This window comes from Castanea sativa, chromosome 3 (genome assembly GCF_040712315.1).
Source record: "Castanea sativa cultivar Marrone di Chiusa Pesio chromosome 3, ASM4071231v1".
NCBI lineage: Eukaryota > Viridiplantae > Streptophyta > Magnoliopsida > Fagales > Fagaceae > Castanea > Castanea sativa.
Window position 1 is genome coordinate 30579575 of NC_134015.1, and position 64616 is coordinate 30644190.

General features: G+C 35.8%; 3 protein-coding genes across 3 annotated transcripts in view; 1 reads left to right on the forward strand and 2 right to left on the reverse strand.

Moving 5' to 3' along the window:
• Nucleotides 1-14905: 14905 nt before the first annotated feature.
• On the reverse strand, nucleotides 14906-15418 carry LOC142628811 (uncharacterized). Its single transcript, XM_075802847.1, has one exon. The coding sequence runs from the start codon at nucleotides 15416-15418 to the stop codon at nucleotides 14906-14908; it is 513 nt and encodes a 170-aa protein (XP_075658962.1).
• Nucleotides 15419-38655: 23237 nt separating this feature from the next.
• On the forward strand, nucleotides 38656-43693 carry LOC142629885 (endoglucanase 5). The gene is made up of 11 exons (XM_075803936.1): nucleotides 38656-38865; nucleotides 39168-39380; nucleotides 39775-39975; nucleotides 40055-40141; nucleotides 40264-40428; nucleotides 40726-40849; nucleotides 41001-41164; nucleotides 41771-42104; nucleotides 42305-42349; nucleotides 42553-42603; nucleotides 43091-43693. The coding sequence occupies exons 1-11, from the start codon at nucleotides 38656-38658 to the stop codon at nucleotides 43378-43380; spliced, it is 1884 nt and encodes a 627-aa protein (XP_075660051.1). The 3' UTR covers nucleotides 43381-43693.
• Nucleotides 43694-56818: 13125 nt separating this feature from the next.
• LOC142628283 (uncharacterized) overlaps nucleotides 56819-64616 on the reverse strand; it is a 13654-nt gene continuing 5856 nt past the window's right edge. Inside the window, exons 3-6 of the mRNA XM_075802372.1 lie at nucleotides 61843-62071; nucleotides 60345-60436; nucleotides 57530-57637; nucleotides 56819-57116 (exon numbers count right to left, since the gene is read on the reverse strand). Coding sequence (XP_075658487.1) covers nucleotides 56955-57116; nucleotides 57530-57637; nucleotides 60345-60436; nucleotides 61843-62071 — 591 coding nt within the window. The 3' untranslated portion in view covers nucleotides 56819-56954. The remainder of the gene's footprint in view (nucleotides 57117-57529; nucleotides 57638-60344; nucleotides 60437-61842; nucleotides 62072-64616) is intronic.

The following is a 64616-nucleotide window of genomic DNA, read 5'->3' on the forward strand; positions in this document are numbered from 1 at the left end:
AAGGACCAAGCAGAAGGCACTGGTGTGGTACCGGCCAAGAATCCTCCGAAGGTCAAGTCAGCAAATGAGAAATCTATAAGAACTCTTGTTAGGATTAATGCCCTTAAATCTTATTGTATGATACTATGTATGTTATTATGTATGACATTATGTATGACTTAATGTTGTGATTAATAAAGTTGTTTTATTTTATCTAAAATAATGGTAACATGAATATTGGGATATTATCATATAGTACATGAGATGCATTGTACGTAATTTATGTGATTTAGTTACAGAAGATGTAAATCACAAGTTCCTTGTAAACTCAAAATGTAGTTCTTAGTCGGTGATGAAATTGGGCATTTCATCTGCGAAGACTATAACATATCAATTAAGATGATTTATCTTGATCATGGAAATGGAGATTTCTAGTTGGTATGTTGATATGTTTTAAGAGTTGAAACATATTGAACTGGACTAGTGTGAGATTTATTATTCTCCTAACGACTGTCAAATGAATAATAAACTCACGACTTATATTTGCATGAACTCTTAATCCTGAGAGAATAATGGACTTGATCATGAGGTGTAGGTTGCTTTAATATATCAGGAGTGAGATCTATAGTTATGGTCAAAATCTCAGTATGTTGGGCAACCACATTTAGCATTGATGAAATATATATTCTCAAGATGGAATTCATAGTCTCTTAATGGAGATACAAAATATTCCCTTGAAATAAGTTTAATGGGTTTGTTATTCAAAGAGTTAGGCTTAACCACTTTAGTAAGGAGTTACTAAAGTATATATTTATGGAATTGGATTTCATAAATATATAATGAATAACTTTAAAGGATTAAACCGGGTACTCAAGGAATTAAGATGTAGTAATCTGCAAAGTGGCAGTCTTCTTTCATGACTTTGTATTACTATGGATATTTTATGAAGGGGTTGCATGTACAATAAAGTCTTGGGTACCTATGGAGTAAGACCAGAAGGACCAAACAGCAGGCACCAGTGTGGTATTGGCCAAGAACCCTCCGAAGGTCAAGTCGATAAATGAGAAATCTCTAAGAACTCTATAGTGAGAGAGCTAGGGATTTTCTGCATACCTAGGAAAAGAAGGGGTCTGGTGCTTATATAGTAGCGAGTGGTGAACCAAGATCCCTTGCGAGAGGGGATTTTTCCTTATGGAGAAGATTTGGTACTACGGTTTTCGAGATTGTAAGGTGTCTTTCCATTCAAGGGAGATATGAATCAGTAATGAATTCATCTTGCGTGATATGCAAGATGTTTTCTTATACGGATATTCGTGGGGACCAAGCAAGACCATGTTGGCCCCGTCGGTTTTTTTATTCACCCCGTTGGCCTTTTACTCACCCCCGTCTTCCTTTCATTGCGTCGGGTTTTAACGTGGCCTCGTCGCTTTTCATGCTGTCACTCTGGATCATCCGTCTACTTCTGTGGGACTGACGGACCCGTAGGCGCTGTCACTTTCCTTGCATGGTGTTACTGGGATTTGTTGAACCTTAGTCAAAATTACCCCTATCAAAAATATTTATCTGTAACACTATGGTGGGACTATGGTAGTGTGATGAATTGGTAATACTCTTTAATCATTACATACATTTTTTAAATCATTATTAAGGTTATAATTTTTTTTTCATGGGATACAATTTTTGAAACCATATGTTTATGTTTTTTTTTAAAAAAATTATAGGTATAAAACTAAATCAAACCCATCTTTTTTCATGTTACCTCATTAACCATATTAGACCTAGTTTAATTCCCGTTTAAGGTTTAATTATAGTGTTGTTGGGATTTCGGATAAGTTTAAAATCCAGTTTTTTGTTCACCATTTAAGGGCAATTAAAAGAAAGAATATATGGTCAATAGCCTTCTAGCTCAACTGATTGATAACTTTTGATATCTTTAACAAATATATTCAAGATTCAAATCTCCCCTTTTGCAACTATTGAATTATTAAAAATAATAATAATAGAAATAAAAAACCAAGAAAGTTTGTACATCTATATATCATATTTTAAATATAGGGGGTAAAATATCAAGTCTTATAAATATAACTCAATTGAGTTATCTTGGTATTATTTTTTGCGGAGATGTCCAAGTTTAAACCTCCCATCTACCTTGTTATTACTTAAATAAATTTTTTATTTTTATTTTTAAAAAGAAGGTAACCTTTGACGCTCTTAGAAGACACTTATTGTATCACACTCTACAGATAGGATAAAGCCAAATTGATCTATTCTTAAACAGAAGCACTCCATATTGCATATAGTTTTTTTTTGTTTTTTGGAAGATTCATCTATATACCTGTAGTTTATTAATTAACAGGATCTTATATGTGATAGGTGACTTCCCTCTATAGCAAATAATTTTTGGATAAATTACAACTTATCTATCTATGGTTAGACCAAAATTTAAGTTGCCTATTTATGGTTTGAAATTTGCTACTTTACTCACCTAAGATTTGACCAAAATTTAAGTTGCTTACCTGTAGTTGGAAATACTATAATGCAAGTGTTTTGTTGGATTTTTTTTAATCTTATATTTTTATGCCTTTTGTGTTTTTGGAGGGGAGAGATATAAAAAGGGAGCAAAATTATATATTTAACCATGTTTTTAATAGTAGTGGGTTATAGAACTCTAACTGAGCTAATCTTAAATGGGTAAAGACTAAAGTGTCGAATTTCAAACCACAGATAGACAACTCAAATTTTAGCCAAACAACATGTGAGTAAGTTATAATTTGCCCTAATTTTTTCCACACTCAACCAAAAAACAATTATTTCACAACTTAATCTTTTTGATGAACAATTTCACAACTTAATCTAAACAAATGAAAAGCTATACTATATATGTTTGCCAATAGAAATTCCAAGTTTACGCCTAAGTTTAGGCCCAAGTAACCATTAGTCAACATTCCAAGTTCTGGATTATGTAGCATATCATTTTGAAAGTAAACAAAAAATAATATATATATATATATATATATATATATATACCCCAAATTTTTCAACAAACCCCAAAAGTTAGGTCACAAAAGATGAAATGCATGAAGAAATGAATGAGAAGGAGTCTTACTAGAGAAAAGAATTGATCTTGAGACCGAAGAACACTTGGGGAAGAGGTTTGGAGTGAGAGAGAGGTGTTTGGGAAGGTGAGAGGTTAGAAAGGATCGAGAAAAGTGAAGAGGAATTCGCGCTGACCCTTTATATAGAAGTTCATAATTCTCGATGGATTGAGAGTTGTCAAAAGCTGTCGAGAATTAAAAGGCAAGAAATAGCTAACGAGCTAGCTATTTAGGAGTTGTCCAGAGGTTTCCACAGCAAAAAAGCCTGAATAAATCAAAAAGCTATCGAGCATCTATCAAGGAGATAGAAACTTTCTCGATGGATCGAGGAGCTATCAAGACTTTGACAAAAAAGAAGCTGAAGAGCTCGATAGATAGCTTAGCTGTCGAGAGGTATCAAGAAGTTGTCGAGATTGCTTAAAAACAGTTTTTTTAAGAAAAAAAAAACACAGATATGAATGCAATCAAGCATGCTACTCAACCAAAAATCCAAACAACAATTTTTTCTCTAAAAAACATCTCTCAATCAAGAAAAATGTCAAGCATTTAGATCTAAAACACACACACACTAAACAAGTCTAACTAATTTTATATTTCAAAAACAAGTCAAGACAGTTTAGTGGGTATACATTAACACATGTATCACATTGTACCTGCACATGTATCAAAAGTAGCAAAGAATATTGCGTGTTGTGTGTGAAAATATCGCAAGATTGCATAAGTGTCTACATGTCATGACGATTTGAGATATGTGCAAATCAATTTAACTCACACACGATCATAACTGCTTGATGGGGACTATCACCTTCGAGGTACATCCTATAACTCCCACATCTCCTAGAATACACGCTTGCAATCATATTTTAAAGCATTTTGATTCTTTTTGCTTTAATTCTTCTTTGCATATTTTCTTTTAAGCATATCATGCATGGGCATATAAGAGAGAGAGAAAAGAAATACCCAATTATGTTAAGCTTTTGACATTGCACTTTTGCTATGCTGAAGCATACCGATGTCCTTTCATGATTGGCGGGCAACAGTGGTGAGATGGTTATTTCTGCATTTCTCTTAGGATTTTCTAGTCCTTCCTATTAAAAAAAGTGATATGAGTGTTAAGTACAAGAGATAACTTAATCTTACTCATCACAAACACGAGCCACAAAGTTGACTTGCTTAGTTGTGCATAGAGATGCTCATCTAAGCTACAAGAGATACAAAGTTTAGAAATTTTTGTTTCATTGGCCCTTCAAGGTACACAAGTACCAATGTACACAAACGCACACTATTTTTGTATTTTTATGATTTTTCAATTTTTTTATTTTTATAAAAAAATTTAAAAAAAAACTGAAAACAAACAAACAAAAACAAGTTAAACAAAGCAATACATAAATACTAGACTAACTCAAAACAATAAAGCTGCAAACACAAAAAAAAAAAATAGAGAGAGAGAGAGATAAGTGAATAAATCACTTAAAGCCTTTTTCCTTCCACACCTTGGAAGAACCTTTCCTTTTAGAGAACCCTTGAACCGGCGGAGAGGGGGAAGAATTACAACTGTTCAAGTTCAAAAGGAACATGAGGGCTTTAAGGAGATCTTTAAGAGAAGCAAGAGAGGATGGAAACTGACTCAGGTTCTCCGATGAGACTATGCAGTTGCTCCGTTGAGTAGCTAGCCACTTATAGCAATTAGGTCGAGTATGTCTAGTTGCACCACAATGATGATAAAGATGTTGCTTCTTCTGTTTAGACTTTTGAGCATTACTCTTCTTAGCCCTAGGGTTTTTAGTTTCTTTCTTAGCAAGCTTAGGGAGTTCTCCTAAGATAGATTTACCCTTGTTTATGTTCTCACTAGTTATCATAGTTTTAACATCATTGTTCTCAAATTCAACATTGTTAGCAAGAAAAACAAAAACAGTAGTACTAGAAGAAGCAATATTAGGAGAAGAGAAATCGTACCCTAAACCGGTTCGATCGGAAGCAGATTTATGCATACTGAGCATCTCATCAAGCTTTGCACTTGAAGTCCTCTCCAACTGAGCTCTGACTTGAAACAGCTCTGCTTTAAGCTTCTTGGTCTTCTCAGCCAAGAAATTGTTCTAAACCCTCAATGCTCCAATATTCTAATTGGCTTCATCAAACTTTATGGAGATTTCTTCTCGTTCGAGCTCCACATCACTAAGCTTCTTGGTGGCCAACCTATACAACTTCACATGCTTTTCCAAGACGTTGTATAATTTTGCATAGGCTATATGGATGTCATATTGTTCATCCATCTTTTCAAACTTTGATTCGACCAAGTCCTCTTCTTCATCCACATCTTCTACAATCCCCTCAACAGGATTGACAGTGGCAATGAAGGCATTTAGGATTTTGTCATCCTCATTTTTGGAATCATCTTCAGGTTCGCTGTTGCTCAAAGTAGCAACAAGAGCCTTGCTCTTCTCGATGGACTTGAGATAAGTACGGCATTCTTGTTTCATGTGACAAAGCCTTGATACCTGAAGCACTTGGGTCCTGAATGAACAGTGTACTGACTACCATCCCTAGCATCCTTCTTCCCTTTGACTAAGCTCTTAGACTGAGAAGAACTAGATTGCCTACGGTCCTTGTCGAAACCCTTCGCATTGGCATTCTTCATGAACTTCTTGAATTGCTTAGTAATGTAGGACTTCATTTTTTAATCTTCATCGTCTGAAGACTCATCTGTGTCACTGCTCTTGGCCTTCAATGCCATGCTTTTACCCTTACTTGATTTTCCAATCCTTTTCAAACCCAACTCATAGGTCTGTAGATTGCCAACCAGCTCTTTCAAAGAAATCTTTTCGATGTCCTTTGATTCCTCAATAGCGGTGATCTTGGCATGAAATCTCTCAGGCAGAGATCTGAGCACCTTTCTCACAATCTTGGGTTTAGGAATGGTTTCCCTAAGATTAAAAGCTGAGTTTAATAAGTCCTTGAGCTTGGCATAGAACTCATCAAATGACTCATCCTCGTCCATCTTAATCTCTTCGAAGCTAATAGTGAGCCTCTGAAGCTTCGAGTCCTTGAAAGCCTTTGTTCCCTCATAGGTTGTCTAGAGAATGGTTCATGCTTCCTTCGTAGTTTCAATGGAGGATATCTTCTTGAATTCCTCATTTGTGACTGCATTGAATAAGGCATTCAACGCCCTACTGTTGAAGTTTGCCGCCTTGATCTTAGCATCATCCCAATCAACCGGTGCTTCCTTTGACTTGGTTTAGCCTATCTCCAAAGCTTTCCATACTTTCTCATCTAAAGACTACAAGAAAGCTTTCATGCATACTTTCCAGTATGCATAGTTAGTACCATCAAATAAAGGAGGAATAATGAGTGACTGTCCTCTATCCATGACAAACAGGGGTCAATGGATCACACAGGAAAGATTAAAAACATAATCAGAGTGTGCCTGCTCTGATACCACTTGATAGGCTAAGAATGTTTTGACCCTTTGTGATGAATTAATTGATTAATTAGCCAAGCTTATTAATTAATCAAATTAACATGCAATGTACATGGCAGCACAAACAAACCACAGACTAAAATAAAATGCAGTGAAAAATAAAGTTGACAAGGTGATTTGTTTTCGAATGGGGAAAACCTCCAAGGCAAAAACCCCACCGAGTGATTTTAAGGTCATCACTCCCAAAAATTCACTATTATCACAACAAGCAGTTACATGTAAAGGAATTTCAGTGCCTTATACCAACCTACAGTTGAACCCTTACCCCAATACCCAATTGGACTTGTTTTGTAGTGACAATCTCTCCTTTTAATGCACGGCTCCTAGTACTTGACTAATTAATAGATGCGCGGATCCCAGTACGTGACTTTACCACTAACTTGAGAAGATGTTGGTTGCAAAGTTCTTCAGTTCATCACACGATGAAGATCACAAAGTTGCTTGGTCACAAAATCCTACGATGTACAAACTTGCAAGGCTTTAGCATTTGAACTTGAAACCTTATTCCTTAAAGCATTAAACACATCCTAGATCTGCCCAATTATAAGTAAAGTGCATTTTTCAAAGAATTAGCCAATACATGATGACATATTTGTAAGGATGTGTGCCCTTAAATCCTATTATATGATGTTATGTATGACATTATGTATGACTTAATGTTGTGTTTAATAAAGTTGTTTTATTATTATCTAAAAATAATGATAACATGAATATTGGGACATTAACATATAGTCCATGAGATGCATAGTATATGATTTAGTCACAGAAGATATAAATCACAAGTTTTTTGTAAACTCCAAATTTTAGTTCGTAGTCGGTGATGAAATTGGGCATTTCATCTGCGAAGACTATAACATATCAACTAAGATGATTTGCCTTGATCATAGAAATGGAGATTTCTAGTTGGTATGTTGATATCTTTTAAGAGTTAAGACATATTGAACTAGACCGCTGTGAGATTTATTATTCTACTAATGACTGTCAAATGAATAATAAACTCACGACTTATATTTACATGAACTCTTAATCCTGAGAGGATAATGGACCTGATCATGAAGTGTAGGTTGCTTTGATATATCAGGAGTCAAATCTATAGTTACGGTCAAAACCTCAGTATTTTGGGCAACCACATTTAGTGTCGATGGAACATATATTCTCAAGATAGAATTCATAGTCTCTTAACGGAGATACAAAATATTCTCTTGAGATAAGTTTAATGGGTTTGGTTAGTCAGAGAGTTAGGCCTAACCACTTTAGTAAGGAGTTACTAAAGTAGATATTTATGGAATTGGATTTCATAAATATATGATGAATAACTTTAAAAGATTAAACCGGGTACTCAAGGAATTAAGATGTAATAATCTACAAAGTGGCAGTCTACATTCATGACTTTGTATTACTACGAATATTTTATGAAGGGGTTGCATGTACAATAAAATCTTAGGATATAATTTATAAATAAAGCCTAGAGTGCAATTATATTTATAAAGTGGTATTAAATATAATTAATGGTAATTGTGGACTTGTAAAGAGTTAACAGAAAAGCCGAAGGCCTATTGGAGCTAGTGTCTTATTGGTCCCTTTTGGTTCCACTCCAAGCCACACACTTACGCCCAATTGGAAAGACCCTAAAGGCCAGCCCAATCAGATAATCAGTTAGATACAAAAGGGAGAAACATACAGAATTTATATAAGAGAAAAAAATATATAACACGATTGTGAAGTGGTGTGTATGAAGTGTTAGACACTTTGACATTTCACCCTTTGAAAACTGATTGAGAGACCACACATCTTGGGCGTTAGTGGAAATGGAGTGAAGATTGAAAGTGTTCCCAAGTGCTTCTGATCTTCGGTTTTGAAATTCACCGCTCCAAGGTACACTATCTTGTTCTTAAATTCTGAAACTTAGATAGTACATGTTAACACTTATGAATGAAGTAGATCCGTTATTTTTCCGCTGTGTATGTTTTGTATGCGATACAAACATGTATTAATCCATCAATATGTTCCTAACATGAATCACATATGTCCTAACATTGGTTAATCCTTTGACAAAATGCACTTTACTTGTAATTGGGTAGATCTAGGATGGGTTTAGGACTTCAAGTGAAGAAAAGCTATTCATTATATCTCAACAGCAATCTCGATAGAAAGACTTCTATCGAGGTTTATAGTCGAAGCTTGATAGAAGCTCGACAAAAGCTGTTTCTATTGAGACTTACAGAAGCAAAATTTCCAGATCTGATTTTCAGCCCAAGTTGAAGTGTATGTGTTGGGTTTCTTTTCTCACAACCCTAGACATATATAAGGCTTATTTTAAAGGCCGTTACACATGCATTGAGTGACCCAGTGCCTTATTCTTTCTAAAAGAAGCTATTGCGTCTTTACGCCAAAGGGTTTTGTAACCAAGGAGCTTCCTGATCTTCATTGTGCATGAAGTGAAGAACTTTGCAGCCAACAACCTCTTCAAGTTACTGGAGTTAGTCACCTACTAGGATTCGTGCACAATGGTTAGTCACGTACTAGGATTCGTGTATCAAGGGAAAGATTGCCACTACATTACAAGTCCAATTGGGTATTGGGGTAAGGGTTCAGCTGTAGGTTGGTATTTTGAGATAGGCCAAACGGTTTGGTAAGATTCCTTATACTTGTAACTGTCTGTGTTTGATAATAGTGGATTCTTGGGAGTGGTGACCTTAAAATCAACCGGTGGGGTTTTGCCTCGGTGGTTTTCCCCATTCATAAACAAATCACCTGTGTCAAATTTATTTTTCACTACATTTAGATAATTTGGTGATTTCTTTGTGCTGCCACGTTATTGCATTAAATTTTATCTAATTAATTAACTTGGGTAATTAATTAATTAATTGCAAGGGGTCAATTCATTTTAACCCAACATAATAGAGCACGAGGAGCTTGTCTGGCTTGCCGTGAACCTTAAGCTGAAGGTGACCGAGTATTCTAGGTAAATTTATGGGCTTGGAGGGTATGCCTACCTAGGTGAGGATGATGATGATGGTGATGATGGTGACGACCCTAAGATAACTTCGAGCTGCCTATGGGTGCAGTGCGTGGTTTGGGGAGTACGCCTCATCCGAATGGTAAGGGCAGAGAAAAAGGAGTTACCACCTAGTTTTGTGGTATAGGAACCATGACTATAGCGCCCTTAGATGGAAGGACTGATCTTACTACTAGAGTACGCGTTCGGAGTTTAGATATGATTTTGGGAAGGTTTTAGGCACCGAAAACCACCCAACCCATGGGTTGGCTTCTACTCATCGCGTCTTACATCTTAATCTCATTAAAGGAATGTTCAACATTATATTCTATACTCATACACACACTAACATGCATCTAACAATCAACATGGCATCAAATGTCCCATAACCTAACATACATCTATCATGGCATCTAATCACATCATAAACCCTAGCATACTTTAATCATACATATCATATTATTTCATCCAAGGCAACAAAAAAATCCTGGCAGAAACGTAGGCATGGCAACGAGGTATTAATCATCAAATATATCCCAAACATCTAGATATGAAATCAAGCATCAAACAAGCTTATTCATCATCAAAATGCACTAATGCATGACTTACCTCCCTTACCTCACTGCATCACAGCACCTATGGCATCAATGCGTGATCATGTTATATGCATGTTCATGGTAAAACAAAGAAAACACAAGAGAAATCCCTAATCTAATCATGTTAAAGGAAAACAAGTAATTAAATAGAGGAGTATAGACTTAAAAAGCATAAAAAGGAACCAAAGAAAGGCATATGTTGTAAAAGAAAAAAAAACAAAAAAAAAACAGAAGCAAAAAACTTAGATTAGGGTTTTTGGGCATAAGTATGCGTGCATATACATAGGCCTACGTACGCAAGCTAGTTGTATGCATACGCATACTACGAGTTTGCGTATGCATATAGAATCATGCGTACACAGACACGCCTGATGAACCATTAACCTAGAAACTCAGAAACACATAAAATAAAGTAGGACTTAAAAACAACAAATCTAGCAACCTAACATGCTTTAAAACAGAAAACAACTAAAACCTAGGCTAAACAAAAATATCTAAACACAAACAAAGTAAGGAAACAGGATTAAAAACAAGATTAAGGCAGAAATAAAAGAAAGAAGTTTAGAACTCAATACCTCAAAACAAAAAGCTCCTAGGCTTGATTTTGATAGTTCCCCTCATTCAAATCTGTGCATAACCAAACAAAAATGATTAGCAAACTTCAAAACTCAAGAATTTAGACCAGAAAAGGTCCCAATCAAAATAAAATTGACATGAGGATGTTTTGTCAAAAATTCCCTCTTTGATTCACTATTTCTAGTGAATCTTAGGTTTTCCCTTAAGAATTTCTATGTGTTTTGAAAAGGCACCATGTATGGCTTTATATAGTGAGAAAATTGGGGTTTGGAACGGCTTTTAGACGATATGGGATTCATTCTAAACCTTAACATTAACATAGAAAACTTGTCTTTCACAGTTTCTGGAACCCTAGTTGCGTGCATAAGTTTGTGCCTACGTACGCATGCATCAAACCTGCATATGCAGATCCTTGCTTATGTACGCAAGCCGAGGGTTTCCTTGGCCTTTATTTAAAAAAAATAGATTTCTTTGCTTATAAAAAGTTATATTTTCATTTTAACATTTCCCAAATCAATTTGTAATTTGATCAGGTCTTAAACCAACCTTGGGCCTTAGAATTTCAGCATCATTGGGGAACGAAGGCCTGGGTTGTAAGGAGTATAAAATGCGATGTCTACAGATGCCCCTCTTTTGATTAGTGAGCTCTGCTAACAGAATCAAAAGAATAAGAGAAAAAATTTTATTTCAACGTATGGCTCGGGCCCAACCCACACACACAGCACATAACACACATACATGGGGCGAGGTGTAACTCTGTAGAGATACGTGGGATTCACATGTCCAAATTCCCAGCTTTATTACTCAGGAAACGAGCAACGATAGGTTCACTATTCCAAAACCTATTTTGCCGATTGCAAGAAAAAGGCAAGTGACTCACTATCCTAGAGTCACTTAAAAGGAAAAAAAAAACAAGGCCAACGGCCGCAAACATTAACCAAACAAACAAGGTTCTCTTATGAGCTAATGGATATATATATATGGTGTCCATTTGGGGCTCTTGCCTCAAACTTCTTAGAGTGGCTTGTGTCTTTTGTCTTCTCCATCTCTATCTCTACCTATTCTGGTAAGGCTCTTGCCTCGGGGTGACCTTGGTTCTCTATCTCTACCTCTTCCACTGTGCTTGCATATTTAATTCCCTTGGGATATGTGCACAAGTTTTGTATGAGGTGCCTGCATGTTCAATTCCTTCAGGATATGTGCACAAATTTTGTATTTTGACTTGCTTGACTAGTGTGAGGCTTGAGCTTGCATATTCAATTCCTATAGGATATGTGCATGAGTGGCCTTGTTGTTCTTGACTAACGAGGGAGTCTTGGGTGAAAAATCCATTAGGGAGATGAAAGACTCACTAGGGAGTATGATCTGCTGAGAAGTGTGTTGGGGGCTCACGAGGGAGTCTTCTTGGTATGTATTTCACCGAGGATGGTAACTTGCTAAGAAGTTCGGTGGCAATTGTGACCCACAAGGAAGCCTTTAGTACTGTATCACCCATTGGGGAAATTTGTTCTTCTCTTTCACAGCTCACTGGGGAACTTGTGTTGATTCCACCTATGAGGGAGTTTTATCAACTCCTTGGGGAATATCTTCTTCACAACTCACGAGGGGTTGCCTTTTTGTCTTGGACCTATGTGGGAGCCCTTCCGTGATATTGTACTTTACTAGGGATTTAGTGGATGGTCTGAACTCACGGGGGAGTTTTCTTGGTGATTTATGATCCGCTAAGGGATGTTTTGATGCTTTCAATCCACTAGGGGATGCTTTGAGGGTCTTTGTGTCTTTCACTTGACTGAGGGTACTTCCATCATATTTGATGTATTCTTGAATTTTCTTTTGCATTTCCTATCTTCTGGGAACTTACTAAGGATATTTAAATTTTTTTACTAAACTAAACGTAGTTTAAGTAGGGGGCCTAAACTACATGTAGTTTAGCCACTAGTGAATTCCTGTCTCTTCAAATTTTTCCAATGGTTACCAACCATTTCCTTTTTTTTCTTCTTCTTCCCATTCTTTTCATCTCCCTCATCTCTTCATATTCTCTATCACTCTCCAAATTCCATCTTTTCTCTCTACCAAAACCCCTACCTCTCATTCATTTCCTCACCATCTGATCTCTTCTTTCCCAAAACTCTTTTCCTCCCCCCAAACCCTCTCATTTTCTCTATACCCAAGTCCAAGAAAACCTTTTATGTGCTCTCTAGTGATACCTTCAATCTCACGCATTGGAGTGGAGCGGTGAGGCTAAATAAGTCCCCTCCATCGACATACAGGCCATAAGACCATCTTTCAGAGGGTGCAACGGTTGGATTGGTAAGTTTTTCTTCATTTTCTCATTTTTATTTGATTTTCTATTTTAATCTGTTTTTGGACGAGTAAATGCTTGGGTTTTATTGTGGGATGGGTCTAGATGAAAACCCGACACCTTAAGAGGGGTAGGAACATGTTTTAGGATGAGTTTTGGTAAAAATATGATTGAAAATGTCGAAGAATGGCCCTCTGTCTATGTTCATGTGTACGTGGATTCGGGCCTGCATATGCAACTTGTGTTCATGCGTGCATGGCTAGACTTCATGCATAGGCAGGCCTGTTCATGCAAACACATATCTATTCTTGAGTTCATACGCACACGGTTTCTAACCTACGTGAGTGTGTCGCCAGGCAGAAATCCTAATTCCACTCTTGTTTCATTTGTTTCTTATCCAAATGCCAATCTAACACCTTGTTTTCATCTTTTTGCAAGTTTCTCCCCCATTTTCAGGTAGGGGTAGCACTAACAGTGTGGCGAAATGGTACAAGGTCCTTACCATGGAAACAAAGGCCTTCATTCGTGTAGCAGGTTTTGAACCGATCATCTGCTTACTGCCAGAGTGATCCGCCAGTGCCATTTTGGTGCAGACTATAACTAAGAGGTGGTGGGACACTACCCATACCTTCCACATTCCTGATAGGGAGATGACTATGACTCTCCATGACTTCCACCACATGACCGGTCTTAGGTGTGATGGGGCTCTCATAAACTTGAAGGGTGAGTCAGGCACTAGGTTAGGCATTGTCTTTCTTGAGAGGAAGTACACCACCGAGATAATTTGCTACTTTGACCTCGAGACGGATTACAAACCTCTCCCACAGGAGACGTCCAATGACTGTTCTTGGATGGCTAGGGCCTTCTTGCTATACACTCTAGGGGCGTATCTCTTTGCCAATAGAAGGTAGACGATATCTCTAAGGTGGCTAGCCCTCTTTTGCGACTTTGGGGAGGCTTGAGAGCCAACTAGGGGCAGGCGTGTCTTGCCTATTTGTACTCTTCCTTGGATACGCTTAGCCGGAGGACCTTGTGCTTCTTATAGGGCCTTGGAAGCTTCTTGCAATCATATCCATCTATATGCCATTTAGGCTAAACTGTGCATCATGCTCTTGTAAACTATATCCATGTTTCCATCTTGCAAACTGTTATCTTACAAACTGTCCATATCTGTTCATATCTGTTTCTTGCAAAATGTCATCTTGCGAACTGTCATTCTACTTTTTCCTTTTCAACATTGGGCCATGCATTAAAGGGCCATGCATTGCGCTACTGAGAGGTAATTAAAGGGTAAGCCATGCATTAGAGATGTTCACGCATTTATGTTAGGTTTTCTTACATATTTGATTAGGGTTTCCAACATTTTAATGTTTTGTGTTTGATTTGTTTTGTTTGATGATATCCTTGCTACCATGTTTTGTGTTCGATAGGGTTTTTCATATGTTAGATGTATGATTAGGGTTTCTTTTGTTTGGATAAATGGATAAGTATGTTTATTTAGGGTTAAAGATGCCATGTTGTTTGTTAGATGCATGTTAGTGTGTGTGTGAGTCTATAATACAAGTATTTAGATAGTTTTTATAGGGCTAAGATATAGGATACAATGATGGGAGGCCAACCTTAAGGTTGGGCAATCTTGGGTGCCTAACACCTTCCCAAGAGCGTACTTAAACTCCAAACCCAAACTCTGGTAGTAAGATCAAAGGTCCTTCCTTGTAAGGATGCTATATTCATGGTTCCTAAACCATATAACTAGGTGGCGACTCCTCCTTTGTATCCACACCGCCCTTTTAGGTTTTCAATCTAGCGGGGTTCTTTTGCCTTAATTTTTGCCTAGGCAGCCTCTTTGGGTTTTCAACCTAGCAGGCTTTTTTTTTTTTTTTAAATGTTATATCTTTGGAGTTTATCCATGTTGATTGGGCGAAGCATCTCTTTTCCATCCAAGTTTGTAATTCTTGTAGCACCTTCTGACATGATTTTCTTGATAATAAAGGGTCTCAACCACCTTGGCTTCATCTTCCCTCTTGGATCAAAAGTTTCATCTCTAAGCACTTTTAGGACCAAATCCCCTTCTTTAAGGCTTCTAGGTTTTACTTTTTTGTTGAATGCTCTAGCAATCCTCTTTTGGTGCCCTTGTGCATTGTGTTGTGCACTAGCTCTCTTCTTGTCTATCAAAGCCAATTGCTCATATCTTTCTTTCATCCAATCTTCCTTTAGGACCTTGGTTTCCACTTGCACTCTTAAAGATTGTATCTCTACCTCGATGTGAAGGATCACCTCACTTTCATAGGCCAAAGAGTAAGGGGTTGCCCCAGTTGATGCCCGAATAGAAGTTCCGAATCCCCATAGGGTGAATGGGAGTTTTTCAGCCCAAACCTTGTATGTCACTACCATCATAGCCAGGATATTCTTGATTTTCTTATTGACTGCTTCTACAGCCCCATTAGCCTGTGGTTAGTATGGTGAAGACATGTGATGCTCAATTTTGTACAATTCCATGATCCTTAGAAATTCTCCCTTAAAGTGGGAGCCATTATCTTAGATGGTCTCTTGTGGTATCCCATATTAGCAAATGATGTTATTCTCTATAAATCGGGCCACATGTTTGGCTTTTAATATGGAGTAATAGATTGTTTCTATCCACTTGGTGAAGTAGTCAATCGCCACTAGGATGTACTCGTGTCCATTCGAAGCCTTAAGGGGCTATCCTTCCAATCATATCTATGCCCCAAACTAAGAAAGGCCAAGGGGTGGTCATACTATATAGCTCACTAGGTGGTATGTGGTTCGAATTCGCATATGTTTGGCAATCATGGAAACTCTTCACAAAGTCTACACAATCAGCCTCCATCGTATTCCATTTGTACCCCATCCTTAGGATCTTTTTGGCTAACATTCTCTTATTCATGTGAGGACCACAAATCCCTTGATGAACTTCTTCCATGACTCTTTTGGCTTCCTCCTTCTTTAAGGAATGGAGGTGTATACCATCATAGGATCTCTTATAATCTACATAGGATATATTGCATAGCCATCATTCTAATCGAATGACGCTCTCTCTTATTGGCATCGTCAAGATATACTCCCATTTTCAAGAATTTCATGATGTCATAATACCAAGGAACCCCTTCTTCTATAGCAAAGATTGAAGACTCGGTTTTCCCTTTGTGCACTAGCTCATAACTTTGCTCAATTTCTAAAGGTCGTGTCCATACTCATTCGGGTATTTCAACCATGGACACTAACGTAGCCAAGGCATCTACGAACTGATTCTGAGCCTTAGGGATGATAATGTATTCAATCATATCAAAGGTTTTGGTAAAATCCTCTAAATATTGCTGAAAAGGCTTCAAATGTTCTTCCTTTACCTTCCATAATTTCTATGCTTAGGCTATAACTAAAGTTCAATCTCCAAAGACCTCTACTTCCTTTACCCTTAACTCTCAAAGAGCCTCTATTATGATGATACAAGCTTCATATTCCACCATGTTATTGATGGAAAAATATATGTTTGTATCACATACAAAACATACGCAGCGAAAAATTAATGGATCTACTTCATTCGCAATTGTTAACATGTACTATGCAAATTTCAGAATTCAAGAACAAGAGAGCATACCTTGGTGTGGTGAAAATCAAAACCAAAATCAGAAGTACTCGGGAACACTTTTATTCTTCACTCCAATTCCACTTTACGCCCAAAAAGTGTGGTCACTCAATCAGTTTCCAAGGAAGAATGATAGAGTGTCTCACTCTCACATACACACCATTTCACAATTATGTCTCTCTTTTTCATACATTTAAAACTTCTATATATTTCTCTCCTTATAACTGATTATCTAATTGGGCTTTAGTATGCGACTTGGAGTGGGACCAAAAGGGACCAATAAGACACTAGCTCCAATGGACCCTGGGCTTTTTAGTCAACTCTTGACAAGTCTAAAATTACCATTAACTATATTTAATACCCCTATATAAATATAGTTGCACTCTAGGTCTTATTTATAAATTATATCCTAAGACTTTATTATACAAGCAACCCCTTCATAAAATCTTCATAGTAATACAAAGTCATAAATGTAGACTGCCACTTTGTAAATTACTACATCTTAGTCCTTGAGTACCTGATTTAATCCTTTAAAGTCATTCATCATATATTTATGAAATCCAATTTCATAAATATATACTTTAGTAACTTCTTACCAAAGTGGTTAGGCCTAACTCTTTGAATAACTGAACCCATTAAACTTATCTCAATGGAATATTTTATATCACGATTAAGAGACTATGAATTCTATCTTGAGAATATATGTTCTATCAACACTAAATGTGGTTGTCCAACATACTAAGGTTTTGACCGTTACTTTAGATCTCACTCCTGATATATCAAAGTAACCTACATTTCATGATCAGATCCATTATCCTCTCAGGATTAAGAGTTCATTTAAATAGAAGTCATGAGATTTATTATTCATTAAACAATCGTTAGGAGAATAACAAATCTCACAGCGGTCTAGTTCAATATGTCTTAACTCTTAAAACATATCAACATACCAACTAGAAGTCTCCACTTCCATGATCAAGACAAATTCTTTTCTGATCAAATCCTCACTATGGTAAACAAGCATATAATTTCTCGTTCTCCGTAGATACTTGAGAATATGCTTTACAGCTTGCCAATGTTTTGGTCCAGGATTTGATTGATATCGGCTGACCATGTCAACTGAATAACAGATATCTAGTCTAGTACAAAGCATGGCATACATGAGACTTTCCACTGCAGAAGCATAAGGAACTTGTCTCACCATATTTTTTTCCTCTTGAGTCTTAGGCCTTTGGTCGTCAGACAGAGGAACTCCATGTCTAAAAGGAAGTAATCTTTTCTTGAAGTTTTGCATGCTAAACCGTTCTAGAACCTTATCTATATATCTAGCTTGTGATAAGCCTAACATCTTATTCTTCCGATCTCGCCAAAGCTTGATCCCTAGAATAAAATTAGCCTCACCGAAGTCCTTCATATCAAATTGGCTTGACAACCAAACTTTTACCGATGACATTACCCCTACATCATTTCCAATTAGTAGAATATCATCAACATAAAGTGCTAGGAACATTACTACTTTATCTCGATGTCTTTTGTACACATATGGTTCATCAATATTTTGTTTAAAACCAAATGACTTAATTGCTTGATCAAATCTGATGTTCCATGACCTAGATGCTTCCTTAAGTCCATAAATGGACCTTTTCAACTTGCATTCCTTTCTGATCTTGGTTCTTTTCTATGAAACTTTTTGGTTGCATCATATAGATTTCTTCTTCAAAATTGCCATTAAGAAATGCAACTTGACATCCATTTTCCAAATCCCATAATCATAATGAGCAGCAATGGATAAGAGAATTCTGATAGATATAAGCATTGCTACTGGTGAAAAGTTTTCTTCATAATCAATACCCTCTTTTTGTGTATACCTTTTCGCCATTAGCCTTGCTTTAAAGGTTTCAACATTTCCATCTATCCCTCTCTTTTACTTGTAAACTCATTTGCAACCAACAGGTTTAATGACGTTAGGCGCCTCTACAAGATCCCAAACTGGATTGGAATACATCGAATCTAATTCAGATTTCATAGCTTGAACCCAATGATGTGCATCTATATCATTTATTGCTTCTTCATAAGTGTAAGGATTCGATTCAGCCTCTTCTGAGATAGCTTCATAAGTTTCTCCAAAACCTATATATCTTATAGGAGGCCGAACAATTCTCCCACTACGACGAGGCACCTGAGTACTAGACATCTCATGAGTAGTATCTTGTGGTGTATCTAATACAGCCATAACATCCCTAGTTTCATCCATGGGTTGTTCAACTACAGGTTCTTTCATTTCAGCCAATACAACTCTACTTCTAGGAGTAAAATTATTCACATAGTCATTTTCCAAGAATTTGGCATTTGTGCTAATAAACACTTTATTATCCTTATGACTATAGAATAAACCTCCAACAGTTCCTTTTGGATACCCTACAAAGAAAACCACTTCTATTCTAGATTGTAACTTGTCAGACTTTCCTTTAAACACATGTGCTGGACAACCCCAAATATGGAGATGTCTCGTACTAGGCTTACGCCCATTCCACAACTCTACAGGTGTTTTAGGAACAGACTTCGAAGGAACTAAATTCAAAAGATACATTGCAATACTTAAGGCATATCCCCAAAAGGAAATTGGTAGAGTCGAATAACTCAACATGGATCTAACCATATCTAACAGAGTCATATTCCTTCTTTCTACTACACCATTTTGTTGTGGAGTTCTAGGTGCAGTCAATTGGGATATAATCTCATTTTCAGACAAGTAATCCATGAAATCACCAAGAAGGTATTCGCCACCTTAATCAGATCAAATGGCCTTTATGCATTTACCTAATTCATTCTCAACTTCAACCCTAAACTCTTTGAACTTTTCAAAATTTTCGGACTTCCGTTTCATTAGGTACACAAAACCAAATCTAGAGTAATCATCAATGAAAGTAATGAAATACTCATAGCCACCTCTTGCTTGGATTGACATAGGACCACATACATCTGAATGTACTAGTTTTAGCAAATCTTGGGCTCTTCTACCTTTTGCATTAAAAGGTCGTTTGGTCATTTTACCTTCCAAACAAGATTTGCAAACTGGAAAACCATCAAAGTCCATGGGCCCTAAGAGTCCATCTTTGATAAGTCTTTGTTTGAATTAATATGACCCAAACGCAAGTGCCAAAGATATGCTTCACTAGTAGAAGGAAACTTTCTCTTTAATGATTTCACATGTGAATTATTATCTAATTTAGAATTATATAATTCATGCTTATCAGGAGTTAAAATATAAAGACCATCCACAATATTGCCAGAACAAATAAACATTTTACCCTCCTTTATTACAACATTGTCTTTAAGGATAACACAATATCCATGTTTACCCAAATAAGTTGCAGAAATTAAACTCCTATGAACATTAGGTACATATAGATAGTCTTCCAATATTAAAACCCTAGACTCAAAGCATAAATTAACAACTCCAACAGCTACAACCGAAATCCTGCTCCCAGCAGCCAAAGTAAGAAACAATTCCCCTTCATTCAGCTTTCTGGTCTTCTGAAACCCCTGCAAAGAATTGCATATATGATTAGTACAACCTGAATCCACACACCAGGAATCCGTGGGATTCTGTACCAAACATATTTCAAGAAGAAAGGAACTTTTCATACCATTATTCTTGGCAGCTTTGAACTTTGGACAATTCCTCTTCCAATGTCCTTTCTCACCACAATGGAAACATTTTCCCTTTGGCTGTCTTTCCTTTGTTGGAAACCCCTAAGGCAATTTGTTTACCTTCTTGCTTGGTGAAGTCCTTCTTCTTCTTCTTCTTCTTCTTCTTCTTCTTCTTACCCTTGCCTTTCGACTTAGGTTGAGAAGAAGAAGCTTCACCCATATTGACTTCAACACTAGAAGTACCAAGGATGCCTTCCGCCGCTACCAATTCATTCATTAATTCAGACAATGAATAAATCTTTTTATTCATATTATAATTGAGTCTGAATTCTTTGAATGATTCCGGTAGTGACTGGAGTATCATATCCACTTAGGATTCTCCATCAATATCGACACCTAAAAACTCCAATGTATTCAGATTAGAGATCATTATAAGACAATGCTCCCTCACTGAACTGTCTTCAGCCATTTTGGTATTATAAATGTGCCTCATGGTTTCTTGCCTTGCAGATCGGCCTTGCTCACCAAACATCTCCTTCAGACTTAGCATAATGTCTGAAGCAAGTTCTACACCCTGCATTTGATGCTGTAGAACATTTGAGATATATGCTAGGATGTAGCACTTGGCCATCTCATTAGATTTCTGCCAACAATCATATCGTTGTTTTTCCTCAGAAGGAGCATCTAATGAAGGAAAGCTAGGACATGGTTGAGAAAGCACATATTTGTGCTCTTCAGCTGTAAAAACAATATCCAAATTTCTTTTTTAGTCAACATAGTTGAATCCAGTTAATTTGTTTTGATTAAGAATAGTAACAAGTGGGCTAAATGATACCATGATCAAATCTGAAAATAATAAACACGAATATAATAAGAAAACTGGGCATTATCAATTTAGCATATAAACATATAGTATGGAACCTTAATAAAACCATAACATAATTTATGCAATGACAACCCAATCCCATATTTAATATCCCTCAGCAGAGAGTGAATATTAAATACTATGATTGATTGATAATTATTCTCATTATTAGTGCTATCATGATAACTCTTATCAAACACTAATAATATGTCGTTTTATATTTAGCCTCTAAGTAATAATAGTAAGAATTCAGCATAGAGGATACTATAATACTTAGTCTAGTGTATACCATTGTCGAGAATCACGTGTAACCACATTTCATCCATTTAACAGACTTATTTTGTAGTACTATGATACAAAACACCCTCCGCATGGAATGCAAAGCTTGAAGCTAAGACAAGTTGTTTGATCAAATCACTATAAACCAAGAAATTCAATCTTGTAGGACCAAGAAATAAATACTCTCCGCATGGAATGATAAGCTTGAGGCAAAGACAAAGTATATATTTCACACTATTATGAACCAACAATGGAGGCCGTGAGATGCAACCCTTGTATCTCTCTCCCACTACATGTTTTAAATTAAAGGTTTTTAATTTGTATACATGTGTAATCTAATCACACACATCCTTGCATTTTATTCATTTGAAAACACTTAGAAAAAGTTCTAAATTCCCTTTAGTGGCATTTTCGCGAGTATCTTGCGACTAAGCTTCACCCGTGAAAATGAATTAAGGCAAAAAAGTGAAAACACAAAAATCAGACAGAAACTTTCGCGACTATCTTGCGATTGTTTCGCAAGAAGAGCTTACCCGCGAAAAAATTTATGAAAACACAAAATTCAGACAGAAGCTTTTGCGACTGTCTCGCGACCATTTTGCAAGTAAAGCTTACTCGCAAAAAACCCGTGTTTTCAATTTTTAAAGGGAATATTTGAACAATTTTCAACAGTTTTCCATGAACAAACAACCACCATATGAACATAATAGATGGAATTTGATATCTAAATTGAATTCCATTGATGCTATAGCCTTAAAGATCAATTTAACATTCTTATATTAAAATTTAAACAACATCATAACATCAATATCAATTTTTATCAAATCATAATTTCAACAACCATGTAGAAAATTAAATACATATATAATCTTCTAACATCATGAAACTATTATCTCTAATTCCAAAACTCACAAAACATGTTATACAGATTCGAATTGAAGACCGCTCTGATACCATTTGATGCAAAAATACATGTTTGTATCGCATACAAAACATACACAGCGGAAAATTAACGGACTACTTCATTCGCAATTGTTAACATGTACTATGCAAATTTCAGAATTCAAGAACAAGAGAGCGTACCTTGGTGTGGTGAAAATCAAAACCAAAATCAGAAGTACTTGGGAACACTTTTAATCTTCACTCAAATTCCACTTTATGCCCAAGAAGTGTGGTCTCTCAATCAGATTCCAAGGGAGAATGATAGAGTGTCTCACTCTCACATACATACCATTTCATAATGATGTCTCTCTTTTTCATTCATTTAAAAAATCTGTATGTTTCTCTCCTTATAACTGATTATCTAATTGGGCTAGCTTTTTGGGTCTTTCCAATTGGGCTTTAGTATGTGGCTTGGAGTGGGACCAAAACGGACCAATAAGACACTAGTTCTAATGGGCCCTAGGCTTTTCTGTCAACTCTTGACAAGTCCAAAGTTACCATTAACTATATTTAATACCACTATATAAATATAGTTGCACTCTAGGCCTTATTTATAAATTATATCCCAAGACTTTATTATACATGCAACCCCTTCATAAAATATTCGTAGTAATACAAAGTTATAAATGTAGACTGCCACTTTGTAAATTACTACATCTTATTCTTGAGTACCCGGTTTAATCCTTTAAAGTCATTCATCATATATTTATGAAATCCAATTTCATAAATATATACTTTAGCATAGCATATTTCTAGTTTCTTTCTTTTTTTCCTTTGTTTAGTATGTATTTCCTACACTTGAATTTTATTTGAGACATTGGGTTGTACTTTTAAGAACATCTTTACATTTTGCTTTTATTTTAAGACATGTACTTAGTTTACAACTCATGTGAACTTTGGATATGTATGCACATTCACTTCCTCTCTTTTTTGCTCCTTCTTTTCTTTTCCTCTAATGTATGCAAATTTGAGCTTGAATCTGTCTTGAGTAATCCTTTAGTCCATAGGAGTCATGAGAGAAGCCTTGGTAAAAAATCACATTCCAAATATGAAAGGGAATTAGAAAACCCGAATGAACTTGCGCACGCTATAAACACTGCATTTTGTACCCTTTACGACTTGGGCCCCTGTTACCCAATGATATTGGAATTCTAAAGCCCAATGTTGGTTTAGAGCCCAATTAGATTGAAATTGACTTGAGGAAAGTATTTTTGAAAAATATAACTCCTCTTATGAGTTAAATAAGCTATTTTTGGAAAATAAAGACTAAGGAAACCCTAGGGCATGCGTACGCATACACGCGTATGCACACTCATGCTCAAGCTCTGCGTATGAATGCTTCATGCACGCGTATGCTTACATGGGCATGTGTACGCATGTTAGAGTTCCAAAAACTATGAAAGGCAAGTTTTCTGCATTAAAGTTTGGGTTTGGGAACAAATCCCACATCATTTGGGAGCCGTTCCAAACTCTCATTTTCGAACTATAAAAAGCCATACATGATACCTAATCCAACCTTTTTACTTATGTTTCTTTATTCTGTTTATACCATATGCTTCTGTTCTGCCTTGCTTTCATGCCTATGAGTCTCTACCTTTCATGTTTATTTGTTGTTTGCCCTTCACATGTTAGATTAGAGTTTCTTTTTCTTCTATTTCTTTGAATGCCATGAACATGCATATGATATGACCATGCATTGATGCATAGGTGCTGTGGTGTAGTGAGGTAAGTCATGCATTCACATGAATATGCATTTGTTTAAGATATGATCTTGTTTTTGCCTTGATGAACATGAATTTATTTATGAATGCTTTGCTTAGGTTGTGATAACTTGGGGGTGTTTGTTACTGTTGTTTAAACAACAATTTTTAGTATTTAAAAAATATTACACATATTTCCACAAAACAATGACAACGTTACTATAAATCTCTTACCAAAAGGGCTTTTGTTTTTTTGATCGTAACATTCCTATGTTTCTGTTCGGACATGATATGTTTATTTAGTTAAATATGATGATATAAGTTACATGATAGATGTATGCTAGGGTTTGGGGATGAAATGTCATGTTGTTTGCTTAGATGTATTCTAGTGTTTGTGTGAGTCTACAACCCATGGGCCGGGTGAGGTTGGGTGTCTAAAACCTTCCTATCCCCATACCTAAACTACAAACACGTGCTCCAGTAGTAAAATCAATCATTACATGAAGGGCGCTATATATATGGTTCCTAGACCTAATCTAGGTGGCGACTCCATTTCTTTTCTCCGCCTCAGTCCACTTGGTCGAGGCATACTCCCTCCAACCCGCGCTTGCACCCACAATGGTAACTCCACTGTGGATAGAAAGTTTGATTCCAATGTGTCTTATTTCTTAATCTTGATAAAGGTTTGTTCAATATTTGTCTGCACATACTTCACTTGGTTCTTTTGTCCCTTTCACCCCGGTTGGTGATTAGTGGGAAGATTAATACGCTCCATTCAAGCCAAAGTCTTTTGGAGCTCATCCCACCAACTCACTGATGGAAAAATACATATTTGTATCGAATACAAAACATACGTAGTGGAAAATTAACAGATCTACTTCATTCGCAATTGATAATATGTACTATGTAAATTTCAGAATTCAAGAACAAGAGAGCATACCTTGGTGCGATGAAATTCAAAACAAGGATCAGAAGTACTCGAGAATACTTTTAATCTTCACTCCAATTCCACTTTACGCCCAAGAAGTGTGGCCTCTCAATCAGTTTTCAAGGGAGAATGATAGAGTGTCTCACTCTCATATACACACCATTTCACAATGATGTCTCTCCTTTTCACACATAAATATTTTGTATGTTTCTCTCCTTATAACTGATTATCTAATTGGGCTAGCCTTTTGGGCCATTCCAATTGGGATTTAGTATGTGGCTTGGAGTGGGACCAAAAGGGACCAATAAGACACTAGCTCCAATGGGCCTTGGGCTTTTCTGTCAACTCTTGACAAGTCCAAAGTTATCATTGACTATATTTAATACCACTATATAAATATAGTTGCACTCTAGGCCTTATTTATAAATTATATCCCAAAACTTTATCATACATGCAACCCCTTCATAAAATATTCGTAGTAATACAAAGTCATGAATGTAGACTGCCACTTTGTAAATTACTACATCTTATCCTTGAGTACCCGGTTTAATCCTTTAAAGTTATTCATCATATATTTATGAAATTGAATTTCATAAATATATACTTTAGTAACTTATTACCAAAGTGGTTAGGCCTAACTCTCTGAATAACTGAACCCATTAAACTTATCTCAAGGGAATATTTTATATCTCCATTAAGAAACTATGAATTCCATCTTGAGAATATATGTTCCGTTAACACTAAATGCGGTTGCCCAACATACTGAGGTTTTGATCGTGACTTTTAGATCTCACTCCTGATATATCAAAGCAACCTACACCTCATGATCAAGTCCATTATTCTCTCAGGATTAAGATGTCATGTAAATAGAAGTCGTGAGTTTATTATTCATTCAACAGTCGTTAGGAGAATAATAAATCTCACAGCGGTCCAGTGCAATATGTCTTAACTCTTAAAACATATAAACATACCAACTATAAATCTCCATTTTCATGATCAAGACAAATCATCTTAGTTGATATGTTATAGTCTTCATAGATGAAACGCCCAATTTCATCACCGACTACGAACTACATTTTGAGTTTACAAGGAACTTGTGATTTACATCTTCTTGACTAAATCACATAAATCACATACAATGCATCTCATGGACTAAGATAATGTCTCATGAATTCATTTATAAATAGTCTCATATAATTAAACAAATTAATTTTTTATGACATGCCATTAAATTGGATTTTAGGACATAAACCCCAACATACGCATGCTTTCTGCATATGCACGCATACTCGAAGTATGTGTACTCATGCGACTGGGTTGCGTACATAGGCCCTAGGTATGCGCACGCATACTCATGCCCAGAAACCCTAATCCAACCTTTTTGCTTCTGTTTCTTTATTCTGTTTATACCATATGCTTCTGTTTTGCCCTGCTTTCATGCCTATAAGTCTCTACCTTTCATGTTTGTTTGTTGTTTTCCCTTCACATGTTAGATTAGAGTTTCTTTTTCTTCTCTTTCTTTGAAATGCCATGAACATGCATATGATATGACCATGCATTGATGCATAGGTGTTGTGGTGTAGTGAGGTAAGTCATGCATTCACATGAATATGCATTTGTTTAAGATATGATCTTGATTTTGCCTTGATGAACATGAATTTATTTATGAATGCTTTGCTTAGGTTGTGATAACTTAAGGGTGTTTGTTACTGTTGTTTAAACAACAATTTTTAGTATTTAAAAAATATTACATATATTTCCACAAAATAATGATAATGTTACTATAAATCTCTTACCAAAAGGGCTCTTGTTTATTTGATCTTAACATTCCTATGTTTCTGTTTCGAACATGATATGTTTATTTAGTTGAATATGATAATATGAGTTACATGATAGATTTATGCTAGGGTTTGGGGATGAAATGTGATGTTGTTTGCTTAGATGTATTCTAGTGTGTGTGTGAGTCTACAATAACGATGTTGAATTTGCCTTTAACAAGATTAAGACGTAAGACACAATGAGTGGAAGCCAACCCATGGGTCGGTTGAGGTTGGATGTCTAAAACCTTCCTATCCCCATACCTAAACTACAAACACGTGCTCTAGTAGTAAAATCAGTCATTCCATGAAGGGCGCTATATATATGGTTCCTAGACCTAATCTAGGTGGCGACTCCATTTCTTTTCTCCGCCTTGGTCCACTCGGTCGAGGCGTACTCCCTCCAACCCGCGCTTGTGCCCATAATGGTAACTCCACTGTGGATAGAAAGTTTGATTCCAATGTGTCTTATTTCTTAATCTTGATAAAGGCTTGTTCAATATTTGTCTGCACATACTTCACTTGGTTCTTTTGTCCCTTTCACCCCGGTTGGTGATTAGTGGGAAAATTAATACGCTCCATTCAAGCCAAAGTCTTTTGGAGTTCATCCCACCAACTCACTGATGGAAAAATACATATTTGTATCGAATACAAAATATACGTAGTGGAAAATTAACAGATCTACTTCATTCGCAATTGATAACATGTACTATGTAAATTTCAGAATTCAAGAACAAGAGAGCGTACCTTGGTGCGATGAAATTCAAAACAAGGATCAGAAGTACTTGGGGATACTTTTAATCTTCACTCCAATTCCACTTTACGCCCAAGAAGTGTGGCCTCTCAATCAGTTTTCAAAGAAGAATGATAAAGTGTCTCACTCTCATATACACACCATTTCACAATGATGTCTCTCCTTGTCACACGTAAATATTTTGTATGTTTCTCTCCTTATAACTGATTATCTAATTAAGCTAGCCTTTTGGGCCTTTCCAATTGAGCTTTAGTATGTGGCTGGGAGTGGGACCAAAACGGACCAATAAGACACTAGCTCCAATGGGTCCTAGGCTTTTCTGTCAACTCTTAACAAGTCCAAAGTTATCATTGACTATATTTAATACCATTATATATATATAGTTGCACTCTAGGCCTTATTTATAAATTATATCCCAAGAATTTATTATACATGTAACCCCTGCATAAAATATTCGTAGTAATACAAAGTCATGAATGTAGACCACTACTTTGTAAATTACTACATCTTATCCTTGAGTACCCAATTTAATCCTTTAAAGTTATTCATCATATATTTATGAAATTGAATTTCATTAATATATACTTTAGTAACTTCTTACCAAAGTGGTTAGGCCTAACTCTCTGAATAATTGAACCCATTAAACTTATCTCAAGGGAATATTTTATATCTCCATTAAGAGATTATGAATTCCTTCTTGAGAATATATGTTCCGTCAACACTAAATAGGGCTACCCAACATACAGAGGTTTTAACCATTACTTTGGATCTCACTCCTGATATATCAAAGCAACCTACATTTCATGATCAGGTCCATTATACTCTCAGGATTAAAAGTTCACGTAAATAGAAGTCATGAGATTTATTATTCATTTGACAGTCGTTAGGAGAATAATAAATCTCACAACGATCCAGTTCAATATGTCTTAACTCTTAAAACATATCAACTAGAAGTTTACACTTCCATGATCAAGACAAATCATCTTAGTTGATATGTTATAGTCTTCACAGTTTACAAAGAACTTGTGATTTATATCTTCTGTGACTTTTCACATAAATCACATGCATCTCATAGACTATATGATAATGTCCAATATTTATGTTACCATTATTTTAGATTATAATAAAACAACTTTATTAATCACAATATTAATTCATACACAATGTCATACATAATGTCATACATAATATCATACATAGCATCAAACAATAGGTTTTAAGGGCACTAATCCTAACACTCACAATTTGTACCATTGCCTATAATGGGTTTTGAGTACGTTAATGGTTTGCCACCAATCCACTACGGTCCATTTAGGCCCAATGTTGGAATTATGGCCAACCTAGTTGTGAGTGACCTACTGATCTATTCTTTTAAGCTCTAGGGAACCTACCCACACTTAGAGAGATCCTAGATCGTATCAATAAAAATGTACCATTTATATCTCTTGCTTTTTTAACCATATATCTTGTGTTCACCTAATTCTAAAGGACAAATAAAAGATGTAGTTTGAAAGGTGGCCCAAAAAGTTATGGCATACCCTAAGATGTTGGGAAAAAAGAAAAGAAGTTCTCACATATAAGAGGCTTATCCTAAAGTCCAAAAGGTATATCTTAGCTTGAAAGGTTCATAAGACCATAGCCTAGTTGTCACGCCCCAAACCCAAAAGGGTACTTGTAGATTTTTCATTTTTGACAATTCATTCCAATTAAATCATATCAAGTACCAACATCAAAAATTATCATAATAATTTCATTAAATATACTTCCAAAGTAAATCAGAGCTTTATGCAATAATTACAAGGACCATTGGCCTCAAAAGAATGGGTGCCTGAATAAATACAATTACATATCAATAACTTGTCCCATTAGTGGAAATAAAGTCATAACCACTATAACATACAAAAGAATGAGTCAAGTCTACACTATGATGTACATCATCTAATATCTCCATCACAAAAGTTCAGTCTCCATCAGTAGTTAGTCTAACTACTGTTAACCAACAAAAAGATGTCTCAAAATGATCGTTGCCTACTCTGAAAAATTTTGTAAAATAATGGAATGAGACAGAGCCCAGTAAGTAGCACAATTAATGGGGGTGGGGGAAATGCAAATTTCATGATAATGGACATTTTACAAAACATGTTATAATATGGGAATTTCCATGATAATCCAACAAATCCATTTTTCTTAATAAAATGACCAGAATGATTAAAAGAATGTAGCACCAAGCTTTTTCAAAGTATTCCAACATGAAACTACATACTATTTACTGTGAGCTATTAAAATACCCTTTTAAAACTTGAAAATCCAACCCAAGGCCACATGACAAGCTACCATAAAGATGTTAGGTATGCCACAAAGACATCAAGTTATGTCACGAAGACATCAGTTATGCCACGAAGACATCAATTATGCCACAAAGACATCAATCTGCCACAAAGACAGGGTGCCAAGATACCAATGTCACAAAGACTACGGCATTTGGCTGAGTAATCACTGGGTAATCACATGTCACAACCCAAGGGTAAAAGCATAAAGAGCTCACAGTTTACATGAAATCAAAACATTGTTCAATTTCAAGTAGTTTCACAAAAACCTTTGAAATACCCATATATTCACAAGGTTCTCAAGTTTTCCAAAATCATTTCTTGTCAATAACACTTTCTATCAATTTCCCAAATATCACAAGTCAAGATAAAACATCTTTAGAATTCGCAAATAATGCAATAAATCCATAAAATCCATTCCCAAGAATATTATAAAAGATGCTTATCTTTTCATGCTAACACATCATACATTTCCCCATATACATTACCAAATATGATGCACTATTCATAAATAGTCATGTATAAAAAGGTCACAACACAACACTTTTAAAAAAACATAGTTCCACAAATAATTTTCCAAAATGTCTTAACCCAAAAACAACGTTTATACAACATGATTATTTTCCAAAAAAAAATCCCATTAAAGCTACTTACCTTGCAACCCGCAAAAAGGCCTAATTCTCCAAGCTCCAAAGGAGATTAGCTAGAACCTAAACAATATCAAGCAAACCTATCACAATAAGCATAAAACTTGAAATTGTATCTAGCTACAAATTAGGAATTGCCAAATAAGCGCTTTGATTAGGCAAGCTTAGTATTTAACCTCATCAATAATGTATTTCGCTCCCAAAGTTTCTCAACAAATTAATTCATAAGGCATAGGCTCCAATTTATAAAGTTAACCCATTCAAGGTATTATCTCTAACATCAAAACCTCAACACCTTCCAAGTACTTCCCACAAGGTTTACACCACATCAACAAGAGACCTATGATACCAAAAATCATAATATCCTCCAAGACAATATTTGAATATTTCACTAGCTCCAAATAATCAACAAAAATTATATTCTCCATTTATTTCACATTAAAAAGCCAAAACTCTCAAATTTACACCACTTAGATAACCACCGTTGTAAAAACTATAAACCCACTCATCAAATAAATCCACCAAGACAGAACCCATACATAAAAACACATAAATATCACTTCTAATGCTCATAAATCACATGGGTATCATTATTAAAGCTTAGATAAAAATAACCTCAAGAAAAAGCATAACACCCATAAAAAGATTAGAAATCTTTACCTCAAATAAAAGATGTGAAGATGCTTAGAGGTTCCTAAGAATTTTCTGGTGATCTTGCCGAAAAAAGATGGTGAAAATGGTGTTGTGGAGTATGTACCGTGGGAGAGTGTGAGGGAGTGAAGAGAGGAGAGTTTGTGTTGTGTTGAGAGAAAAAGAAAAAAAGTAAGAGAAAGAACAAAGTGAGGAGAGCTGGCCGGCCAAGAAGAATGAGATAGTGAGATATTTTGAGAGATGAGTGGTGGGGAAATAATGGGATAGGTGGGGTCACGTGGGTCTTTATCATAAGCCCAAATCAAAAGGCCTCTTGAAAATGAGAACCTTGGACCTAAAGTAACAAATATGCTAGACTTAGCATCCAACATCCTACAAAACCAATATGAAATTTCCTAATCTTAGGTCTCCTTGTTGCATGCTTAGGCCTAAAATGATGAGAAATTCATGGACTTTGAAAGGAAGGCTACAATATATTCTAGCTAGAGGGCTACTTCAAAAAAATGATGATAATGACTGGAAAAGGAAGAGCCCAAAGGTGATGGATACATTGTAAGTCCAAGTACTTTATATCAAACTGAACTAGACAATCAAAAACTCCATTGATGACAATAACTCTACATCATCCTAAATGATTAGAATGTCATCAACATACATTAAGAAATTTATTATTCTATATATAGCTTTACACACATAATTGATTATCTAATTGGGCTAGCCTTTTGGGCCATTCCAATTGGGCTTTAGTTTAGAGTGGGACCAAAAGGGAACAAATAAGACTCTACCTCCAATGGACCTTGGGCTTTTCTATCAACTCTTGACAAGTCCAAAATTACCATTAATTATATTTAATACCACTATATAAATATAATTGCACTCTAGGCCTTATTAATAAATTATATCCCAATACTTTATTGTACATGCAACCCCTTCATAACATATTCGTAGTAATACAAAGTTATGAATATAGACTGCTACTTTGAAGACTACTACATCTTAATCATTGAGTACCCAATTTAATCATTTATGTTATTCATCATATATATATATGAAATCTAGTTTCATAAATATATACTTTAGTAACTCCTTACTAAAGTGGTTAGGCCTAACACCCTGAATAACCAAACTCATTAAACTTATCTCAAGGGAATATTTTATATCTCCGTTAAGAGATTATGAATTTCATCTTGAGAATATATATTTCATCCACACTAAATGTGGCTTCCCAACATACTGAGATTTTGATCGTGACTTTAGATCTCACTCCTGATATATCAAAGCAACCTACACTTCATGATCAAGTCCATTATTCTCTCATAGTTAAGAGTTGATGTAAATAGAAGTTGTGAGATTTATTATTCATTTGACAGTCATTAAGAGAATAATAAATTTCACAACGGTCTAGTTCAATATGTCTTAACTCTTAAAACATATCAACACATCAACTAGAAGTCTCCACTTCCATGATCAAGTCCAATCATCTTAATTGATATGTTATAGTCTTCGTAGATGAAATTCTCAATTTCATCATCGACTACGAACTAAAATTCTGAGTTTACAAAGAACTTGTGATCTATATCTTTTGTGACTAAATCACATAAATTCATACTATACATCTCATGGATTATATGATAATGTCCAAATATTTATGTTACCATTATTTTAGATAATAATAAAAACAACTTGATTAATCACAACATTAAGTCATACATAATGTCATATATAGCATCATACAATAGGATTTACAGACACTAATCCTAACAAATTCAACCTGTGGAACCAACTTTTGAAACTCTTAATTTGGGCAATGATGAGAATCCACGCTTTATTACAATTGGCTCAACCTTAAGTAAAGAAGAAAGAAAGGATCTCCAAGAACTACTCACAAAATTCCGAGAGCTGTTTGCATGGTCTTATGAAAATGTGCCCAATATTGATCTCGAGATAGCCCAATACCACATTGATACCCACACTCACATGGTTCCGTCAAGAAAAAGTTAAGGCATATGAGAACCGAGTGGCTCCTTAGGATCAAGAAAGAAGTCATAAAACAATTGAAAGTAGGGCTCATCAAACTTGTGCACCAAGTTGAATGGATAGCCAATGTTATGCTTGTACCCACGAAGGATGGAAAGGTAAGAATGTGCGTAGACTTTAGAGACCAAAACAAGGCTTACCCTAAGGACGATTTTCCTCTTCCTTATATAGATGTCTTAGTTGATAACACCATCAGTAGTGCCCTGATGTCTTTTATAGATGGTTTCTCAAGATATAACCAAATAAATATGGCTCCTAAGGACATGACCAAGACCACCTTCACCACAGAATGGGGGATCTATTGTTATTCAGTGATGCCATTTGGGCTCAAGAATGCAGGTGAGACCTACCAAAGAATGGCTATAGCCTTGTTGCATGACATAATGCATAATGAAGTTGAGGTATATGTTGATGACATGATCGTGAAGTCCAAAGATTGGGAAGACCACATAGCTAATTTGAGGAAGTTCCTCGAAAGAATCAAGAAGTATAGACTAAGATTGAAGCCACAAAAATGCAAATTTGGAGTAACTGTTGGGAAATTGCTAGGCTTCTTGGTAAGTGATAGAGGGATAGAGGTTGACCCATCAAAGATCAAAGCCATCTTGGATATGCCTCACCCAAGAGTGAGAAAGAGATAAAAGGATTCTTAGGCCTACTATAATACATCAACCGATTCATCGCCAAGCTCACCTCCATTTGTGAGCCCATCTTCAAGCTCTTAAGGAAGAATGAACCCCATGCATGGAAAAATGAGTGTTAGAAAGCTTTTAAACTTATCAAGGAATACCTTCTCCATCCACCCATCCTAGTGAACCCGAGGCATGGAAAGCCACTGCTGCTTTATCTCTCGATCATAGAGAATACGGTTGGAATTATACTTGCATAGGAGGATGATGATAAGAGTAAGAGGGTTGTACACTACTTGAGTAAGAGGTTCCATGATTATGAGACCAGATACACACCCATAGAAAAGTCATGTTTTGCTCTTGTGTGAGCCATGCAGAAATTGAGGCATATCATCCTACCTTTCTAGATATGGATAGTAGCCAGAATGGACCCATTGAAGCATCTATTTGAGAAGCCCGCCTTAAGTGGAAGACTATCAAGATGGTTAACTCTATTGGTAGAATTTGATTTGAAGTATGTGGCTAGAAAAACCATCAAAGGAAGCATCGTGAGCTAGGGGCATGGAGGAAGTATTTCGATAGAGATGTGAACCAATATGGGAATGGGATAGGAGTACAGTTGATCACCCTCAATGGATCTCGTATCCCTTTGGCAGTCAAGTTGAACTTCGAAGCAACCAACAATATGGCTGGATATAAGGCTTGTATCGCTGGAATGTATGCTCTTTGAGAGTTAGGGGTAAAGAAGGCAAAAGCCTTCGGAGATTCAACTTTGGTCATAGCCTAAGCACAAAGATTATGGAAGGTGAAGGAAGAACACTTGAAGCCTTATTAGCAATATTTAGAGAAATTGACCAAAACCTTTGACAAGATGAATACAATATCATACATAGAGCTCAAAACCAGTATGCAAATGCCTTGGCTACTTTAGTCTCAATGGTTGAAATACCCGAGGGAGTATAGACGCGACCCTCAGAGATTGAGTAGAGTTATGAGTTTGTGCACAAGGAGAATGCAGAGTCTTCAGTTTTGGCTATAAAAGAGGAAGGAATCCCTTAGTATTATGACATCATGAAATTCTAGGAATTAGAGGTATATCCTGACGATGCCAATAAGAGAAAGCGTCGTTCGGTTAGAATGATGGCAATGCAATACATCCTATGTGGAGGTCAGCTTTATAGGAGGTCTTACAATGGTGTGCACCTTCGTTGTCTAAAGAAAGAAGAAGCCGAAAGAGTCAGGGAAGAAGTCCATCAAGAGATTTGTAGTCCTTACATGAATGGGAGGATGTTGGCCAACAAGATTTTAAGGATAGGATACTATTGGAATACAATGGAAGTTGATTGTGTAGACTTTGTGAAGAGTTGCCATGACTGCCAAACACATGCAAATTTGAACCATGTAACACCTAATGAGCTATATAGCAAGACTTCTCCATGGCCTTTCTCAGCATGGGGCATAGATATGATTGGAAGGGTAGCCCTTAAGGCCTCAAATGGACATGAGTACATCCTAATGGAAATGGACTATTTCACCATGTGGGTTGAAGCAGCTTTCTACTTTGTATTGAAAGCTAAGAATTTGACCAGATTCATATAACATCATTTGCCGAATTAGGGTACCACAAGAGATCATCTCGGATAATAGTTCCCACTTTGAAGGGAAAATTCGAAGGATCATGGAGTTGTACAACATTAAGCATCACAAGTTTTCACCATACCGACCACAAACCAATAGGGGCCATAGAAGCAGCCAATAAGAACATCAAGAATATCCTAGCCAAGATGTCAGTGACATACAAGGATTGGGCCAAAAAGCTTCCATTCGCCTTATGGGGTTACAGAACTTCTATCCATGCACCAACTGGGGCAACCCCCTACTCTTTGGTTTTTGGGAGTAAAACGATACATTCCATTGAAGTGGAGGTACAATTTTTTAGGGTGCTAGTAGAAACTAAGGTCCTAAAAGAAGAATTGATGAGAAAAAGATATGAATAGTTGGCTTTGATAGATGAAAAGAGAGCTAAAGCACATTACCATGCACAGGGTTATCAAAAGAGGATTACTAGGGCATTTAACAAAAAAGTGAAGCCTAGAAACCTTAAGGAAGGAGGCTTCGGTTATATATATATAGAGTAGATGGTGTTGGGGACATATTTTTATGTAATTGGCATATCCTTTGACAAAACGCACTTTACTTTTATTTGGGTAAATCTAAGTAGGTTCAAGATGATCATTACAAGTGGTTAAATTGAAGACATGAAAATTACTCAAGAACTGCTCAAGAAAAGTGCAAACTGCAAGTCTCGATACCTCCTCAACAGAAGCTCGATCTGTCGAGATTCATTAAAGCTCAACAGATGTCTCGATTGATCAGATTATAGCCAGCAACGTTTTTACTCTAAAAGGCAATTTGTTTATGGGTTTGTATAATTCTTATTAGACTAGGAAAGTCCAAGGTTTGTGTAAATCTATTTGGAATAGGAGAGCCCATTAAAGCTCCTATTTAAAAAAGGTGGAAAAAGAAAAATCTAACCCTAGAGAGCTTCATAAGATTTTCTTTTTAAAACCCTAGCCTCCTCCTACAGAAGAAAGAGTTCTTGCTGCATTTCTTATACGCCTTTGGGTTTTGTGACCAAGCAAAGTCTCTTACACCAACATTGAAGATTTTATTGGCGTTTCTATGTGAAGCTGCTGCAAATCAACTACAACAATCAAAAGGTTGCTGTGGAGTTAGTCACGTACTGGGATTCATGCAAAGGAGTAAGTCGCGTACTGAGATCCGCACAATTGGTTAGTCACGTACTAGGAGCCATGCATCGAAAATGAAAGATTGTCACTACAGAACAAGTCCAATTGGGTATTGGGGTAAGGGTTCAACTGTAGGTTGGTATAAAGTACTGGGATTCCTTTACTTGTAACCGCTTGTTGTGATAAGAGTAGATTCTTAAGAGTGGTGACCTTAAAATCACCCGGTGAGGTTTTTGCCTTGGAGGTTTTCCCCATTCGTAAACAATCACCATGTCAATTAATTTTCCGCTACACTCTAGTTTATTGGTGATTTGTTTGTGCTACCACGCGTTTGCATGTTAATTTGATTAATTAATAATCTTGGCTAATTAATCAACTTAATCCATCACAAGGGGTTAATACGTTTTTGGCCTATCAGATGGATTAAGATAAATATGAATATTTTTTTAAGAAGTAAAAAAAGAAGTGGACGGTTGAAGTATTTCAAACAGATAACAAATATAATTTTATATAAAGAAATATAAAAGAAGTGGAGAAGCAAAAATTTCAGTAAGTTGAAGAATGCTAAGGCCCTGTTTGGTTTGCTCTTAACTTAAAACTCAGTTCTCATCTCTCATTTCTCATCACTCAAACTCAGTTCCCATATCTCATATCTTTGCCTCTATTTTTTCTTTAACTTTGTCTACTTTTTGTTTGGTTCCAAATCTCCCAATGCATAACTCAAAATTTTGACAAAATGGTGGAGCCCACACACTGTCCAGACTCCAAATCAGATGTCAAAATGGTAACATTGAAATTATTTTCCTCCCATTTTTAGCCTCTCTCCTCATTATGTGATTTCCAGCCACCCCTGCATCTACCACCACCGACTACCCACAAACCTACCACCAACAATCCACAAACCCACCAATCATAATCCTCAAAAACCCAACCCACCTCCACTGTTTTCCATCCAACACCGTACAAATCACAAAAAATCAAACCCATCCACCACAACAAATTACCCCATAAAACCCACAAACTCTAAAATCAAATTTCAAGTCAAAAAGCATATCTCAACCTGATTAAAATGAAAATCACAACCTTAATCGAAACTCTGATATCATTATTTGGCCTCCACCATCTTTGTCTTCACCAGTGTGACCACCATCTCTTCCATCACTAGTGTGAAGGCAAAAGAAAGAAAGAAAGAAAGAAGAATAAGAAGCAGCCAGAGTGAAGAAGAAAAGAAAGAAAGATTAGAGAAAATTAAGAGGAAAGAGAAAGAAATAAGAAAGAGAAGAAAGAAAGAAAACACGTATAAGCACAGAGAGAGAAAAAGTAAGGAAGAAAAAGATTTTAAAAAAAAGTGGTAGTGAGAACATGTGGTCTAACCATGGGCCCCACACATTACCAAATATTTACAAAAATGCCTATAACTTAGTTTCCATAAATTTGAAAACTCTTAAAACTTGTTTTCAATTCTCATCATTCCAACTCTTTTTTTTTTTTAGTTTTGAGTTAAAAACTCAACTCAATAACTAAACCAAACAACATATTTTTAAGTGGGGCCCACGATTTTCGAGTTTTGGATGATAAAAACTGAGTTATATAACTCAAACTAATCAAACCAAACACCCTCTAAATGACTCTTTTAACTCTATTTTTTTGTTTTCTTTTTTGTAAGAAATAAAATTAAACTAAAAGGTGCGAGATTTTAGAGTTTGAGTATATTAGATCCTTTATGAAGTCGCCGGTTCGGTTGGTTGGTTACCATACATTGGGGAGTCAACGTAGATGGATAAAAGTAGGCGTTATGGACGGTTGAGATGGGTAGACATGTCATGCGTGCAGTGCGACTTCATATTTAGAACCATGTAGATGTAGGTGCAGAACCGTATCTTAAATTATATAATACAACGTGGGGAGCTCAACCTCGATCAAAGAACAACGTGAGGGCTACTAGCCATATATATTTCGTTTCATATATATCAACCACTACTGCAAACACATTAACAGGTATTAGCTAGGCAATTGATTGTTGCAGTAATTCCGAGTCACGTTAGACATGAGGAAGTCGAACGTAGTCCTCCTAGCTTTGTTGGTTGGCATTCTCCAGTTGGAAGCGACCATTGCGACGGTCTTCAACTTCAACTACGGTGAGGCCCTTGACAAGAGCTTATTGTTTTTTGAGGCACAGAGATCTGGTAAACTTCCACCAACTCAGCGAGTCACATGGCGGGCTGACTCGGGACTCAAAGATGGGTTTTCACAAGGGGTAAGGCTAATTTATTTTTAATACCAAATTAATCACATGAGAAGAGAAGTGTAGTACCCAACTGCATGTTTTGGATTTGGTATATAAGTCATGTTAATGAATGTTTTTAAGATAATAGTTGATAAATTATATTAGAAAAATTTTGACAACATTTTTATAAAAAATAAAAAATAAAAATCGTCAATAAAATTAATTAATTTAATTATTTTATCATTTTTTTATAAAATATATTTTTAAAAATAATTACTAAACCAATGCCTTATGGAATTCTTTAACATTTACCTGTATATATGTATTTACAGGTGGACTTGGTTGGAGGATATTATGATGCAGGCGACCATGTGAAGTTTGGGCTTCCAATGGCATTCAGTGTGACAATGCTTGCATGGGGAGCTATTGAGTTCAGCAAAGAAATCACAGAGTATAACCAAATGGAGAACACCTTATGGGCCATTAGATGGGGTACTGATTACTTCATCAAAGCTCATCCACAACCTAATGTTCTTTGGGGACAGGTAAGACTAGGAGGACACACACAGTTTTTGGTCTTCTATTTCCTATGCCATCAATCCATGTTTGGTGACCAGAGTGTATATATAACATTATAAATACAAAATAACCTCGAATTTTATTGAATTAGTTTTAGTTTTAAATAATTATAAAATAAAAGTTGATTATGATAATAAGTCATCCCATAATAATTCAAATTGATAAACTGCCAAATAAAATACTAAAAAATATTCCAAAAAACATAAAGAAGTTAAGAAATTGTGAATTCAAACGCATATATTATATCAATAGTTGGGACTAGGAATGATTCGATCGACCATTCGATTAAGGAAGTTATTAATAAGATGGATTTAGTAGTGTTTGATTGACATAAATTTGTAAATAATTAATAATCTGCAGGTGGGTGATGGGGCCTCTGATCACTATTGTTGGGAGCGAGCTGAAGATATGACAACTCCAAGGAATGGTTACAAGCTTGATGCAAATAATCCGGGTTCGGACCTTGCCGGTGAAACTGCTGCTGCCTTGGCTGCATCTGCCATAGCTTTCAAGCCTTATAACTCATCCTACTCTAATCTCCTTTTGGTACACGCCAAACAGGTGAGTACGTACGTACGTGTATTGTATTGATGATAAGCAGCCTCTCTCGACAGATCGATAATCTTCAATTTTGTTGCAGCTTTTCTCATTTGCAGACAACTTCAGAGGCCTGTACGACGACTCTATCCCGTCTGCTAAGCAATTCTACACGTCATCAGGTTATTCGGTTAGTAAAATGATAATTCATTGGCTCTTTCTAATCTTCATTCTCATACTTTTGTTTTTGTATATTAATCTGAATCAACTTACTTATATATATGTGTATGTTTTTTTTTTTTTTTGGTGAAGGATGAGCTATTGTGGGCTGCTGCCTGGCTGTATGAAGCAACCAATGATGTGTACTACTTGAAGTATGTAGTGGACAACGCGGTGTACTTGGGTGGAACTGGATGGGCAGTAAAGGAATTCTCTTGGGATAACAAATATGCCGGTGTACAGATCCTTCTTTCAAAGGTCAAATTTTTATAATCCAAGACCTCCATTTTAGAGTTAAAAGTAAAACTCTTCTCTTTTTTAACACCAAATGGAAGTGAACATTGAAAGATGTTAAGCTCAAATGTATTAGATATGTATGTTTTAATAAATTTATACGTTCATGATCAGCTTGTTTAATTAGTATATTTTGTTTATTAACTACAGTCTTTGGTAAAGTAGTCAATTTCCGTCACCAACTAACTGCAAGTTTTAGTTGAATTAGAAATCATAATACTTATTATTAATTAAGACTAACCGGAAGTCATTGATTTGCAGGTACTGCTGGAGGGAAAAGGCGGTGCCTTCACTAACACGCTAATGCAATATCAGGCAAAGGCAGACTACTTTGCCTGTGCTTGTCTACAAAAAAATGATGGCTACAATGTCTACAAAACTACTGGTTTGTATTTGAATTTAGAATGTCACTGTGACCCAGTTCTAGAGAAATTTTCACTAATCTTTTATAAGAACTTTAACTGATAAATTGAGTCTTTTCCTATCTCCTAATTATATGGATTCCTTTCCTTTTGTACGTTTCTTTCATTCATCAGGGGGCTTATTGTACGTGCGTGAATGGAACAACATGCAGTATGTCTCATCTGCTGCTTTTCTTCTTGCTGTATACTCCGAATACCTTTCTGCAGCCAACGCCAAGCTCACTTGCCCAGAAGGCCTAATTCAACCTCAGGAGCTCCTTAATTTTGCAAAGTCACAGGTATATATGTCTTCATTTGAATTTTCATTTCTTTCTTGAGTAATACGACGTTTACCACAATAATTTTCACATTTTTTTTTTCACACCTAGCAACTGCATTCTTATGAGGTATATCATTATTGAAGTATCGTGGCTTTAATGTAAGCCCCGCCATTGGAAATAGTATATTATGAGATGGTCTCTCTTTCATAACATACATGGTTTCCACTTGCTTTGAGATAGTGGTTTTATGAAACTATCTCATGAAATACTCTCTCTAACTATTGATGTCCTCTTATTAGCACAAATCATAATATGCCACTATCTCAACATGTATGAAAAATAATTGGAAAGTTGTACTGTTGTAGTGCCCTTGGACTTCATGTTCTTTTAATCACCAAGACTTTATACTAAGCGTGCGTTTGCGAGTTGATGATTCTGCGTTTGCATTTGTGTTTGGCTGGTCCCTTGGCACTGTCCATGGACTAGCCATAGCCTAAAAACGCGTAAACAATATTTTTTTCTTTTTAAAATATATTTTGCTAGTGTTTTCAGCAATAAGTTTTCAGTTTTCAACAAATAAGCAGTATTCAAACAGACACTATTTTCAATTGGTTGGTTTTGCAGGCTGACTACATCCTAGGTAATAACCCTAAGTCAATAAGTTACATAGTTGGTTACGGACCAAATTATCCAACTCATGTTCACCATAGAGGTGCTTCCATTGCCTCTATACACATACTCCATTCTGTGGTTGAATGTGTGCAAGGTTTTGAGGCATGGTATCAAAACCCTCAAGGAAATCCTAATGTGATATATGGAGCCCTGGTGGGCGGTCCTAATCAGAATGATGACTTCTCCGATGACCGGTCCAATTATGAAGAAACCGAACCTACACTTTCTGGCAATGCTCCTCTCATAGGCCTCTTTGCTAAGCTTCAAAGTGTCAAAGGAATTCCAGGTGAGAACCCATTGGAGGATCATATATACTTGTTTTTATACAAATAATCTTACATAAATGGAAAATTGTATCTTCTAGAATTTTTCTTTTAGTTAACAAATTTATGCGTATGCCCATTGCTATCATGTTCATAATCTGATGGTTTATGGTTAAACATACTCTCATTGTTATAACTCTGACGAGATATTCTAACATGGCAGGCCCCTATCACACAAAACTACCAGCGATCCACCAAACAACAAAAAGTGAGTAATAGAAACTAATCTCTCTCTCTCTCTCTCTCTCTCTCTCTCAATTAGCACTTCCTAGCCCTATTTTCCAAGGAAATTAGGCTTAAAAAATGAAAGTTTAGAATCCTAATATGCTATTTACCAGGCCTTAATTAATGGCTGCATCAAATTGGTGCACGTATATATGGTGCTAATTTACTTCCTTTTTGAACTTACAGGTACCTATCCTCCCAAAGCACCAGCACCAGCACCGTACACAAAATCATCAAGTGAGTACTATGAACTTAATTTTCACCAAAAATAAGAAATTAATAAGAAAATGACCACAATAGTAAAGGACGGAAAAATCAGCATAAATTAATCAATCCCATGACTCTCTATGCCACAACTCATGAGGTAATTAACTCTAATATGGGTGCCAACACCATGGATATTCTTCTTGCAACGCTGGCCTCTTACCTTCTACTTTTGATTATGATTTGAAGCATAATGTATAAAGGACTCAACAAATTCAAGCTGGAAAATATCCCATATATATTTTAACAAGAATCCTATGGAACATGCTAGTTTTCTGCATGTAGTATACTTATGTAATCTTAACCGTTATTGGCGTAGCTTGTATGATACCAACGGATAAGATTGATGTCAAATGTTTCTTTTGTCAAAGTGTGATTTTTTTTAATTAAAAATATTATAAAAATAAACCTAAATTTAGAGGCACCCTTTAATCATATGATGTTACGAATTTTTTTACAGATGCTCCTGTTCAATTCCTTCACTCCATAACTAGCACATGGACTATAGCACAAAGTGCCTATTACCGCCACAAGGTATTAATAAAGAATACATCACAGAAGCCAATTACTGATCTTAAGCTGTTGATTGAAAAACTCTCAGGCCCTCTATGGGGTCTCTCGCCTACTAATGTAAAGAACATCTACGAGCTTCCTCTGTGGCAAAAGGTCTTGAACCCAGGCGCAGAGTGCATTTTTGTTTACATTCAAGGCGGTCCTCAAGCTAAGCTTTCAGTTCTAAGCTACCATTAACTATTCCATGGAAGTAATAGAAATTCCAAGCTTTCTATAGGTTAAGAAAAAACGTATACTTCGGATACATGGAGATGGACTTCTTTCTCTTTTTCTTTTTTTTTTTGAATTATCCCCATAGGATTAGTTATTTTGGTCAATGTAACCCTTATTTCAAGGAAAGAAACATCATTGTACATTGACGTTTACAGATTCTATAAGCTTTAACTTCGAAAATGCTTTCTACCAAAAAAAAAAAATCGATAGTGCGAAAGATGTAACTGTTTTGGGATATGCTTTTGGAACTTGGGCTCACATATGGTACTGTAAGACCATTTGCTCTATAATAATATAAGAGTACTCGTTCGCCTTCTAATTGGATCTCCCTTTCATTTTTATTAGTTATTGGCCTGCGCATTGCACAATCTTTGCAATAACTGTAAAAAAATTAGAATTAACAGCTTAAAGTAAATACTTTAACAGTAGATAAACATACATCTACTTAAACCTACTAGATAAACAAGTTAAAGCATATTATAACAAGAAAAAAAAGCAAGCAGAAAGATTAAGGAGAAAAGAAAAGGAAATGAAAAATTTAGACTAATACTTCAAAGAAAAGCTCTTCAAAATTGATTTTTGACCGTTCCCTTAATCAAATCTATTCATAATTCAATAAAAGAGGGATTAATAATCTTAAACTCAAAGATCAAGGTTAGAAAGACCCTAATCAAAAGAAAATTAACTTGAAGATGTTTTGTAAAAAACTCTCTCTTCGATTCATTATTTCTAGTAAATCTTAATGTTTTCCCATGTGATTTCTGTGTCTTCTAAAAATATATCATGTAAGGCTACTTATAGTGTGAATAGGGGCTTGGAACAACTCTCAAACGATATGAGATTTTCATTTCAAACCTCAACATTAATGCAGAAAACTTGTCTTCTATAATTCCAAACCTCACCATCCTTGACATACAGAGCTGGCCCTAGGCCTAGGCCACTTAGGCCATCGCCTAAGGCCCCAAATTTTGGGGCAAAAATTAATATCTTTTTTTAGATATAGGGAAAAAAATTAGTTTTACATTTTTTTCTCTACTTTTAAGAAGTTCCAAAGAATTAAGTAGTGTTAGAGATAATACAACTTTATATACATAGGTCTTACAAATATATGTATACTAATCACAATAAATAATTCAGATAAGTAAATACCAGAAATATTATTAATTTTACTTGAAAACTTTTACAAATTGATGTGACAATTAATATGATATGCGAACGTCAACAACCTATTAACTACATTTTTGAATTACTTTTTGTGATTGTTGATACATTTTTGTAAGTTTCATGTTGTAAAATTTACAATATCTCTAACATCATTCATTCAAATACTTGTTTATTATCTTCTTGAAATGGCACTAATCTTATTCATTGTTACATCATTTGTAAGTTGTTTTTAGTAAAATTTATTATAGTTTTAGCATTTTTTCCCAAAAAAAAATATATTACAAATAAAAAAGAATGGATTTTTGTTATACAAAAATTATGATATTAAACACTAATTAAATATTATTTAAGTAATAAAAAAAATGCTCAGTTTAAATATATCGCCTTAGGCCTTCAAATTTGTTGGGCCGTCACTGTTGACATACTGCCCTTTCAAGACCCAGAGAACTTTGTATTTCTTAATAAAATGATGAGTAGCAGGAAATTTACTACCCTGTAGATCAGTCTTGTAAACGGTTGAGAAGTATTTCATAGAACCACTTAGCTGGCTAGGGAAAATATCAGGGATGGGGCCAAACTGTGTCCACCACCGAAGGAACCAAAGGGGAAACTGGGATCGGAAAATTTTTGTCAAAATTTATGAACCATGAATGGGACATTGTGAAATCTTGGAATAACATACACTTGAACCATGCTTCAATGTAATTATAGTAAGAATAAACAATATTTGAACCAAGTAAACGCTTGGTAACAGAGGGATGAGGTCCCCACATTTCTTTAGTAATCAGATTCAGAATGTAAATTCTTATAAAAAAAAAAGATTCAAAATGTAAATACTGTGGTAAATCAATTTGGATTTGTCAACTTTATCATGTACTGGTTTAATCAAAACTGATTTTTCATGCATCAGAATAGCAAAATAATATTGTAGGGATTTTTCAATATGTTTTGGAACTCAATGGAAATCACGAGGGAAGTAACCAGTAGCAAGTTGCAGGGGATCCTTGAACGTTTCACGGTTAGGTTTACTGCAAAACAGATTTTGGAAATATTGTTTCTTAACATAGTTTGAAGCATTAGGATGTTTAGTAGAGCTACTTTGGACAAGTTGACTAGAATTAACAATAGCATATGGGTCATATGAAGTGGCTAAAACAGTGGAGAAACTAGGTTTAGGAATGTTACCAAGGGTGGTAAAATGATTGGAGATTTCAACAGAGGAAGCCAGTGGAGGATACTCAGTGTTTTACTGGTGCCTATCTGGGTTTGGAACATGGGAAATAGGCTATTTGTCTTTGCCTGGCTTTTTAGTTATGTGGGCGCAAGCACCTATCCCCATCGCTAAATGTGGCGCGACAGTGTCTTCCTCATAGGAAGTACGCCTTAGCCTAGAGTGGACTAGGCGGAGTGTATTAATCAAATCGCCACCTAGATTAGGTTTAGGAAACATATGTATAGCGCCCTTGTGTAAAAACTAATCTTTACTAGCACATGTCCAAAGTTTAGGTGTGGGAATGGGAAGGTGTTAGGCACTCAATCCCACCTAACTTGTAGATCAACCTTCACTAATTGTGTTTGTGGGCGCAACAGTTTTCTCCTTAGGAAGGGGGAGTACGCCTCGACCGAGTGGACTAAGATGGAGAAAAGATGAAGTCACCATCTAGATTAGCTCTAGGAACCATAAATAGTGCCCTTACAAGGAAGGACCGATCTTAGTACCAGAGAGTGGGTTTGGAGTTTAGGTATGGAGATGGGAAGGTATTGCGCACTCAACCCATGGGTCGACTTCCAGTCATTGTGTCTTATGTCTTAATCTCATTAAAGGCTTATTCAATATTGTTATCTATACTCACACAAACACTAGCATACATCTAGCAAACAACATGGCATATATCATCCTAAAACCCTAACATACATATATCTTGGCAACTCATATCAAACCTAGCATACATCTATCATACATATCATATCATTTCATCCAAGGCAACCAACAAACAAAATATCACAAGGACGAAAACATAGACATGGTAGCAAGGTATTAAAATCAAATAGGACTCAAACATCTAAACCTAGTAACCAAGCATCAAACAAACATATGCATTGTGTTCATCATCCAAAATGCATGTTCAGTGAATACATGTTTTACCTCACTTACCTTACTGTATCACAGCACCTATACATCAATGGATGGACATGTGAATACATATTTATGGCAAAACAAAGAAAACATTAAACAGAAACCCAAAATCTAACATATGAAGAACAAACAACAAGTAAACAGAGAGACAGAGTCTCAAAAACATAATAAAGGGTCAAAATAGAGGCATATTACATGAAAGAAATAAAGAAACAGAAGCAAAAAACTCAGATTAGGGTTTCTAGGTAGAAGTATGCATGCACCTACATAAGCCTATGTGCGTGGGCTAGTTGTATGCGTACACATACTTCGAGTATGCGTGCGTATGTAGAAGCATGCACATGCATACACGCCTCAAAACCTAACCCAGAAACTAAAATGCAGAAAAATATAGCAGAAACTTAAAACAAAGAAACTAACAACCTAAACATGATTCTAATATAAAAATAAACAACCTAAACTAACAACAAAGATATCCAAGATAAAAAAAACAAAAACAAAAAACAAAATCTATTCCTAAACATGCATTGGATCTAACAACAAACCAAAACAATACTTAACACGTCAAAACATGTTCAACAATATATCCAATCATTCAACTCCCTAATCAAAATATGGTGAGACACAACAAATCAAAACCAAATAGAATCAAACCATATTTCTATAGAATATACAACGTGTAAATCAATTAAGAACAACAAGAACAAGTTGTAAAAGATCCAAATCAAGAAACAGCCATGAAGGGAGACTCACCTTGCTTATGGAAACCCACTTGATTGATATTTAACTGGCCCCTCAATGCTTACACAACAAGATTAAATGAGATATCAAAGAAAATAGAAGATTTCAATAGTTTATAGGTAATCACAACTCAAAATAAAAGGATATTCTTGAAAAAGATTGTTTTAAAAATGTTTTGGAAAGATTATAAAATAGTTTCTGCCTTAAGACTATTAGAGTGAGAATTTGAGAAACTCAAAAGCATGCATAATCTTGTGAGTGCAAAAGTTTTTGAGTTAGAAAAGAGTTTTGGAAAATTTTTGGTAGAAAATCAACTCTCTCTCACTAACCCTTGAGTTTGGAGGCATAAGGTTGTATTTATATGTTTAAACTAGGTTTTTTTAGGCTTTTTAGATGTCTTTGGACGTTCCCAAGGGTATAGAGGCCAGCCCACATCAAAGAATGATGTTTTGGAACCCTAAAACTGAATTTCTGGGATTCTAGGATGTAGCCTGCACACGCAAGTACATGCATGTGTACGCATGCATCCACAAAAACCCTAATCTGACAAATTTGATGCCCCAACTACAAACGGCCATAACTCACTTCATATAAATCCAAATTAGGCACAATTTGTGTTCAAATTAAAGCCCAGGATGTCTATTTTCCAATGAAATAAATTTCACTCAAATATTCTTTGTGAATCAAAATTTATGGTCATAATAGTGAGCAAAGGTCATTTTTCAACATCGTTTTCAAAATGATTTAAGCACTTTTGAGTTGTGATTACTTTCAAACTATCAAAATAACTTCAATTACCTTTTGTAGACATGACAAGCTCATCATTGGGACTAGGGACTAAAATTTATTAACGAATACAAAATGCAATGTCTACAATGTTCTAAATCGTAATCCCATCAAAGAGTCCTCTAACATGTTATTCTATACTCACATATGCTCTAGCATGCATCTAAAACACAAACACGACATATTGTCCCACATACATCGTAGCATACCCTAGCATTCATCGAACAATCATGCTTTAAATCCAAGGGCTGCAAGAAATCCATACAGTACTGTTCACAAGGCAGTAGCATCAAGAATTATCACATGCATATTCAATTATCAAAGCATCATAGCATATTCATCATATTATTCTACCACCATCAAGAAAACAAATGCATGCTAATCATGTTGTAGACACCTCATTTTGTAACCCTAACGACTCTAGTCCCCATTCCCCAATAAGGATAACACTAAAAGTTCTAAGGCTGATTTAGTGCCTGGATATGGAAACACTTTAGTTGAAAGATGTTTTTTGGAGAAAGAAAATTTACACAGCCTTGAGCTTGCATACGCATCCTTAACTCTTGCATACGCGGCCACAAGCCTGTGTACACAGCTAGGGTTCCAGAAACCCCTGTAAGGTAAGTTTTTTACAAAATCTCAGTAGAGGAAATCCCACATCACTTGGAATTGCCTCTGTCTCTTCTCTTTGAACACTATAAAAGGTCCCCACAACCCTTTTCCCAAAAACACACAGAATCTACTCCAAAAATGTGATTCAAGAAAAGCTTTTATTTTGAAAGGCATCCTAAACTAAATTTTCTTGGCTAGGACTTATTTTAGTCCAAAATATTCTAATTAAACTTACTAACCCTCTGGGTATTTTGTTTTGTAGATTGACCGAGAATAATGATCAAAATCAAGCTCTAAAAAAAGGTTCTAGTTTGAGGTATCTGTTCTTGCATTAATCTTTTTATTTGTTTGTTTCATTCCTATCTTCCTGCTTTATTGACTCTCTTTGTAGTTTAGATTTGTTGTTTGATTGTTTAGAAAGCATTCTAGGTTGTTTATATTAGGTTTTGATTAGTGTGTGCTTGCTGTATTTCTAGGCAAGGTTGCATACGCAAGCTCGTGCATGCATACATAGCTTCATGTCCCTACATACACAGGCTCCTACATACGTATACAGGTTCAGCCCAGAAACCCCGAATTGTTTGTTCTTATTCTTATTTTGTATGCATGCATTTTTTAGCTTCTATTTAATCTTTTTATGTATGTTTAGGTCCTAGGTCAGTAGTATAATTTGTTTTAATCCTCTTTTTCTTAGATTGTATAATTAGGGTTTATGATTGGATGAACACTATGAACATGGACATGAATGTGAACATTCATTGATGCATAGGTGTTGTGATGCAATGAGGTAAGGGAGGTAAGTCATGCATAATCACAATTTACATGCATTTGATTTGGTTGTCTAAAATGTTTGCTTGATGAAAAGGATGAACATGCTTAGTTGGTGCTTTGATGCTATGTTTGTTTGAATGTTCTATGATATGTAATGTTGTTCCTGCCTTGATGTACTCTGTACCATTGGACACATATGAATGAATGTCATGATAGATGAATGTTATGGTTTTAGGACGATATGGCATGTTGTGTTTTTAAATGTGTGTGTGTGTGTGTCTAGAATAGCTTATTAGAGAAAATCATTTGATGAGACTAGGATTTAGAACACAATGACTGGAGGCTGACTTACAGGTCGGATGGGGTTAGGTGCCTAACACCTTCCCATCCCCATACCTAAACTCCAAACACATGCTCCAGTAAGATCAGTCATTCACATAAGGGCACTATGTATATGGTTCATAAACCTAATCTATGTGGTGACTCCATTTTTACACCCTCTGTCTAGTCCACCCAAGGCCCAGGTGTACTTCCCATGGATTTGAGGAAACCCAAGACTCCATCACAGGCATTTGCGCCCACACATTTTTATATGCATAACCTACCTCACTGCATCACAGCACTTATACATCAATGCATATTCATATGCATGACCTACCTCACAGCATCACAGCACCTATACATCAATGTGTGTTAATATTCTATGCATGTTCATGTTATTCATTCATTAATGTAAATCTTAATTGATCTAATAATAAAGTGAATAAAACATGTTATCTTACTATCCTAATGACCTAAACATGCAAAACTAAACCCAAAAAAAAAAAAACTAAACTAAACATGTGAAAAGAACTAAGCAAGAGAAGCAAAACATGAAGAACCCTAAATCTAGGTTTCTGGGCACAAGCATGCGTGCACATACACGAAGTATGCATGTGAATCCCATGTGTATACACATGTGTGAAGAATGCATACGCATACATGCCCAACAATAGAATTTAGCAAGCAATCAAAACAGGAATGCTAACAACCTATCATGCTTACTATATGAAAACTAAACAACCTAAACTAACAACAAATATATTAAAGAATTAAAACACAAAGAAAAAAAAAACAAGAATGAAAGAGACAAAGTTAAATCTTTACCTCAAACACAAGAACTCCTTTAAGCTTTGATTTGACCATTTCTCTCAGTCAATCTAATCAAGAACAGACACCAAGAAGTCTAGTAAAATTAAAACTCTAAGGTCAAGACCAAAAAATGTCCCAAACAAACAAACTTAACTTGAGGATGTTTTAGAATAAAAACTCTCTTTGATTCATAGTTTTCTAGAGAATTAGGTGTATATTGGTAAAAGAGCCTTTGGGGCATTTAAAGTGATTATAGAGGGGTGTAAGGATGGCTCCCAACCAATGTGGAATTCACTCTATATGATTTTATGTCAAAAAATATTTCATACATGCATTCTGAAACCATACATGCGTGCATGTACACAGGATATGCGTGTGTATGCTCAATGTATGTGTGAGCATACTTAAGGCATGTGTGTGCATGCTTAAAACATGCGTGCACATATTTATGGTTTACTATACGTTTTTCTCTCAAGCTAAAGATTCACAATATTGGGCCCTAAATCAACCCTAGGCCTCTGAGTGATGTCGTCATTGGGAAATGGGAGCTCGAGTTGTAAGGGGTGCAAAATGAGGTGTTTACAATTTCCACTCTTTTGATTCGTGAGCTCTGCTTACAGAATTAAAAGAAAAATAGACAATATTTTTAGGCGACATATGGCTCAAGCCCAACCCATGCACACGACAAACAACAGGCATGCATGGGGCGGGGTGCAACTCTAAAGAGTTGTGTGGATTCGTATGTCCGAAGTCCCACGGGTGTTACTCGAAAAACAATTATTGACATGCTCACTATCCAAGAGCCTGGTTTGCCAATTATCAAGAAAATGGTGAGTGACTCCCTATCTTAAAGTCACTAAAAAGAAAAACAAATATGGCCAACAACCTCAAATATCAATCAAGCAAACAAGGTGCTCTTACGAGATAGAAAGGGAACGTATTTATGGTGTCCATCTGTGCCTCTTGCCTCAAACTTCTCCACGTGGCTCTTGCCTTGGGGTGGCTTTTGCCTTTGTCTCAATCTCTTCTATTCTGGGTGTCTAGGTGTAAAAGTTCAATTCCAAGAAGGATATGTACTCACAATTTGTCTCATGTTCCGATGTCAAAAGTTCCTAAGAATTTGTGCTTGCATGTTCGATTCCCAAAAGATATGTGCACAAAGCCTGATGTCTTATCATGGTGGTAGTAATCTTTTTGAAATCTTGGTGAAAAACATGCTCAAGGGGGTTTTCCAAACATTCTGAGGGTTTTCTTATGATTTCTAATCTTCAACCTGCGTTCCTATGTAAACCTCGGTTCACTAGGGATTTCTCTATAATGCCTAGATTTCTTGAGGGCTTCTGTGCAAATTCTGCTCTTTCTTGACTCACTGGGGAGTTTTCTAGAAGTTCATCAACTCACCGGGAATTTTCTTGGCATTTTCGAACTCTCTAGATCCTTTACACAATTTCCAATTCTTCTCAGCCCATTGGAGGGTATTCTTCTGATAATTGGGAGCAACTTCGTAATTTCATATGCCTCTCTATCCATTGGGGAAGGTTCAAAATTTTCTAATTTTTTCTTCTCTCAAGAGTCCACTAAGGATTCCTTGTGATTTCATAGTCTTATGGGGAATTTTCTGTAAGTTCTAAAGTTTTTTGGGCGACTAAACTACATGTAGTTTAGCAACATGGCCTATTTCTTTTTCTTCTTATTCTCTTCATCTTCCTCATTTTTTTCATTCCTCTCTAACTCCTCAACTCCCCTCTCTATCTCAAAAATTCTTTCCAAAACCCATGGTAACAAAAACTTCCTACACTTTCTCCAGCGACACCTTCAATCTCACCAGCTAGATTAGGGCCACAAGTTTAAACATATAAATACAACCTTATGCCTCCAAACTAAAAAGCTAGCTAGAGAGAGACTCTTTTTCACTAGAACTCTTCCTAAACTCTTTCTTCCTCTAAACTTTCTGCACATCAAGCATTGAGCATGTTTTTTGGTTCTTCAAAAACTTTCTCTACTACTCATTAAGGCAGAAACTACTTTTTTAATCTAAATCAAAAGCCTTTTCCAACCAATCTTTTCAAGAACATATTTTTATTTGAAGTTGTGATTACCTATGAACTATTGAATCCTTTGATTCCCTTGATTATCACTTGATCTTGTTGTGTAGGCACTGAGGGACCGGTTAAATATCAACCAAGTTGTGTTCCATAAGCAAAGTGAATATCTCTTCATGGCTCTTCCTTAATTTGGATTTTCATAACTTGTGTTCTTATTGTTCTTAATTAATTTATTTGTTATACATGCTTAGAAATATGATTTGATTTGTTTGGTTTTGATTTGTTGTCTCACTATATTTTGATTGGAGAGTTAAATGATTGGATATCTTAATGAACATGTTTTAATGTGTTAAGTGTTACTCTTATTTGTTGTTAGATCCAATGCATGTTTAAGAATAGTTTTTGTTTTATTTATCTTTGATATCTTTGTTGTTAGTTTAGGTTATTTAGTTTTGTATTAGAAGTAAGCTCGGGTTTGTTAAATTGCTATTTTGTTTGTTGTTCTGAAACTATGTTTCTGGGCATGTATGTGTGCACGTACTCTATGCATGCGTACGCATACTCAAAGTATGCGTACGCATACAATTAGGATGTGCACACATACTTGTGCCTAGAAACGCAGATTTAGGGTTCTTGATATTTTTTTGTTTTGATTAGTTTTAATCACATGTTTAGGTCTTGTTGAGTTTAGTTTTCACATGTTTAGCATTAGGGTTAGTAGAATAACTTTTTTCACATGCTTGGTTTAATAGATTAATGATTAGGGTTTATGCTGAGGCGTTATGGTGCAACAAGGTAAGTGAGGTAAGTCATGCATAATTACATAAACATGCATTTGATTTGGTTGGCGAGCATGATATGGTTGATGAACATGGTGAACTTTTTTGATTGATGAACATGATGAATATGCTTGATTAAATGCCTTGTTGATGCTACAGGCTTGGATGTGCTTACTACCCTTGGATATATATTACTAGATGAATGGTAGGGTTTCATGCTATGGATGAGTGCGGGACATATGCTATGTTTGGATGTTAGATACATGTTAGTGTGTGTGTGTGTGTGTGTGTGTGTGTGTGTGTGTGTGTGTGTGTGTGAAAGTTTAGAATAACATATTAGAGGACCCTTTGATGGGATTAAGATTTGGAACACAATGAGTGGAGGCCAACCTATGGGTCGGGTGGGGTTGGGTGCCTCACACCTTCTGATCCCCAAACCTAAACTTCAGACACATGCTCTGGTAAAAATCAATCCTTCCATGAAGGGACTATATTTATGGTTCCTAGACCTAATTTAGGTGACAACTCTATTTACACCCTCCACCATGGTCCACCCTAAGCCAAGGTGTACTTCCCACGGATTTGGGGAAACCCAAAAGCCCATCACGGGCACTTGCGCCCACACATTTCGCCCTACTTTCATGGCAGAAATCCGGCAGCATTTCAGGTCAAGTGCATCATAGCACACAAAACATTATTCTCTCCAAGCTTTCGTGGTGAGAATATGACAAGAAAATGCCACATTTTCACGGTGAAAATTTGGAAAAGTTTCGCGTTTGGTGCGCTTCAGTGCACTAGCAAGGTTTCTTTTCTGTGTATATGGCATGCATCAATATGCTCAGACTAAGGCAAGCCGAGGCTTACTGAAGTACTAAACACATGATGCATGTCGCATACATGAGGAAACCAATGTCTCTAACTGACATAAATAGGGGAAATCACACATGTTGTAGATCATGGACCCAATAAAGCATTCATATGCATCTACAGCAAAGCCTTGGATGCATACCCACACTTCAAGGTTAAGAGCATCCATGATTAGAAAGGGGTTACCTTCCTAACCACATATGTCCATTATCCGAAGTACATAACTACCATTTTAACAACATACATAGCATGTGCAATGCATATACACACAGAGTAGAAAAGAAAAATGGAAATATCCACATCCAGATGGTGTGGCCCAAGCAAGCTACATGTAAACACTCCATTTCACACTCATAATTTAACCTTGGAAGATGAAAAAATGACCATTTTATGTACCCTAAAAATCATAGTTGCATTTTAGTCATTAACTCATTCATCACATATCATGAAAATAATCTTGAGGTTCTAACAATCACAATGATGCGTTTGGTTTTCAAATTGGACAATCGGATCAAAAGATATCGCAAGATCAAGTTTTAACGATCTGCATGCATTCATTTGGGTGGAACCTATCGCATAATTAATTGAAATTAATTTTGATTGGTTAATAATTAAATTAATCGAATGAATTTTTGTGATTTGTGGAATATTCTTATTAAAATGTGATTTGTTGCATGGGAATAAAAGAAATAAGCTAATAAATATTAAATCTACATTGATAATTAGATTTTTAGGATAATAATTTTTAAAAAAATATATTTTAAAAGCCTAATTATCAATTTGAGATGAGTTTTATCATGAATATTCCATGCGGGTTGATACTTATCTCTGCACATGGGATCCCGAGTCCCTTTCTTGGAACCATGCTTGTTGGCACGTGGGTCGTCCATAATCCAATCTAATGGGTCTATAGCCACCACATCCAAAACCCACATTTGTTCCGTAAGGACACATATTCTCTTTGTTTGCTTGCTTCTTCACATGCTCTCTCTTTGCTTGTTTGTTAGCATGTTTCCTCTCCTTTGCTCGAGTGCTTGTTTGCTTGTTTCCTTTCTTTATTCCTTTGCTTGTCTGCTAACTTCCTTTTCTTGTTTGTTGCATGTATAGATAATATGCAGACATAATTTTCACAACATGGAAACCAAAGGACTAAAAAAGATGCTCCGTAATCAGAAGACTACAAAAGATGCTGCGCGTAAGTGTGTGTATATATATATAAGTCCAAGTTTGATAAAGATAGGGTGTAAAATTCATGTTTATACCATCCAATAAAAGATCGTTATATCAGTTTTTTACTTAAAACTCAATACATCCTACTATACATAATAACATCTCAATAAACTCTCAAATAAGTTAGATTTTCAAATGGTATCAAAATTAATTAAATGTGGTTGTGCCTATTCTTTAATATGTTGATATGACATGTTGGGACTTGAAGGGTAAAACTTAGAGACAAAAATTGTCTTCCCCTATAGAGATGGTCTTCCCCTATATAGAACAAGGAGACAAAAATAGTCAATAGGATGTTGGATAATTGAGGATACTAAATTAAGGGTTTAACTTACCTCTAATATTTTTGAAATTTCTTTTTGTTTTAATGAGAGACTATCACGTCACCCACTAACTAAATAAAATGTAGAAATTAAAGAGGGGTGCTACGTCCACAACGTTTTTTACAACATTTTTACAACAAATCATAAATGGTTAGTTGTTATTGGTTCAAATTTAAACCTAACACTAAAATTATTTTTTTGCCCCAATAATAACAACCAATAACAACCTACTACTTAAGATTTGTTGTAAAAATATTATGGACATCATTTTTCGAGATTAATACACACCCACTAACTAATTAAAAAGTAGAGATTAAAAATGCGTGAGAGGTAAGCCAGACCCCTAAATTAAGTTTGTTTCTTTTTTTTCTTTTTCAATTTTTATTATTATTATTACTGTTTTAAATTTCATGGGAACGGATATCATATTAATTTGTACCCAAAGATATTACTAGATCAATCAACGAAATCTCTGCCACATTTGGCTAGATCTTCGCCAATCTGGTGAGATCACCATATATGGTAAAATCTCCACAAGAGGTCCAGATCCGATGGAGATCACAACATCATCGCAACAGGCCACCAACGAAAGGAGGACAATGGATTCATTTTAGCAATCTGTTCATCCCAAATCAGATGGTTACTAGGTCGGCAAGTCATATTCCACCGGTCAGTAATGAATATTAGATTCTAACCAAACCTAACCCATGAACACCACTTAACTACAAAGATCAATTTTCAACCAACCCAGACCCTCGGGAGTCTCTTTGCATGTTGCCCTTAAATCTATTAGCGTTGGATATGAAACTATAAGCATTTAAATTATAACCGTTGCATCTGAAATTAAAATGGTGAAATTACAGATTTCACTATTATAATGAGATATTTTAATGAGATAATAATCATGAAAACAAATGTCATCTTCATTAGCCTTTATATCTTTTACCATTTTCTACATTACAACCTCGAACATATTGCAACCCGCACAACAAATGTACAATGCAGTTAAATCAAATCTTGCCTCTATGCAAAACTTTGGCTTCAACCTGCAACCCCGATCAAGATGTTCTGCATGCACTTCTGCTAGATGAACCCGCAACAAATCCAAATTTACCTAAAATACCCGGAAATAAGAATATTAATAATTAGTCCAGACAGACGAATTATTTAAAGTAATCCAACTTTCAGTCTGTTTTCTATCTTTTACACTCCTATTTTGTAAATATCTTTTTCCATAAGAAAAGGACAGTCTGTTTTCTATCTTTTACACTCCTATTTTGTAAACATCTTTTCCATAAGAAAGGGAAAAATATCTTTACGATATGATCACCTCTTCACTATGAATCAACTTTGATTACTAGTGGGGAATACTCTTTAAAACAATTATAAAGTCATCCGTTATGTAATGTATGCTGACGACATAGTTTTCTTCTCAAGAACAAATATAACATTTAGGCCATCCAGCCTAAAATAGTTATTTTAATCTCACATAGGAATAAGTAGGAAAATTGATAGAGATAGCAAGACCTCATTGTCTTTGTTGAGTTGTAGTTCACACAGAGTGCAGTATATAAGATGGTAATTCTCTAGCAACTCTCCTTGCTTACATACGGGGCACCAAATCTTCTCACATTCCTACCATCAACATCCAAAATTCTAATTAGTTTCTCTTTTCTTTCTTTGAAAAAAAAAAGGGAATAGGAAAAAAGCATTTTTAAAAGAAACTGTTTATAAGCATTTTTGCAATGTTGGATTCACACAGAACACATGGGACAAGCTTTGATAGAATATGGACACACCAAGTAGCAGATTGAAATAAAGCAAGCAAGGGAGGCAAACCAAGGTAACTCAGAATAGCCCTCAGACTACTGGTGCCACAAGACAAGCTGTCCTGAAAGTAAAGGTAGCAGGAATGTCTTAAGGGGTGCTTATGAATTGAAAGACTTATGGTTTCAAGGGATTCTATAATAATTAAGCTGCATGGGTATTACCTTCTTTTTTTTAAGATTTCATTAATGAAATTCAGAGGGTGCCACCAATATACACAGGAATACAGGTACACCGAAATTAAACACTAGAAGTACATTGATCCAGCAAGTCGAGCAAAGTAGCAAAAGTAAACAACCCCAAAGCATTAATACACTCGAGCAAAGTCTTGAGGAATAAAAGCTCTAGGTCATGAACCGATATTTCACAGCCCTTAAAAGTCCGAGAATTTCTCTCCAACCAAATAACCCCGCATGAGAGAGATTATACTCCAAATCTCAGCATCACTGCACTTACTGAACTTGCCTTGCCAACTGACTAAGAGCTCCACAACACCTTGCATGGGTATTTCTTAATTTGCAAGCAATAGCAAAAAAAAAATACTAATTACAATTAAGTATAATGATCAAGAAATATAAGGATAGGCAATGATGCATTCAAAATAAAGGAAACAAGCTCAATTATACACATAATCAACCCTAATTTTAGTGTTGTACATGAAGCCTTTTGTGATACTAAAAATAATTTTATTGAAAACTGAAAACCCTCCAAAGGCAAAACCAATCAATTCAGAAATCTGTAGGACTCCATTTGATCAAAGAAAATCTACCTGAAATATATGTAATATAAAAATCTGGCTCCCAACAAAACAAGAGTAAGATGCTCAAAACTACTACAAAACCCAGCCCAGGGCTAAGTTACACCAACACGGACATGGGTACGGGTACGGGTACGGATATAGGAGAACGGCAATTTTTGAAAAATAAGGGTATGGCACGGCGTAGGTGCGGCAATTAAATAATTAATTGAATTTTATATTTAGGCATATTTTTAAATATTTTTAGACATAAAATATGTTTATGTCTAGAATTTAAATTATGTAAGAACTACAAATAAGTAAACTAACACCCAAAGTAATACAATAATACACAAAGTGTTTAGAGTACAAACCAAAAGTTTTTTCACAATAGTTACATCTAAAAGTAACATTCCCACCACCACCACTTGCTTTTTTTAACTTAGTAACATATTTCCATAGAGGAGCAGCTGACTCAATTGATTTTTCAGTACTCATTTTAGTAAAATCACCCACAATATTTAACTTTAATAAATAAATAAAACTAAAGAAGGACACACAAAAAAAAAATCTCTAAATTCATAATAAACATTATAATTTATAAGGCAAAAGGCGGAGTAAAGAAACATAAAAAAAATAAATAAATAAATAAAAATTAAAAATATACCCCAAACATGCCCAAAGCAGTGAGTCTCTGAGAGTGGGATTAAAAAAAAAACGCTTTGGGTGTAGTGGTGTACTGTGGTGTGTTACTTATAATTTATAAGTAACACGCCCAAAGCAGATAAAACATTCAAAAAAAAAAAAAACTTTCCACGCCGAGAGAGAGAGAGAGATCGGAAGGGACAGAGGGGCAGAGGGCACGGCGACTCACCAATCGGCCCAATCTAGCACCGGCGAGGGACAGAGGGCAGCGGGTAGAGGGAGAAGAGAAGGTCGGGCTGTGGGTTTCAACTTTCAGGGTAATGATTTCTCAAACTCAAGCTTTTTTGTTTTAGGGTATATAACAAAATCAACGGTAAAGATTTGGCCATCAGTCAAAATCTGTCATTTTTTTTTCACTGCTGGCGTGTCCACCATCAGACACCAGAGTCCGGTGAGTCTTACCGGTATCAGTGTCCGACACGTGTCAGACACTGGTACCGGGCCAAAAATGTCGTGCCGGTGCAACCTAGGCCCAAGGTTGAAAATGAAAATGGCCCCAATAATAGAAAATCTGTTCAGGCACACTCAGGTACAATTCTCAAGCCAGTGACTGGAAGGGTTTTGTGTGTTTGTGTGTTAACTACCTGGTTCAGGCTTGCAATGGAACCTAATTTTCCTATCCATTTCTCTCTCATTCTATAACCTCTTCTTTTCTTTTCTTTTCTTTTTTCATTTATTTTTTCCTGGTGGAGCTCCTTTACTGCTGATTAAAAGTCAGGGATCACATCTACCTCTATCATCTGGATTGTGAACCCTAGTGGCTTTCCTTCTCCGGCCCCTCCAATGAGTTCTCACCTTCAGAGGTGGACGAGAAAATTTCATAACTACTTGACATACAACAATTTTCAAGTAAACTGATAGTGGAACTAATATGATTCTATGTTTTATGCAAATAACAATTCAATCAGAATAATATGCACAATGACAACACAGACTTTTGAGCATGTATATGTGGCCAGAGAAATTAAATAAGCATGGTACATGGAATTAAATGTAAATTTTATAAAAAGATACATATATATACCATATACCATTAACTGTTGTGTAAACAAATACTAACTGCGGCTGTCATACCTGCCCATCATTCAGCTGCATATGCTCATAAACTGCACGGGCCAAGTATGCATCTTCTTCATCTTCCCATGTTTCAATATGGGCCTGAGGTTCTGCAAGCAAAATCAAGCATTTATGTTCAAAAGATACTTTGATTTTTTGACCAATTTTTGATAAGTAACACTTTGACCAATTATAAGCTCCAAAGAAGACATATGTATATAGATCCAAACATATAATGGTCAAACACTTATTTGGTCCCTCAATTTTGTGTGAAGCTCCAATTTGGTCCTAAAAATTTAAAAGTAGCATGACCATCAAATATCTAAAATGTTGCAACTACATTGTTTTGCCTATCAAATGCAATAGAAACCACCAACAAGCAATTATCACTGACAATGTTGTTAACCATAGATAAATCTTTAACACTCCAATTCAATCTAGTTGGGCTGCTTTCCTTTTTGGACTATCTCAAAGTACATGGAAGTTTCCAAAAATGTTCATCCATTAAACTTTCAATATCACTTTTAAAATTTGGACCCACATTTTTTAAAATATGAACCCACCTGTTTTCTTCCTTTTCTGAGTGAATAATGATGACAAGAATGCTTCTTGGCCAACCTAACAACATTTTAGGAGGATTTTTATATTTATTTTGTTTAGTTTAAACAAGGGACATTCATACAAATGTGTCAAATATGCTAGTTGCTTATTCATGCCTTTGTGTTTGTCCACAAGCCCAAAAAAACCACAGCCATATACACCACTTGTGCCACTAAATTCATGGATTTATCCAAATCCAGTGAGGATGCCGAAGTTGGTGGGTTTTTTCATTTTGGTTGGCTTATGGACATTATGAAGCTTGGAAATAATGAATGTAGTAAAGCTTGGTGTAATTGATTGCTTCTTTCTAAATTTGAGAATGTAATTGATACTTCATGGAAGTTTTAGGAACCAATATATGGTTTTGTCCACATGCATATAATACATACATCTGCATACATAAAGACACAAATTGAATCACTTTCTGACATTAAAATTTATAATGGGTGTAGTTTGGAATTATAAGGAGATGAGAAAAAGATAAAAGCAAAACCTCAAGCTGGGAAAAATAAGGTAAACTAATTGACAGGGGAAAGATATTGACCCAAAGTGGAAGTGAAGGCAAAGATTTAAAGGGTAGAGCGAAGAATGAATTGGATATGCAGTTGACTGAAAAAATGAAATTCTAATTACCATGCTGACAACAATTGCATCCATACAAAAGTTTTCACCTATTTTTCTTTGCATGACAACATCTTTGTTTAAGTGGATATTTTGGAGATATTCCTCCAGAAACAAGAAATTAAAGATCTCATATAAATTATTTTTGTAAAATAGATACCATGTTTTGCCAATACACTCTAGTTCAAATAGAGATTCCTCCCCAATGCAAATAGGGTGGAGGATGAGATCATGAGATTCAAAACCCACTAAGTACAAGTGTAAGTTAGAGAGAAACAGTGAGACCATGTTTCACCTTTTCTAGTTGGTTCTGCCCTATAATCCTCATAAAAGATCCTTTGCATTTCTAACAAAATCTCTTCACATTCGCCTTGATAAACACTATGAAGACCATCATATTCCCATAACACATCATTGGCCTCAGGGGCAGATGCTGGAGACTTCAAACAATCATTCAATGATGAGTCCTCAATCTTTTTGAGTTCATCAGATATTATGTCCTCAAAAGCAGATTGGATTAAGTCCTGCAGAAGTGAGGAAATGGGAAAATAAGTAGGTGATGGGATATAAAAATTTATTCTAGAGAGACAAGTAAATCAGAAGGAAGAGAAAGGAAGAAAATAATTATTTTTCATACACATTCGTTCTGTTCAAATTATGTCCAGATTGAAACAGAATCTGAACATGTGACATGCAGAATCATTTATATGTATTTGGGAAATTCCATAAAACCATTTTGGTTAGTTGTGTAAAAAATGCTGCAGTGAGTAAAGGCATAAAAGAGTATTCTTTTCATTATGGGTTGCGAGGGGGGTAGGGTAAATTATGCACCCAATGGATCTTGCTCATTGGCAACATAAAAGAGTATTCCAATATTCACTTATCCAAAAAAAAAAGACACGGAGTACTCTAATATTCTATTTCCTTTGTTCTGCAAATTGCATAACAAGAACTAAATCCAATGCCACCAGTCCCAAATCTCACCACCCCCTCCTCCCCTCTACAATGCTATTAGCAATGCATCCAAAGTCATGAAAAATGTCCAACTGACAAATCCTCTCAGTAAATCACCTCAACAATGTGTCCAAGACACCAGCACACTTCTTATTTCCGAAGAGTCATGTGGGTCAAAGGCAAATGGGCAAGAAGGGTAGAAGGTTAATTGGATGATGCCCATTTGCAAATGTAGTAGGGAAAGCTCCTCTCAATGCTCAAGGCCACACTGGATATTGACCAAAATGTCTCATATGTTCTTAACCCTGATCATGCACGATGGAAGCATTGAGGTTGATATTGAATAGATACAGAAATCACTTTAAATAAAATAAAAATAAAAAAATGTCAGGTTGATATTGAAATAGATACAGAAATCACTTTAAATACAAAAGGTCAAAATAGACTTTTCCCCTCCTTAGACCCCTCAAGTTGACATAACTAGAGAATAATCGGATGCAATTGTGGGAGCAGACAACAATGAAATTAGTATTTAAGGAAAATGATGTGCCGTGCTTGTTCAACCTTGGAATAGGAGAATCAATCAACTCAATTTTCTATTCCTATATGAAATTTAAAGGTTATCATACAAAAGTGATACATCGCATGAGCCATTTCAGTTTGAAATCAAATAAATCCACCAAACCTTCACACCCTCCTACTGCAACAACAAACAATTACGCACTGTCATTTAGGACCATAAACTCTTGACAAACACATACTCAAACCTTCCCCTGTCCCTACACCCCAAAAAAATGAACAGTAGTGTGAATAAATGCCCCCTATACAAAATCCAGCCTAATTAACACCATTTTATATCAAGAAAGTACTGCCTTACAAACTTATAACAATCTTTTCAGAGATAATCCTCATTGGTTACTTTAAGGAAAATCACACAAGCCTTCCTACTGCGTATAAGATTCTACAAATTCAACCTTTCATTAGTCATTAATCCCCCCCCCCCCATGTTCCAGATCAAGATTTTCAACTTGTAAGTCATTGGACTGTTCCCATTCCCAAAGAAATTCAAATTGCTCATTCATACCCTGTTTTTCGTAGGGCAAAAAACAATACAATCCTTCTCACCACTAAACCCTATCTTTCCTACCTACACAACTCCTCTCTTTCACCCTCTATCTATAGTTTATAGTAAGACTTTTATTGAATGAAATGGACATCATGTTCACGATGATGAACACTCTGAACATGAAACAAATACATAAAACTCGAGCTAAAGCTTACAAAATGCAAAAACTCAAGAATGGAAAAAAACATTGTATAAAACCTCAAATACGAGCCCACTAAAACTAGGTGCCAAATAAAATAGATTTTAAGAGATCTAACGGTCTCTAATTATCTTCAAAGGTACGGGTATCACGTTCTGCCAAACTAACCACATTAGACATGCTAGAACCATATTCCAAGTAGTTAATAGATGCTTCAAAAACCAATTCCCCCATGCAAAAAAGAAGAGAAGTAATCGTCATCAGCATTACCCATTACCCATTGGATCCCAAACACCTGAAAAACTTCACTCCATAAAACATGAGTAAACTTACAATAGAGTAAAAGATGGTCCACAGATTCTCCATCACAATGACATAAGCAACACCAATTAACTAGGGACTGCCCTCTCTTAACAAGATTATCAATGGTGAGTATCCCATCTCTAATATTTGTCCATAAAAAGAAAGACACCATTTTAGGCACCTTTACACACCAAATGCTCTGGCAAGGAAAAACCTCTTGGAAAACCTCAGCAAGAGGACCAGCCAACAAAATATAATAAGAGCGCACATCAAACACACCAGTCTGAGTCAACTTCCAAGTCATATTATCATCACCCTCACCTCCAAGTCAGCATATGGGAATAAAGAAGCTCAAAAGAAGTACACATCCTCCAATTCCCAATCATGAAAAACTTGGCGAAATTGTATATATCAGCTCCTACTTCCTTCTGATTCAGAAACAATCAAGTCAAAACTCTGAGCTTCTTTAGATTGAGAACAAGCAATCAGATATAGAAACAGATCCTTTAGAGGAGTATGCCCACACCAAGGATCATACCATAACAGA

Excerpts from the sequence above, each read along its gene's own strand:
- LOC142628811 (XM_075802847.1), bottom strand. The coding sequence starts at position 15,418 with ATGGTAGTGACATACAAGGTTTGGGCTGAAAAACTCCCATTCACCCTA.
- LOC142629885 (XM_075803936.1), top strand. The coding sequence starts at position 38,656 with ATGAGGAAGTCGAACGTAGTCCTCCTAGCTTTGTTGGTTGGCATTCTC. Across the intron at positions 41,165-41,770 it reads TTAATTTTGCAAAGTCACAG|GCTGACTACATCCTAGGTAA; the intron begins GTATATATGTCT and ends TTGGTTTTGCAG. Across the intron at positions 42,350-42,552 it reads GATCCACCAAACAACAAAAA|GTACCTATCCTCCCAAAGCA; the intron begins GTGAGTAATAGA and ends TTGAACTTACAG.